Below are 72,089 nucleotides of genomic sequence, written 5' to 3'. Positions count from 1 at the left end.
ATCTCTGAACTGCGGCATACGTGTTTCACTTCCAAAATAGAGTACTGGGGTGCTCTTTTTTTGAGAGAGAGCTGAACCTTTCATTTTTTTAAACAAAATGCCAGCAAGGCATCTAATCCTGAATAACCAGAAAATTTCTGCCAAAAAAATGCTTTGGGGATGGATGGAAAGACAGTATACAATAAATCCATGCTTAGGCTACAGCAATGGGTGAGAAAGAAACTTGATGAATAGTGTTTAAAATACATTCTAAACTTCCTCAGCTTGTTTGTAACTCACTTAAGACCATCGGGAAGTTGTTATTTTATGTTATATGCACGTGTGAGAAACACCTCAACCTATAAATCATGTGGATGGGATATGGTTAAAACGTGGCAGAACTCCAATTGGCAAAACTAAGGTGTGCTATTTTTAATAGAGGAAGACACACATTATTGTCCTATAAATGCTAGCTGAAGGCAAATCTTAAGAAATATATGGTTTGGCTCTAATCCAGAGATAGTTAATCATGGCTGTGTTGAAATCAATTGGACTTAGGTTAATCAAAACTAATTTGTTCCACTGATTTCAAGAACAAGAGAACAGGGCATTTGCATTTGCAAAATATTAATTATGTGTAAAAACATGTGAAAGGGATCAGGGTCGCACCTCTATGACCCCAGCCTTACACCTCAACCTCTATAAGCTCCAGTAAGTTTACCTAGGAGTCTACATCCAGACAACATTTGTAAGTTGCTTGGGTTATTGTACTCTAAAGTAATGCTTGTTAAAATATATATTTTGAAGCTGGCTCCTTCCTAACGAGGAGTGGCAGTTTTTCCCCATTAACTTGGACGTTCTCTCGCACATCTGTCGATATCTCACAGAGGATTGAGACTTTTGTAAGATCCACATTTATTTAAGGCCCATTGTCTAATTAATTGGTTAAAGGGAAGGTTAATCAAGCACAAAAATCTTTCATCGGCGGACAGTTCTAATCTATATTGGAGAGCATCTAAGAGAACTATAAAAGTTTGGGAGGTTCTACTCTCCTTTTTTCCATTTTAGAAACCAACCTGTACTTGGGAGGCAAGCTGCACGTCCGCCAGCCATATGGTTGACGGGGCACAGCTGGCGGGCATGCAGGGAAAGGGGAGACCGCTGGCAAAGCCTCACAGCTCCCCCACTCGCTGGGGCGCCCCTGAGAGGCTAGCGCCCTGGCGCAACGCTCCAGTAAGCCCAATAGGAAAGACGGCTCTGGTCACATTGTTTCAGAGTGAAATCAAGAGGAATGAGGAAAGCGTATCTTCAAAGGCAGACCAGCAGTAACATGAAAACAGTGCAAGGAGGAACCCACTCTAGCTATGCCCTCGAGAGCAATAACAGCTCTGAGGACAAGTGAATCATTGCACCTGCAGCCTGGGACACAGAAGTGGTTCAAACTGATTTGGCCCACCCCATGGGCCTCTGGTTGAAAGGTTAAACATCAAGAAGTTAGCTAATAAAGATGACTGCAACTCCATATTTCTGTTTCATGTTTCTGCTATTTTAAATAACCTGAAGCCGCAAGCATTTTGCTGGTTGGTATTTTACACTTAAGAACTCCTTAGCAGTGCTTCCTCAGCTCCTCAGGTGCAGCTGCCAGCCACTGGCATGCGATTTTGCCGACCACAGAAGAGATCAAGCATATCAATTTGTTTCAAGGCGTTTAAAGAATTGGTGTGGCTGCTAAGAGACTGTGCTAGCAGAAAAGCCCGTAGTTCAAATTTTGTTTCTGCTGTAAACATACCTGTTGCCTGTGGCATTGTGTTGTTACTCAGCCCCTTTTCTGTAATATGGGAATAATTGCTAACACGTATTTCAGTACAAGTGAGGCACTGTGTGAGAGAGGGTGCTAGAACACGGGGTCGGATCCTGCAAAGCTGCTCCAAGGATCACTGAGATAATGCTGTATAAGGTGCCAAACAGTCTGCTGTGCTATATAGGTAATATTCTTCATCATCAGTATTATGATGATGATAGGTTACTACTTGTAAATAACTTAATGATCATCAAAAACTTTTGTTATTATTGTTATTATTGGAATTTGTATACTGCCTTATACCCGCAGGTCTCAGGGTGGTTCACAGGATAAAAACACAATTGTTGTTGTTTAGTCGTTTAGTCGTGTCTGACTCTTCGTGACCCCATGGACCAGAGCACGCCAGGCACGTCTGTCCTCCACTGCCTCCGGCAGTTTGGTCAAACTCATGCTGGTAGCTTCGAGAACACTATCCAACCATCTTGTCCTCTGTCATCCCCTTCTCCTTGTGCCCTCCATCTTTCCCAATATCAGGGTCTTTTCCGGGGAGTCTTCTCTTCTCATGAGGTGGCCAAAGTATTGGAGCCTCAGCTTCACGATCTGTCCTTCCAGTGAGCACTCAGGGCTGATTTCCTTAAGAATGGAGAGGTTTGATCTTCTTGCAGTCCATGGGACTCTCAAGAGTCTCCTCCAGCACCATAATTCAAAAGCATCAATTCTTTGGCGATCAGCCTTCTTTATGGTCGAGCTCTCACTTCCATACATCACTACTGGGAAAACCATAGCTTTTACTATACGGACCTTTGTTGGCAAAACACTATAAAAAATACAAAATACATAATAAAAACAAAACAACCCAATAACCCCACCCCAACACATTTTAAAAGGGAATTGGTCAGTCATCCAAAGGCCTGGTTAAAGAGGAATGTTTTTGCCTGCTGCCTAAAGGTGTATAATGTAGGCGCCAGACAAATCTTCACACAGAAAGCTTTTCCTACTGCACCACTTTTTAATGCTTAAGAGATCAGTGGAAGTCCCACACAAACTGTAATGGCAGAATGAAACCTTTTAGAGTGGTACCTCGGGTTACATACGCTTCAGGTTACAGATGCTTCAGGTTACAGACTCTGCTAACCCAGAAATATTACCTCGGGTTAAGAACTTTGCTTCAGGATGAGAACAGAAATCGTGCTCTGGCGGTGTAGAAGCAGCAGGAGGCCCCATTAGCTAAAGTGGTGCTTCAGGGTAAGAACAGTTTCAGGTTAAGAACGGACCTCCGGAACAAATTAAGTACGTAACCAGAGGTACCACTGTAGTTTGTCTTCACAACAACTCCATTAGAGGCCTACATTCAATTTTATTTTAATTTTTAAAACTCTTTTAAGGTGACTTTTTACCCTGCCTTTCTGCATGGGTGCAATTGCCTGGGGCAATTTGTCAAGCCCTGTCTATTTATTAAACAAGTGGCAAGATGGTGGGCAGGTGGCGACATTTTTAATTTTATTTTTTTGCACAATTCCAAAGCCAGCCTCGCCACCCACCCAGCACTTGCTCACATTTCTGCTGATTGTTTACTGAACACACATGGCATGATATTGGCCCCCAGGCAAGCCTTTATGATGCTCACCCTCTGTTGGGCTGAACTGGAGCCAGCCTGAATGCCACATGGACGTGCAGCCGAGCTCACGAAAAAGAAAGCACAGAAGAGGCAGGACCGTTTCTCTTGAAGTCTTTTGTTTCACGAGGGTGGCCACTTCTGCATCGCCAAAAAAGATGAAGGGCATCCATGAAAAAGAAGATGAAAGAGGACCAATTTGCATGTTATTTGAATATGTCAATTCGTACGTACAGATGCAAATATAGAAATAATTATTATAATCTAAATCAAAATGCAGAACATCTCTCTGGGAAGACTGTGATCGGGTGATTTGCGTGCCTCCTCAGTCTGCTGTCCACGTGCGAACTTCAAGGGCCCTGTTCTCCCTCCTTTAGAGTTTATTTTAATCTTTGAAATGCATGTAGACTGGACATCTCTTCAGTCAGAGAACTGCTCTCTGTAAAGCAGGACATATTGATGCCCTAGAGCTGGGCTGTGCACAGTTTGGATTGGCCTGTGTCAACCACAATGCCAAACCTTCTTTCCTTTGAACAGTTTTTAAATCCGTAAAGAATGAAATTGAGCACTGAGCAAACATTTGACCACATAAACATGCAAGGCACTCAAAGAACAAGCAAACAAACAAAGCAGACAGGAGCATAGCTGTCAACCGTCCCTTATTTGGCGGGAAACTCCCTTATCCCAGCATCCCTTCTTTTCAAATCTGTAAGTTGACAGCTATGGACAGAAGCATGACTGTGTGTGTATATATAGCCTTTCCATGTACAGTGGTACCTTGGTTTATGAACAGCTTTGTTTATGAACAACTTGGATTAAGAATGATGCAAACCCGGAAGTAGGTGTTTTGGTTTGTGAACTTTGCCTTGGAATAAGAACATGTTCCGCTTCCTGTTGAGTGTGTTCCATTTGTAAACTGAGTCCCCCGCTGCTATGGGAAAGCACACCTTGGTTTAAGAATGGACTTCCGGAATGGATTAAGTTCGTAAACCAAGGTACCACTGTATAGGATCAGAGGTGGTGGAAGAGGGACAGAACCCAGTACTCAGCTGGGAGGGGGAAATCTGCTTGTTCCTGTTCACAGCCTTCACAGTTATGTTTGTTTATTCACCCACTGATGCAGTTATGTAATTTTAGACTCTGGATTTAATAGTCTTACACTTCAAAGTGTTATCAGCCAACCTTGCTGCACTGGGCCCCCCCTCCTTCTCATTCTGCTAAGCAGAGTCCTGGAGTTCAGTTCTGAAGTGTGGCCCTGATATCACCACTGCCTGTGCCTATGGTTCTGCGTGAATCACCATACTTGACACATACCCTGATTAGAAGCAGAGTAGCACATATTCAGAAGGGACACAGGTGGCGCTGTGGGCTACAACCATAGAGCCTAGGACTTGCTGATCAGAAGGTCGGCGGTTCGAATCCCCGCAATGGGGTGAGCTCCCGTTGCTTGGTCCCTGCTCCTGCCAACCTAGCAGTTTGAAAGCACGTCAAAGTGCAAGTAGATGAAAAGGTACCGCTCTGGCGGGAACGTAAACGGCGTTTCCGTGTGCTGCTCTGGTTCGCCAGAAGTGGCTTAGTCATGCTGGCCACATGACCCGGAAGCTGTACGCCGGCTCCCTCGGCCAATAAAGCGAGATGAGCGCCGGTCACGACTGGACCTAATGGTCAGGGGTCCCTTTAACTTTACTAGCACATATCCATGCAGAGTTGCAATGGGCAAGCTCCTCTGAGGGGTACTTCTGCTGTGCCTCTGCACTGGGATTAACAGAATGCTTCAACACTAAACAAAGACTCATCCCATCACTGTAAACGCCGAGATGGTGAACATGGGGATGTGCTACCTACCTGGAAGTGAAAACAACTTTGAGACGGAGACATCTGCACACTAACAACAGTGATGGCTTCTCTAAAAATATCGGACGTAGACAATGATTCACTCCCCATAGGTTGAACAGCTGACAGATGGTAAAGGATGTCCATTTCACTACTGTTATTTGTGTTGGCAACCCAGTTTCGTTCTGAGCAGCTGAACTGCCAGGCAGCACCCTCTTATCAAGCCTCTCTCCTAGCCCATTTAAATAAAATTACCCCTCTTTACAGCCCAGAGATGCAATGGTGCAGCCAATTCTTTTAAGTAGCTTTGTGAGGGTCATTCTGGGGGAAAGCAAAGGTGGTGTGTGTGTGTGTGTGTGTGAGAGAGAGAGAGAGAGAGAGAGAGAGAGAGAGAGAGAGCCTGTTTAAAATAGTCATCCCCCAAAAGCCGGAAGCATTTCTTTGGGGAATGGGTACAGAGGCCCTGAAAACGTTGGATAAATTGTCTACTACCACCACAGGCAGAATTTTGCATGTGCAGAAATGGAAAGGAAAAGTTCCTACGAAAGAGGAGTGGGTTTTAAAATTATTGGACTATACAGTGGTACCTCGGGTTACGTACTTAATTCGTTCTGGAGGTCCGTTCTTAACCTGAAACTGTTCTTAACCTGAAGCACTACTTTAGCTAATGGGGCCTCCTGCTGCCGCCGCGCTGCCGGAGCACGATTTCTGTCCTCATCCTGAAGCAAAGTTCTTAACCCGAGGTACTATTTTTGGGTTAGCGGAGTCTGTAACCTGAAGCGTATGTACCACTGTACATGGAGATGGTGAAAATGATGGCAAAATAATAATAATATTTGTGGAAGAGTGGAGATCCTTTTTAGACAATCTGAGATAATAGTATAGACAAATGAAATCGCAGGCAGGACTGGAAATATAAGCAAAGGAATGAGAATGATAAAGGAATGTACTGTTACAGCAATAAGTATTACATTTAAGGCAGTGGATAAAGGGTTTGAACAGAAACATCATGGAGGTAAGGATGGTAAATCGAAATGCTAAGGGAATACTGTATTGAAACTGAATTGAATTTATTAAATTGTATGAAAATCAATAAAAAATGGGGGTGGGGTGGACAAAGGAGATGATGGGGATCAAACCTGGATCTTTCCACATGCAGAGCACAAGCTCTGCCACTGAACTGCAGAACAGGTCTGCAATAGCTGTGGCGCAGGTAGATCTGCAGCTGAGGGAGCCTTCCCCATCCCTACATATCTGTGCTGCAACTGCATAGCCAGAATGAAGCCCGACTGCTGCCTTGGTTTTGATTTCGACAACATGTCTGACTAGTTTCATCCAGTTTATCTTCCAGTTCGCCTGGAACGCAAGACAAATAATGTGATGACTGTAAACAAGGCTTCGAGAGATCACCAGCAATAAGCTCTGTAGAGAAGAAGAATGAGGACCACATGGATACTTTGCCCCAAATTGAGCAATCTGATCAGGACAAGTTGTTGCCATCTAAAACAGGGGGGGAATGGGAACGAAACCAAGAATCTCTTCATGGGATTTGATTTGTGAGGGGGAGCATCAGCTGGAAATATTTGCTGGGAGTCCGCTAAGAGCAGCTTAGTTTGGTTGCTTCCGAAGTTGAGGGAAGGGGGTACACAATTTTATCATCCCCTCTAGATAATAATGGTTTTATCCTTAAAACACACACAATCCCTTTTCTGATGCTTGTCACTGGATCCTTGTGTCCAGGCTTGTTTATTGGCTGATATTCAAAACAAAGCGATTTCCCCTAATACAATGCATTTTTGTACAGCATTTTCACCAACATATTTGTTCTTAATGCCCCCTTTGCCCTAGTAAATGCATTTTTGGTACACATCCCTTGGCTGGCGAACTGCGTTGCAAAATTTGGAGAAGTGCAAATTGTGAAGAGTGGCTGTATTTTGGTTTTTGTACTGTTTTGGAAATTGCCATTTAGGTAGGTTCGCTTTAAATGTGAACTGAATCAAGTTTCTCCTGGTCCATAGTTGTAGGTAGGTAGGTAGGTAAGGGACGCGGGTGGCGCTGTGGGTAAAAGCCTCAGTGCCTAGGGCTTGCCGATTGAAAGGTTGGCGGTTCGAATCCCTGCGACGGGGTGCGCTCCCATTGTTCGGTCCCAGTGCCTGCCAACCTAGCAGTTCAAAAGCACCTCCGGGTGCAAGTAGATAAATAGGGACTGCTTACTAGCGGGAAGGTAAACGGCATTTCCGTGTGCGGCTCTGGCTCGCCAGATGCAGCTTTGTCACGCTGGCCGCGTGACCCGGAAGTGTCTCCGGACAGCGCTGGCCCCCGGCCTCTAGAGTGAGATGGATGCACAACCCTAGAGTCTGTCAAGACTGGCCCGTACGGGCAGGGGTACCTTTACCTTTACCTTTAGGTAGGTAGGTAGGTAGGTAGTTGTAGGTAGGTTTATGTAGGTTCACTTTTAAATGTGAACTGAATCAAGTTTCTCCCGGTCCATAGTTGTAAGGAAGGAGGCAATGAGAGAAGATGCAGGTGGGGACCAGCTGAAGATAGACTGAGCTTGGTGGGGCAGTGCCCCACTTGTCCTGATGGATCCGCCGCCTCTAGGAGAGAGGGCACCTGCCTCTTTCTGCCTAGGTAAGCAGTGGGCCACTGTCCTCTTGCAGCGGAGCTTCAAAGTGGTCTTGAAGAGGCTGAGGGCTCTGCTAAACATCAAGGGAAGAGAAGAAGCTGCACTCTGTTGAATCACGTTTGGTCTGAGGGACAGAAGATGTCCCTGAGGAGGTCACTTTGGCCTGTGGTGAGACATTCTGCAGCAAGTGGCAACTGCTTTTGTCCAAAATACCTCTACAAAAGCTGAATTGCCGTCTAGAGCTGCTATCTATGAAAGAGGACGAGGAGATGGTGCAGGAGAAAGCAGTTGGGATTTTTCACAAAAAACACCAAACACGTATGAGTGCTTCAAAAAAAAAAGAAGATTCTGGTATGAGTATTCTGATTAATAATCTGGCGGCACTGAATGGAGCTGATTGGCAGCATATTCAGGACAGAGAAAAGAAAATACTTCAGATAACATGCAATTAATTATGAGATTCGCTGCCACAAGATGGTTATGGGTTTCGATGTCTTTAAAAAAGGGGATTAGGCAGGGAGAATCGTGATCTGCCAGCCACTATTATCCATGATCAATACATGTAATTAACAGCCAAGTTCAGAAGCAACGTCCTTCTGAAACCCAGAGAGACAGAAAAAATCACAGCAGGGCTGGCTCAAGACATTTTGCTGCCTGAGGCTACAGGCAAGATGTACAAAATTCCACGTACCAAAGCAAGTTATTTCAACATAGGCAATGGGGCGGCGCCCTCCACTACTCCTGAGGGCAGCAGTATGTTAGGGGATGCAGGGCAGGCGACGTATGACACACACAGCTCTGTCTACTCCCTGCCCCACACTAGATGCCACCTGAGGAGGTTGCCTCACGATGGGGATCCGGCACAACATATTTTAATATAATTGTCGATGGAATCAATCAATGGAATCATATCTTCCTCTTTTAGCTATTTCTTAGCTTCCGTCATCCCTGAGTCTTAACTAACAACATAGTTTTATTCAGTATTTAGTGAACTGAAGTTTCTTATATGAGAATGTGCTAGGGTGTTTTGTTCTTCTTTTTTCAGGGGCCCCTTGTCCCAAATTGTTGGCCACTTGGACAATATCAGGGAAATATACCGTATTTTTCGCTCTATAAGACGCACCAGACCACAAGACATACCTAGTTTTTGGAGGAGGAAAACAAGGAAAAAAATATTCTGAATCTCAGAAACCAGAACAGCAAGAGGGATCGCCGTGCAGTGAAAGCAGCGATCCCTCTTGCTGTTCTGGCTTCTGGGATAGCTACGCAGCCTGCATTCGCTCCATAAGACGCACACACATAGAATCATAGAATCATAGAGTTGGAAGAGACCACAAGGGCCATCGAGTCCAACCCCCTGCCAAGCAGGAAACACCATCAGAGCACTCCTGACAAATGGTTGTCAAGCCTCTGCTTAAAGACCTCCAAAGAAGGAGACTCCACCACACTCCTTGGCAGCAAATTCCACTGTCGAACAGCTCTTACTGTCAGGAAGTTCTTCCTAATGTTTAGGTGGAATCTTCTTTCTTGTAGTTTGGATCCATTGCTCCGTGTCCGCTTCTCTGGAGCAGCAGAAAACAACCTTTCTCCCTCCTCTATGTGACATCCTTTTATATATTTGAACATGGCTATCATATCACCCCTTAACCTCCTCTTCTCCAGGCTAAACATGCCCAGCTCCCTTAGCCGTTCCTCATAAGGCATCATTTCCAGGCCTTTGACCATTTTGGTTGCCCTCCTCTGGACACGTTCCAGTTTGTCAGTGTCCTTCTTGAACTGTGGTGCCCAGAACTGGACACAGTACTCCAGGTGAGGTCTGACCAGAGCAGAATACAGTGGCACTATTACTTCCCTTGATCTAGATGCTATACTCCTATTGATGAGGCCCAGAATTGCATTGGCTTTTTTAGCTGCCGCGTCACACTGTTGGCTCATGTCAAGTTTGTGGTCAACCAAGACTCCTAGATCCTTTTCACATGTACTGCTCTCAAGCCAGGTGTCCCCCATCTTGTATTTGTGCCTCTCATTTTTTTTGCCCAAGTGCAATACTTTACATTTCTCCCTGTTAAAATTCATCTTGTTTGTTTTGGCCCAGTTCTCTAATCTGTCAAGGTCGTTTTGAAGTGTGATCCTGTCCTCTGGGGTGTTAGCCACCCCTCCCAGTTTGGTGTCATCTGCAAATTTGATCAGGATGCCCTTGAGTCCATCATCCAAGTCGTTGATAAAGATGTTGAATAAGACCGGGCCCAAGACAGAACCCTGTGGCACCCCACTAGTCACTCTTCTCCAGGATGAAGAGGAACCATTGATGAGCACCCTTTGGGTTCGGTCAGTCAGCCAGTTACAAATCCACTGAGTGGTAGCATAGTCAAGACCACATTTTACCAGCTTCTTTACAAGAATATCATGGGGCACCTTGTCAAATGCCTTGCTGAAATCAAGGTAGACTACATCCACTGCGTTCCCTTCATCTACCAGGCTTGTAATTCTGTCAAAAAACGAGATCAGGTTAGTCTGACATGACTTATTTTTCAGAAATCCATGCTGACTATTGGTGATCACAGCATCCCTTTCTAGGTGCTCACAGACTGTTTGCTTAATGATCTGCTCCAGAATCTTCCCTGGTATTGATGTCAGACTGACTGGGCGGTAACATTTCCCCTTACTTTTTAGGAGGGAAAAGGTGAGTCTTATAGAGCAAAAATTACGGTACTTTCCTCCACTGCAAATGTAGTTCTGACTGGAATCAGACCCGTCCAATGCCAACTGCTGTCAATGGGAGGAAAGCTCTCACTGGTGCTTTACTCCCACAGAAAATAGGAGGCATGGAGTGATTCTTATTCAGAAGATGGTATGGACAAAGGACAAAGGACCCACTATGCTATGCCACAGTTCTTACCCTGCTCTCCCGCTGCTTATGCAGGTAAAAGGGGCTAAGAATAATAAAACTTTCTATCCTTACCTCTGTGTGTACAAGGAATCTTTCAGGAGAAAGAGGGAGATGGAGGCAGAAATTTGGTATATTTCTTCCTCATTTTTCTGTAAACACATAGCCCCACTGGGGTTATAAAACCAATAAATCATCAGGAAAAATGCTATAAAACTCCCTCTGAATTAATATTAAATGGAGAATTTTCAAGTAATGCCACATCATCCCAGTTTCAAATCCTTCCAAAACGGAAAGGCCCCTTATGTTATTAAATATAAGAACATAAGTGGGGGAACAGGATGACTGACAAAAAAGGACGGGAGGGGGCTTTCCACAGAGTGCCTTTCCGGGAGACTTTTGAGATGCTGGGAAGTAGTCGAGGGGATAAGAGGGAGCTTTGCAAACAGAGCACATCTTGCTCGACATTTTTTGTGTTAGAAAGTGTTTTTCTGGCAATCTGTTGGAGATTAGGCCCTATCCCTCACGCAAATTGCCTAGCTGAAGAACAGCACATAATAAATCCTGACTTTACTGCGTTCATTAGGACTTACTCCCTAAGAAGCATGCTTAGGAACGCAATCTTATGGTGGCAGTCCTAAACATGTCTACTCAGAGGTGTGTCCCAGTGAGCTCAATAGGACTTCCTTCCAAGTATGAATACAGATTGTAGCCTTACCGATTCCTCGTACTGATATAGTCGCACCTTGAAAGTAGAACGGAATCCGTTTCAGAAGTCCGTTCGACTTCCAAAACATTCGGAAACCAAAGCGTGGATTCTGATTAGCAGCAGGAAGCTCCTGCAGCCAATCAGAAGCCACGGAAGCCCTATCAGACGTTCAGGTTTCAAAAAACGTTTGCAAATGGAACACTCACTTCCGGGTTTGCGGCATTCGGGAGCCAAAACATCTGAATACCAAGGTATGACTGTACCCATTCCTTGGCTGAACCAATACAAGGAGACAACTTCCATTCTAGTCCAAGGCCACTTAGGCTGAGATTCATTACTCACTTACCTTGGAGTAAGCACCAGTGAACTCAGTGGGACTTGCTTCAGAGTAGACATGCCTAGAACTGGCCTGTTAAGGTACGATCACCTCTGCCTCGGACATTTCATGCCAGGAAAATGCTTGGGACTATAATGTTTTTCTTTTCCTCAAACGCTTAGGAACACGGATATTAAAATACGCACTGAGAGCCGGCAAATGGCCTGTGACACTAGAACAGCTTTGCAGCATCTCTAATTATTAATTTTCTTTCTGATTGAAATACACAAGCACAGTGACCACACTTCTTTCTGTCACTCAAGGGACAATATGTTGCTATTAGGGCCATTAATTATTGGCAGTTGTGTCAGGTTACATATAAGAAGATTGTCTGTGCTCTTCAAACTGTTCATTTCCAGTAAGGACACTTATGAATGAATGCTATATGAGATTAATGTCCATGGAACTGAAATGCAATAGGGTGGGGTTGTTTTTTTTAAGGGATATGGTATTAAGAGATGCCCATCTCAGTCTTTAAAGCTCCGTCACGCAGTCCCTTCCCAGTTCTGAAATGTAACTTGCTTTGGAGGAAGGGAGTGGAAATCCCAGCCATATCAGGGATGTGCGCATTCCATAAGTGTGGGGTCTAGAATTCTGCATTATGAGAATTTCAGGTTTTCATTTTTAAATCCAGTTTCTAGCCCTTGTGGTAACTTTGGTCAACTGTCCAGCTAAATCTTAGAAGTCAGGTGGGCAGCTTGTGCAGGGTTTATTAGGAAGGGGGCAGTTATTAAGTTGTGGGTGAACATATCAGACGACACAGCAATTCTTCAAACAGCTCTTGTTTATTCACAGGCCAGGACAGAACTGAACTGAAGGGTTCAGTCAGCCTGCTTATATAGAGCTCCAGTACAACGTAACTGTAACCATTTTCTGTAACTATCCAATCACTGAACGCCACTTTCGATCCCTTATTTGCATAACTATCTACAGTATCCCCCTGCTGGCCCAGGGTGAGAACTTCAGTACATAACAGCGGTGCTTTTGTGTCATTGCTTCGTTGTTCTTCTTCATTAATTGCAGAAACAGCAGAGATCGTGTCAATTTGTTTGCGTTGCAAAACTTGTAGAATTTCAGAGAAGAATTATTGTTGGTGGTAGTAGTAGTATTAGCAGTAGTACTTTGGTAAACTACAGACAGCTCTGAGGATAAACCCAAATGAAACCGATCAACAGAGTCTTGTTTCAAAACCTACATATCTAACGCAAGCAAATTGGAGCTGCAGGAGAGCAGCATGGGGGGAAACTACACTCATTAATCAAATGCATCTGATGAAATAGGTTGTTGCCTGTGGAAGCTCATAGTATGATAAATGCCTTAGAATTTAAAGGTGCCACAGACTCTATTGTCACTTTTGCTTTGGGAGGGGGCGGGATCTTAGGACAACATACTTATCTTACAAGCTCCTATCAGTTTCACGCCAGTTTAACTGCCATGGCTTCTCTGAAAGAATCCTAGCAGTTACAGTTTTCTCTTGCAATCCCTTTCCCAACAGTTCAGAAAATTGCCATCCCAGGGGTTCCCTGACGAGAGAAAACAGCTTTTAAATGAGTTGTAGTATAACTGCGCCATGACTTCCCTCCAACAAATGAACCGCATTGGCAAACATATTACAATTTAAACGGAGAATCTGAAAGGTCCGAAGGTGTGTGATGGAATGAGAGGTGAGATGAGTGTGCTCTTTCTGAAGAAGGCTCAGTGGTGAGAGAAGAGCCACTGATTTTGCATGTTGGGAGAATTTCTCAAAACGGGCGTGACTCATTGAAACAAGATGATGGTAGATGCGGTGGAGACCTAAAAAGAAGGCAGAAGGCCAAGAGCCATTACTTTGAAAGAGAAGTGTCTCTCTTCATTACAAAGTTGAAGGCTGCTGCTGGAAGGTGTTGTGAGAGAAGATTCAAGACTGCTGAGGAGATGACAGAAAGGTGGCAGGAGAAAAACAAGGGAACAGTGAGGAGAAAACTGAAACAGCTGCTGGAGCTGACTGTCCAACACAACATGACTCTTCTGAGGCCAATGCCTCAGGTCAGGAGTACAAACAGTGAGGTAGAACCATAGTTGTGTGGGAAAAGCATGCATGTACATGGCATGTGGTGGGAAGATCTCCACTGGTTTACTGGGCTGCGGGCTTGTATTTGTATCACTGCTGTCACCCGAAAATTCATGCTCACAGCTAGCCCCAGGAAGAACCCCCAACCCATAAGCCTGAGTTTTTGAGAGGCATTTTATTCTGTCCAAATCAGCTGGGTTTGACCTCAAGTACACATTCAGAAGCTAAACATATATTTTCACATGAAAATGTGCAACTTTTGAATTAATTCTCTTTTCCCCCATTTCTGCTCTTTCCTCATTTCTGATACCTTGAATTCCTCTTAGCAAAACGACAAAAACAACCGCACACACACACACAAACAGACACATTCTTTTTTACCACATCAAAATGGTGAGTCCGGATGAAAAATGGTTTCAGAATGCTGAGCAAGCCAGGAAATACTAAGTAATAGGAAATAAATTGCAGTCCTGAGACCACCAGTTGTTTTCCAGAGAATTCTTTGGCGTGGGGTAGAAGATGCCGGTGAAAAACTGAATTAAGTGCCTTAAGCTTAATTGATTCTTGAACAATGCTTCCACCTTGTGGCCGACTCTGAGAAGAGCTAAGATCATAAAAAGAGCCTTGCGGATCAGGCCAATGGGTTGTCTAGTTCAGCACGCTTTTCTCAAAGCGGCCAAGCAGAGGCTCATGGGAAGCTTGCAAGCAGGACCTAAGCTCAGCATCGTTCTCTCCATCTGTGATTCCCATCAATAGGCATTCAGAGGCACATACTACAAGCAGCGGAGATAGCATTATTATCTGACTAACCAAGGTTTTTTAAAAAGCAGAGACATCACCTTGTCATAAAAAGGTCCGTATAGTAAAAGCTATGGTTTTCCCAGTAGTGATATATGGAAGTGAGAGCTGGACCATGAAGAAGGCTGATCGCCGAAGAATTGATGCTTTTGAATTATGGTGCTGGAGGAGACTCTTGAGAGTCCCATGGACTGCAAGAAGATCAAACCTCTCCATTCTGAAGGAAATCAGTCCTGAGTGCTCACTGGAAGGACAGATCCTGAAGCTGAGGCTCCAATACTTTGGCCACCTCATGAGAAGAGAAGACTCCCTGGAAAAGACCCTGATGTTGGGAAAGATGGAGGGCACAAGGAGAAGGGGGCGACAGAGGACAAGATGGTTGGACAGCGTTCTCGAAGCTACCAGCATGAGTTTGACCAAACTGTGGGAGGCAGTGGAAGACAGACGTGCCTGGCGTGTTCTGGTCCATGGGGTCATGAAGAGTCGGACACAAGTAAATGACTAAACAACAACAACAACAACAACAACAAAGATATTTTTATTTTCTCTCCCAAACCAATTTGGTTCTGCTGAAGCCTGGATTTTGGGTTCTTACTCTTCTGCAGTTTTTAAAGTTTTTTGTTTGTTTGGGTGTGTGTGTGTAAAATTCTATTGCTTTTACAGTGAGGGGGGAAAGTATTTGATCCCCTGCTAAATTTGCCCATTTGCCCTCTGACGAAGAAATGACCAGTCCATAATTTTAATGGTAGGTTTATTGTAGCTGTGAGAGACAGAATAACAACAGGAAAAACCCCAGAAACCCAGAAGACAAAAGTCAGAGATGGATGTGCATTATAATGAGTGAAATAAGTATTTAATCCCCTCTCAACCAGCCAGATGTCAGGCTACCTGGTATCTTCACTGTATGTAATGAGCTGAGATTAGAAGCACCTGCTGTAAGGGAGAGGTTTTACCTGTAATCCCAGCTCCTTACAGTACCTGTACAAAAGACACCTGTCGACAGATCAAATACTTTCCCCCCTCACTGTAGCTCTTTTGCCATATCCCAAGGATTCCGACTCTCAGCGGATCCAAAGGACCTTAGATCCAGTGGATCCAAAGTATCTGGTATCCTGCAACTCCTCATTCTGAGGCTTTCCCTGTTCAGTGTCCGGTGGGAGAAATGTCCAGCATCTTACCTCCTACCTCAGTTCAGGGCTGCTGTCACACTGGACCAGCAGGTTTCCACCAGCAGAGATCAGCAAGAGAGAAATCTATACAATATCCCCAACTCCCCCCTCAGAAATAGGCACGAGGGTTTGGGATTGTACTCTGAAGCTGCAATCTTGGACACACTTTGTTGTTTTTGTTTAGTCGTTTAGTCATGTCCGACTCTTCGTGACACATGGACCAGAGCACACCAGGCACTCCTGTCTTCCACTGCCTCCTGCAGTTTGGTCAAAATCACTTAACTAGGAGTAAATCTCACTGAATTCAAATATAGGAGTTACTCCCGAGTAGACATGTATAGGATCACACAGTGATGCTGCCAGTTACCATTTGTTTTAGAAGAGACAAACTGAACTGAGACGTGCGTGGGAGAGGCCTGCTTGACAGGAAAGGCCCAAGAGTAAAAAACCCTCCTAGGTATCTTTAAATTATATATCATTTATTGAAATATAAAGATCTTAATTTACATGGTTTTTTTAAAAAGACAAAAATAAGAACAGGGGCACTCGTATTACATTTTGTACCTATGGTCACTCATTCCAACTGGTTCTTCTCAAACACTTCACAATACCACCTTTATGGAAACTCTTTCTCGCTTTTCTTTATCATTCTAAAATATAAATTTTGGACATTTAAAAGTGCAACAGTTAGCGTGCCTGTGGAGTATATCACAGTAAAAACAAAAAAACAAAAAATATAAACAAAGGCAGTGATACAGCTTGTCATAAATGTTTTGGCAGTACTCTCAAAGTTGATATAAAAATACATATATACATATTGATGTATAACATCACCTTATCTTATGTCCCTCATTATATCATAGGACTGTTTGTACATTTGCAGACCACATTGTAAGGAACAGGGCCATTCAAAATGAGAAAGTTGTGTTTCACAGGCAAGGTTCGATTGTCATGATACAAATACAGAACAGACAAAGGCTGGGTATTTCTTTTCTGAAAGCTTCTCAAAACTGAGCCACAGAGAAATAGTCACTAAGATCCAAAACAGGCTTCCTCAACCTCGGCCCTCCAGATGTTTTTGGCCTACAACTCCCATGATCCCTAGCTAGCAGGACCAGTGATCAGGGAAGATGGGAATTGTACTCTCAAAACATCTGGAGGGCCAAGGTTGAGGAAGCCTGTCCTAAAACAAATCATCAAGACAGTAACAAAATCCAGGGTTTTTCCCCAGGCTAATATTGAAAGACTAACATTGCAATCTTCTATAGGTCTACTCAGAAGTAAGTCCCATTGAATTCAATAGGGCTTACTCTTGGGTAAGTGAATACAAGATTGCAAGCCTTAGTCTAACAGGTACCTCCTGCATTAATGTGTTGCCTTTGTAAAGTTTTCTGATGTGCAGTCCATTGCAGTGTCAGGAACTTTTCATAGGATTATAAATCTAACAAAATATACCGCATATTTTGGTCCACAACTAGAACTTGGTCCCAATCCAGCTATAGTTACCTTGCCCAAAACATGTTGGGCATAACTAACATGAGAGAGTAGGTGGCAACAAATGTGCTCATCCACGTTGCAACGTAGACAGGAAATTAAAATGGAGCCCTATCTATGACATGCAGTATGGGCAGATGTGCATTGCAATGGGATCTGTGTTCACCTGAAGCAAGATATGGGATTAGCATGAATTTGTTTTGTGAGATACATAACAAAAAGTACAATAAGAAAAAGAAAAACCAAGGTACGAATTATTGTAGCTTATTCTTTAGTGGCCAGTGAAACAGGAAAGCCTGCGAAACATGAGAAGACCTGATCCATGTGCAGTAATGCAAAACACACACACATGCAAGTAAGGTGTCTGCAATTTCCATCCATTGCACCGGCACATTTGTAATAAATTGGATCTAGCAGAGAAGAATATCTCGAAGGCTTGGACTTACTCATTTGGCCCTAGTATTTGCACAGATTTATACTGGGCCCATTGCGTTTTGGCATTCAGAACCTCAAATAATGATTTACCACAGTTATCCCTATGTGCACAAGGAAGCACATTTAAGTCCCATTAATTTTAATGGGATATGGTCCCGCGCTTATTTTGGGAGATCAAACTGAGCTCTTTTTCACCCGTTCCACTGAAGCATCACTTGATGCTTCATGTTTAAGTTGTAGTTAGTTATTTAGCATCAAAAGAGATGGCTGTGTACTTCTGAGTCCGGTGCAAAGCATTGATTTACGCTGCATTTTTAATCCTGCCAGGTGCTCATCAACTGCTGTGGAGCTTAGTTCCAACACAGCACTGTCTCTAGCACACGTTGCCTTCATTTGTTTGTCCTTTAACTATCACATCAGTAAAGTATGGAGCCATAGCTGTAATGGTAGGTAAGCCTGTGAGTTTGGGACAGAGAAAGTTGTATTGCTCAAAATGGTTGCTCACCGCTGACCAATTGCTACCCTGTGCTGCTCTTAGTGATATCATAGGAAATCCAGCAAGCATCCACATTGGGCGACATTTGCACGAAGGAAATGACAGATCAATTAATGCTCTACCATCTGGTTTCAATACCAGGGACTCACCTATACAGCTGCAAATAAAATGTTTTAAGCGTGTTTTAAGTGTAATATACAATGTGACACTAGATGGGGATGGTGAGCCTTATGGAAAATTCAATGTATTTTTAAAAACGCTTTTTAAAAAGCATTTTCAGAACGTTTTTTATATTTGTGTAGATTCCACCCAGGTCTGAGTCTCGGTATGTTTTATTATAACTACACAGAATATGCCAGGAATATGTCAAGTTCCTTTTTCGCCACCAGTGAGCAACTGTTGCCTGCCACGTACATGTCTAGGATTAAGAAACAGGAATTTTCGAGCTAATGGCACAGCTCTTTTGCAAGTTTACCCTGTGACATTTCTCTTTAATGAAACTCAAGCTCTGGATTTATGAAAAACATGGAATTTCTTTTTTTGCACCGTACTTTCATGCTCCCTGTATATCATAGACTGATTCCAGTTCGTGATTTCCATAGACTGTGACAAAATCACAGCCTAGGGCTGCAACTCTATGCCCACTTAGCTGAGGCTCATCCAGGAATGCATTGTAAATCATCACAGAAACACTGTCAGACACATTATATTCAGATTAAGGAAGGACTGATCTCAAACTATTGTGTGAGAATGACTAAAAGAAGGATCAGCGACTGCTTGGGGCCGTTTTACACATTACAGAGACAGATGTGCCACTTGAATATACACACCACAGAGGTCACAGCCAATCCTATATTTTAAATGTATTTCCTTCAAAAATGGAACATTGTTTAGAAACAATTGCTTCACTCCCAATTCAGTGCCCATTGGTGTGGATGGAAAAAGACTCTTTACAGTCATACCTCGGGTTACAGTCGCTTCAGGTTGTGCGTTTTCAGGTTGCGCACCGCGCCGAACCCTGAAGTACCGGAACAGGTTACTTCCGGGTTCGGCGGTTGCGCATATGCAGAAGCACTAAATTGCGCTTCGCGCATGCACAGAAGCGCTAAATCGCAGCCCGCGCGTGCGCAGACGCAGTGCTGCGGGTTGCGAACGTGCCTCCCGCATGGATCACGTTCGCAACCTGAGCGTCCGCTGTCCTTGTTAACGTCCAATGTTATAGCTAAAAACTTGACAAGGGCAAAAGGATCCGGTTCCATTTCTGTTATACCAAAAGTAGAACTTTTTCTTTCTTTTTTTTTTTCCAAAGTAGCTACATACTTAATTGGAAATCTCAGGCTCGGGAAGAAGCGTTTTCAGAAAGAGCTTTTGGTGCATCCAATCCATTTGTCACATGCAAACCCCAAACAAACTTCCCGATGTGCTCTTTTTCTCAACGGCTCCAAGCAGCCTCTCTATTGATTGATTAGCCACACATATTTTGTGCAATAACTTGAGGAACCTGGTTGCAAACGAAGGTTTAAAAATAAACTTCAATTTCTGAAGAGTTCCACTGAATCAAAGGAGGATTCACCAGCACATAAATTCATTGCATTAGGATAGCTACTCTGCTAAGGGTGGATGCCATAGAATACATTAGCTTTCCCTACTTCCTAAACTAGTTTTAATTTACCAAAGCCATTAACTATCAAATAGAACAGTTGTTTCTTGTAAATGCATAAATGCTAAAATGCTTTAGTTCATTAGTTTTTTTCAGTACTGTGTTTTTAAGGAAGGGCAAGGAGTAGTTATAAACTATACTTAGTGATACTGAAAACAGCAGTAGGTAAACAATTATTCTTCTATGGTTATGAAGAGTCTCACTTGATTTACTAAGCTATTGTATAAGGTTAGAAATTACTGTAATTCCGTTTTATTTGTGTTAGCTGCAAAAAAGGTAAAAAGGTTTCCTAGTACCAATTAGTTTGAGTTTCAAAAGTGGTTTTCTTTCTTTCTTTTTTTGCATGTACTTCATCTCATGTGATAGTTCAACAGCAGCTTATGATGAGACTGAAGGAAGAAAATACAAAGAAGTCTTGAGTGGTCTTCTAAAAAAAAATGCCTATTCCACATATGCCACAAAACATCTTGGTAAGGTATTTACATAATTACATGGGTGATGTTTCACCATAGTGGAAATGTTATTCATCTGAGTTGTGAATGCCCTTGAAACACAAATTGGACTGTCCATGGCCTTTTCCTTTATCCACTCACCTATCAGAACAGCAGATGGTACTGAGATGCTATGGAAGTGCTTAAAAGCTGGTTTCTAAATGTCTTCTTCTTTCACAAATCCGGGTGAGATCTTTGCGCCCCTTGTGGGGACACTTGGGATTGCAAGTCTCGACCATCTATGTTAAAGTGGTTTTCCTTAGGGAGTCAAAAATCCATGAGTTATGTGTTGAGATTCTCTTTCTTTCTTTCTTTCTTTCTTTCTTTCTTTCTTTCTTTCTTTCTTTCTTTCTTTCTTGTCTCGCACCCCTCAAAAGATGTCCACTACTTCCTTCGGGAATTACAGGAAACTGTCCTCAACCAGTTCTGAGGAATCCATTCCAATGTCATCGATGATGTCAATATCCTCAATGGTCTCGTCCTCTCGCTTTACGAATGTGGAGCTGCTGGAACCAGTTTCGATGGCACTTTCTTCAGAAGTCTGGGAACTGTATAAGAAGACCACAGGGGAAAACATTTAGGAACTTAAAAACACACTGTGAAGAACACATTCTTCAATTGTCTTGGGGCAACAGAAGTCCTCCTTAGGAATTCATCAGAAGGCTCATGCCACATAATTTTGGAGTCCAAAAGAAAAGTTCCCCAAAGAGACTCACTCTTACATGAAATGCTTTAATGCTGCAGTTTTTCCAGCTCTCTACCTTTGGGGAAACTTCTCCACATCAGCTTGCTTGCTGAGGAATCCCTGTGCATTTGTCACCGAACCACTGCTCATTGCAGAGGATTCTGGGAGCATATCCCAGGTAGCACATTAAATTCATGCAGGTCAGCCTTGCTGAGCTTCACCATTACCATGTGTGGGACTAAAGGGAGTTCTAGCACAGGTCTACACCTGATGACAAATCTCAGGAAACAAGGGATGAATGGAGAACATAGCTCCCCATCACTAATCAAGGACAAATTACTTCACACGTTTTAAATCAACATTCTGGATACGCTGCCTCGAGTGGGTAACAGGGATATTTGAGGCGCTTCTTCTTTGCAATAGTGACCTGATCTACATTTCCCAGGCTAATGTCAATGTGGTTATCCTTCAGAGTTCACACTTCTCTGAATTTTGCAGAGTTCTTGGCTCAACCAAGGGTGCCAAAATGGTCAACAAAAATGTTGACATTTTATTATAAAATTAGTACATTTAGAAATGCATACTTTGAAGAAAAAATATATCTAGGCTTCAATCCAGACTCCTAGTCTGCTGTGATGGGTGTGTGTGTGTGGGATTATGTAGGTGGGATAGAGATCTTACCAGCCGAAACAGTTCCATTAGCAGAGTGGTGCCAGCAGGAAGCCTCTGGAACAGATCTCTCTGTTCCACTTGTGCCAAACTTGTGAGCAGGTGGAAACATAGTCAGAAGGATTCCCACCATTGATAGGATCAGAAGACCCAAATTGGGCACTCAGGGAGCAGAGAGGGACAGATCACAAGCCAGCCCCACTACAGTCACTGGCATTGCATAGCTCCCCTCCATCTTCTGCCCCAACTGACATTTGAGGTGACAAACGTGATGCTGACTACACTGCTCTATCATACTTTGTGGGAAACCGTTATTTAAATATGTACGTTGTTGTAGATATTCTTTTAAGTTGCAGATCAATGTGAAAACAGTGACAGACGAAATTAACAATGGGACAGAAATAGACTGATCCATCCAGCCCTAGTGGTTAATGATGTCGGGATTTAGGTCACAGTGAACTTTATTCAGGTGTACCTGTGCCTGTTCCTTTTGCTAAGTTCGTCTTCTGAAACAGGGTCAATATCCGGCAGGGGGATTATGTAGCCACTGTCGGCGCTGAGTCTTTGTTCATCAAATCCACTCTCCCTGTCCTTCAGTTTGTCTTCATTCTTGTAAGTGACTCCAATGTAGGTGTTGTCACAGTCCGCTCTCATGCGTGTGACTGCGGGATGGTCACTCTTCAAGAAGTCCAAGTGAATTCTCTCATAGCTCTGAAATATATATATATAACAAAATTGGTTGGAATTGTTTAAGGCTCTCCATCCACACTCCCTCAAAATAGGATCTTTATAAATCTTCTTTATAAAATCTAGTAAGATTTCATTTCAATAAAATTTTTGCACATGAGTAGTGTTTTGTGTCACATGGGCTCAGAAGCATCATTTAAGGCAGTGGGGTGGGACTTCTGACCTTCGTGAGCCTAATTAAAACCACTTGGCCTCTCCATTTGCCCTCTGGCATGGTTAGGCCCAAACCACACCCACCTGTCCTGACATCACATGACATCAGGCGCAGGACAGAGAAAGCTACAGGGCCAAACGGAAAAGAGAGGGAATAGGACTGACAATTTGTCACCCTCTTAGGCTACCTTCAAAATCTGCTGCTTGAGATAGGTCAAGCATCAAATAGGATCTTATGGTGGGGTTTTCTGTCTCCACATTTTCACCATTCTCTGCAGTGTCATCATGCAACAACATTTTATTTACCCCACTTAAGAGCCAAGAGTCAATGGCACAACCAAGCAATGTCTTCTTCTGAAATCCTAGAAGCAACCCAGTTTCCAAAAGGACAAACCTTCTTGTATTCTCCAGGCAACAGGTTCTCAACTATTTCGCTCAAGTGGTAAAAAGAAGGTCTTTTCTCGGGTTCACTGTTCCAGCATTTCACCATGATGTCATACCTGTGAACAGTATTGAGGCGGGAGGGAATAGCTTAAAGATTTGTGACGTTTAAGCAAATTGATGACAGTATAAAGACAGACATAATGCAGGGGAAGAGAGCCATAGAGGAAGCCTAGCTTTGCAGGGACCGTGACAAATGTGCAAACTGATGAACTGGAGATTGGCTCAGCCATCAGTCTTGCTCTGTTCCCCATGTTCGGGTGGATTGTCTATCCTTTTTAACTCTTAAAAGTGCCACATGACCAGCCATGCATTTATCTGTATATTTGTCACCTTGTTTTAAAAAGGAAACTTTTGAGTGATGTTGTGGCATGATATTGGTGTCCAATGCTGGAGATTCAGAAGAAGTTTTGTAGTGGGAAATAGACTTGCCTCATGTCCCATTGCCAAGGAATATCTGAGCTGGACCCCATGCCTTCAACATCTCTCTAGCCTGAGGAGGCTATGTTGCCATCTGTGAGCTCTGATTACTCCAGCCCAGAAGCCTTAGCAGAACCCATTGCCTCCCTGGTGTCACCAGAATCGACAGCTTCTGAAGCTGGCTAAGCCCTTCAAACCTACTGGAGCTAGTTACTCAAATATTTAAACCTCGGTCTGTATTTGCTTGCCATTGAAGCCATGTTTGAGCCTCCTCCTATGTCCCTGGTCTTCCCTCACCAGAAGAGTTTGGATATTGCTTCACCAGAACCAGATCTCTGGGACCCTCCAGATGTAGCCAGACACCGTCAGACCCAGCCAGTATGGCCAATGGTCAGGGCAGCCTCTGCAGAGCTACATGTTCCCCACTCCCGCCTTAATGGAACCTGATCTCTGTTTGACATTGCCTAAAATTTGTCCTGCTAGTTGTTGCCTTACCAGAACCTGAATTTGGATGTGCTTGAGTTTGCCTTGGTTCCCTTTTATAGAAGCCTAGCATCTGACTACCCTGCTCAGGCTAGATCCCCATCTGGATGAGACCCATCACCTGGGAGAGGAACGCATTGTAGGAGGAAAGTTAATCAGCATCATACACAGCCAGGTTCTGCTGCAAACTTGCAGGGCTGTGCCTGTCTGCTTCCCAAGTTAAACCTGGAGAGGTTTAGGTATGTTTGGGTTGAATGCTGTGAGGGCGCTTCTAGATCAGTCCAAGTGCTCTGTACATAATTTCCCTGAGGTGTTGAAGAAGAATGAGACGAAAAGAATACGTACACCTCACTGGTAGCATGGTCCGGTTTTGCCATTCGGTAGCCACTTTTAATTTTATTATAGAACATAGAATCAACCATCATGCCAGGATATGGAGTCCCACCTGAGAGTCAAGGGGAAATAGATGTCGTTATAATGTTTGTTGGAGTAAAATAAATTCTATGCATGGATTCGTTTTTCGAATGTTTAGGACCGTATAGAACCTTTCAAGATTTTCTGAGAACTGCATGTTCCTCAAACCTTCTAGAATATTCTCAGTCAAGCTTTCAGATGTACATAAGGGTGAGGCAGCCAGCCAGTCAGTTAGTGAGTGAGATGTAAGAATTAAGTACAGTAAGCCTGCAACCTACGTGGGGGTTACTTTCCAGGATCACCTTAAACAACAGGGATAAATCATGTTTGCAAACCATGCATCCAAGTTATAAAATGGGGCTACAAATGTAATTAAAAAAATACTGAACAAATGGGGGCACCAAACCTATTATTCTCCTGTGGTGAAATTTGGTTTAAGCCAAGACCTGCCCTTAAACATCTCTTAGAAGAAACATTGTTTAGTGGGGGGATTATATCATTTGTAGTTTGGATAAGAATCAGGATATGCAAGGTATCATCTAGTCAGGAGAACATGGTGTTCCTTTCTGCCTCATTAGGGATATGACCTTCTGCTTTTCTATATGTATCTTTGTAGTCAGTCTTCTCGTTGGATTTAAACATTTTGAAGGGGTTTGGCTAGCCTCTAGCCACATGCCTACACAGCACAATTGGCAGATCTCCAGTTAGTCATTGAAGTTCCATTCTTTTATGATCCAAAGTAATGAGGATGCCTACCAAGAGAAAATATTTCCCACAGCAGAATGCCATAAGACCAGACGTCACTTAATGTTGTATACAGGTTGTCGAAAATGCTTTCAGGTGCCATCCATTTCACTGGAAGGAAGGTCTGCAAGAATATAAAAAATCAATAAGAGTAGTTACTAAAACAATCATAAAAGGAGATGTTCACCAATAAATATATTTTAATTTGATTTTTAGCATATCTCAAAAGCTTGGGATGGGTGACAACATTAAAAAAATCCATGGAGATATTAAAATGCATCCTACATTGTCCCTGGCCACCCAAACACAACTGAGACTTTAAAATGGTTTACAGTACCATATATCAGTAGTGTTGTCTGAAGAGGTGATACAATTTCCCATATTTTGGTTTTATTCAAATAATTTCCAGTAATATTATTTAAAATAGTGTGATTATGAGCCTTGCGTGGCATTTTGTCATTATGGAGACCAGTGCCAATGCAACCTATTGACTTCCACTGAATGAGTCAAATGTTGTTGTTGACTCTGAGTAGAAACTAATCCAGGAATAACTGGTTTGATAATTTTTTTTTTTGCAAATACTGAAATATGCTCCAATTGTTTTGAGAAAACTTGTATGAGATGGGCAAGTAAGTGGGGGCGGGGAGAGATATATATCATCAATCTATATGCTTCTTATGCTATAGTAAATGTGAAGTCCTGTGCAAATCTTGCCCATTCTAATTGCAGCTCTGACAAGACACACCATACATTACTATAATTTGCCTGCAGAGAAGGAAGGGAATCCTGTGCAGCAAAATTCAACTGTTCTGTAATGTGTAAAGAGTGCTTTGATGCTGGTTGTGTTTGGCATGAATAGGTTGATTGGAGACACTGGATGGGTGTTTGTTATCTGAATGTCAGTTAATTTCATTTTACACACACACACACACAGACACACACACACACACACACACACACACACACACACACACACGATCCCAAAGCACTGCTTGCATTAGTTTATGGTTTCTAATGATGTAGTCTAAGGTAATAAATGTAAAGGTACATACACTGCCTTTAGATACATAGTTTGAATCATGCATGATGTCTCTAGCCAGACCAAAGTCACAGATCTTCACAATTTTTCCTTGAGCCAGAAGGACATTCCGTGCTGCCAAATCACGGTGAACACACTGTGGGATGCATAAATTACATGAGTAGAATGTAGGCATAGAATACGAACACGTAATATTTCATATTGGAAGGAACTTCAGAAAGGATGTGTGACAAAAAGAGATTAATTGGGATACCCTGGAATAGATTCATTCAGTATTGCAACCCTAAAACTCTAAACTCTAAAACTCTGTAGGTTGCTCTTTTATAAAACACATTTTAAAAGTTCCCCAAACAAAACAAACATCATTTAAAGCTATGCAATCCCTTCACAGTTTCCTTTTAGACACTCACATTTTTAGAAGCTAAGAATTCCATTCCCCGTGCAACTTGGTAAGTGAAGCTGAGCAGGTCCAACAAAGTGAGGCCTTCTGAATTGTCATCGGAGAGGAGGTTCTTCACATCTAGTTCTGAGTAGGGAAGATGAAAAGAAAAAACCATCTGAAACATGAAGGTGCATTGAAAGCATACATCGAACAGACAATCTGTTTCAGTCCATCATCTTTCCAGAACATATCTGTGCACAAGGAACTCACTTGAACTGAGGAAAAGTTTGTTTTTAAAACAAAAAAAAATTCCTTGCAGTAGCACCTTAAAGACCAACTAAGTTAGTTCTTGGTATGAGCTTTCGTGTGCATGCACACTTCTTCAGATACCACTACACAGAGCAAGGGCAGCCATTGTGGTGCCATCCAGATGTTGCTGAACTACAGTTTCCACCGGCCAGTGGTCAAGGATGATAGGATCTAAAGTCCAACAACATCTGGAGGGCATCATACTGACCACCCCTGACATCAGAGAATAAACAGATACTGTATTTTCTAGCACTGCTGCTGTATTCCTACACATAGCCAATGGCATTCTTCTCTGCTTTCCCTGGTACCAGCGCTTCCACATTTCCTTCCAAAGCATTTCTTCAAAACAAGCGGATCACTTGTACATTTGCATCAATCAGCGATAGACACTGCCGTAAAAAAAAATGGTACAAATACCAAATATAGCTGTCCTTTCTCCACTGATTATAGACTTTTTCCAAGAAATTGTAGGATTAAAAAAGTGCCACCTACATATTATACAGCTTGTTTTTGTACTTTATTCCAGTTGTGGTTTATACCCAAAGCAATGATTTAGAGATGGCATAGTCCTGTCAACTTTTTTTATATATACATCCATTTTTGTCTCTTCTAGCCCTGCAGAATTCTCAAGTTCCTTGGTTAACTATTTGATGGGGACCATTCAATGCTATCCAAGGACCAGTGATTCTATGGGCAGTTATCCTTATTTTTGTCCTGGAAAATGATGGCAGCAAACTGCCTAAAACCTAGCTATTCAATTACCCTGTTGGCTCATTGAAATACAAGACTTGACTAGCCTCTTAAGCCCGGGTCTGGAAAAGATTCAGGTTCTGAGACCGCAAGCCAGGGGTGACCCAACCTGTTTTGAATGCCGCAGATCAGATTTCTTAGTCAATGGGCAGTAAAAGGGATGAGTTAGCCATATGGGCCTTTCCCAACCCTCAATTTAATACTCTACAAATCATTTGGGAGTGTTCTATATGAGGGCAGTGAGGCTGCTGGAAATGAATCCCTAACAAATAGCCCAGCCAAATGGCTCAAAATTCTGCTGAATCCAGAAAGGTATCAAAGCTACTACAAGTGCCACGTATGACACTGGCTGTTTACTAGGTATAATAATAATAATTTGGTACCATTCCGCCAACCAACTTCCTTCACATATGCAAGAATGATCATTATGGTGCTGCGTGGTGGTGGCAAGGTGAAAGGAGCAGTCTACTTTCAGAGGATCTCTGAATTCCTGTAGCATTTTAATTTATGGATCTTCACCAATGTTTGTGCACACAGGTACAGCGAACCTGGGACGCGGGTGGCACTGTGGGTTAAACCACAGAGCCTAGGACTTGCCGATCAGAAGGTCGGCGGTTCGAATCCCTGCAACGGGGTGAGCTCCCATTGCTCGGTCCCTGATCCTGCCAACCTAGCAATTTAAAAGCATGTCAAAGTGCAAGTAGATAAATAGGTACCGCTCCGGCGGGAAGGTAAACGGCGTTTCCGTGTGCTGCTCTGGTTCGCCAGAAGCGGCTTAGTCATGCTGGCCACATGACCCAGAAGCTGTACGCCAGTTCCCTCAGCCAATAAAGCGAGATGAGTGCGGCAACCCCAGAGTCGGTCACGACTGGACCTAATGGTCAGGGGTCCCTTTACCTTTACCTTACAGCGATCCTACTGCCTCCCTCTACCTCTTAAGGAAGCAATAGCAACTTAACCAACTGGAGGTCGAGTAAGCCCTGCCACGCTGCCCTGTCATCCACTCCTGCAACTTAGATATAGGCCCATTCATTGATTCTGCTTGCAGAAACCCATAGTTCAAGTTTTCTTCTCCTTGTAAAACCTATCTTCTTTCAGGTTTTCAAGTATATTTGGCGGGGCGAGTTGCATTGCTGGGTGTGAGTCCCAAGGGGCCCACAACTAGGGCCAGGCGAATATATAGATTTTGATTTCTCGTTTTTCCAAATCCACATCAGTTTGTGATTCTTTTTTTCAAAGGGCCTCATGAAAATCCATCAACATTTTAGTGCAAATTTCTCCCAATATTCACATTTTTTAATGAAATCTTGCCCAACATACATATTTTTGCACAGCTATTCTCCCAAACATAATGCATTGTTTATGTTATTTTTAGTAATATATGCATTTATATGCACATTTTACCCCAGTACATGCATTGTTGTGCACATTACTTGGTGGGAGAATTGCATTTCAAAATTCAGTGTGAATTTGGAAGGTTGGCTGTGTTTGTTATTGTACTTATCCTAAACTTAACCTAATGCAGTGTTTATAAAAAATGATTTCCAAATATTGTTAAAATACAATAACAATCACAAAATACAAAAACAAGATGAGATGTGGAAACAGCAAGATAAGACTGGATAGAATTATGAACATTATTTGGACAGATTTGTGGATATTAACGCAGCAGCAAGATGATGATTGGAATCCCCCTTCGGAACTTGAAATATGGGTCCCCTCAACAAAAATTTAAAATTCGGCTTTGTAATTCGGAATTTATGTGATGTGATGTGATTTGATTTGATTTGATTGGTCGGTTAATAAAAATTATTTTTTTTTTAAAAAGATAAACGTGAGCTACAACTTTATGCAAGAGGAATCAATAAAATAGCAGTACTGGCTAAATGCAGTTGTCACAGAAACATTACAAGGGCATTCTACTTTGAGAGGATGTACTTATATTTATTTATTTCCTCCCCCTGCCCCTCTGTGCTGTCTTTCAGGCCAAAGCTTCCCCATGGGAGCTCACATACACAGTAAAAGCATAAAAACAGAAACACCTCATTACAATAGAACTAAATCAGCAGCCTAAAATATGGCATGGACTAGCTCCACACTCCCATAAAAAAAAAAATCAGTGAAGAGGGAAACAATGTAAAAACTAGCAGCAGGAAACCATTAAATAATCAAACTCAGCTCAGCATCTCACTTAAAAAGCAGATAAAAATAAGTGGTGTTTCACGTGGGAAGCCTTCCATGACTACTTGGGATTAAGGCAGAATATTAGGCTTATATTAGAAATGCACCTTAACTTACCCGACACATATTTTTTCTTATACGAAGCAGGCCTATCATACAATGACCTTTGGATGTCAGAATATTTCGATCTGTCTTTCCTTTCTAGCATTGGCACATACTGCATCGTCTCTGCTTGTTTCATATCCATATATTCACCATTGTTTTCAAAGGATAGGATTACATAGCTGGAATGAAAGCGCAACAGCAACACAGAGAAATAAGTTTATGGTGGGGCTTTGTGCCACATTCATCTCTACTCACAAAACAGAGTAGATATACAGTCATACCTTGGATCTCAAATGCCTTGGCTCCCGAACGATCGAAATCCGGAAGTGAGTGTTCCGGTTTTCGAACGTTCTTTTGGATGCCGAATGTCCGACGGGGCTTACGGGGCTTCCAATTGGCCGCAGGAGCTTCCTGCAGCCAATCAGAAGCCATGCTTTGGTTTTGGAAGTCGAATGGACTTCCGGAACAGATTCCGTTCAACTTCCAAGGTACGACTGTAGTTATAATATGATCCTTTCCCTCAAAATTAAGAATGACCTGAAATTTCTCAGAAAAGAAATTTCTATCAAATTACAAAAACTTTCCCAGTAGTATTCGACTAAGTTTTGATCAGAGTGGACCCACTGAAATTCATGAGTAAGTTAGGTCCCTTAATTTCAACAGTTCTGTTCTTAGTTGAATAGCACTCTTTGTTTTTTTGAGCTTCCCCTGAATTGTTGGAGAATTTCAGTCTTTCTTCTGGAGCATATTTGGTGGAAAAGGCAAATTTTGCCACCCATGAATTTAATACTATTGTCGGGAAATTGGTATTTACTCAGAGCAGACCTATTGAAATTAATTGACCTCATTTCGCCATATTAGTTAATTTCAATAGGTCTATTATGAGTAAAATTTAGTTAAATACTAAGTGGGTTCGATGTCTATACCTTCCAGTTCTCCTCAGCCCATTTCATCCTCCAACATGAACCCACAATAGTGTTTCATTCAACATTAAACAAACCAACATTTTCCAGGGGGAGGGAATTCTGTGAAAAACTGCTGGACAATTTCACTGCCCCCCCCCATTAATATTGGGCAAAATGCCCCCCCCCCAATTTCACATCAGATTCAACTTTCTTGCCATCACAAAAGGTACATGACCTACTGCGCCCCACTTCCCAATTCTATGCAACTTACCCAAAGAAAGAACCATTTCCAAACCTGAAAAATAAACCCTACCTCCTAGTACTTTCATCAGCTGAGTTCATCCCAAAGATGTCCAGGTCCTTCTTGGGCTTTTCAGGATGTCGATTCAGATAGTTGTCCCTATTTTTATGCAGGTAGTTCACCAAGTCTCCATAAAAGCAATATTCTGTTATGATATAAATTGGACCTGATGGAGGTGGGGAAAAAAGGGCAAAAAAATGAATCAAAACGCTTAGCCTCTTGCCAGGGTCATCTCCACAGGTTGGTGAGGTCAGGTCTAATATCAGCAAGAAGCTCACTCTCCCACTGTCTCAGAGATGGCCTGAGAGAATTCCTGGGATGCACGCCCCACCTTTTGAGATTAAAGCAGGCTTTTGAGGGTCCTTGCCTGAGGGCCCTCCAAATCCTGGAGCCAGGAAATGCATTTTAATTAATTGCCTGCTATGGTCTGAGCTTTCCTGCATTGACACCTTTAAAACCCTGTCCTGAAGGGTTGACAATCTGAATAAGGCCTTTGCAATTCGTGTCCCATCTGCTGTGAATTGTGACACGCCAGATGTACAAGAAACCTGCTGTTTTTAAGGTCCAGGTGGGCTTCCATCAAGGGCTAAACATTCTGTGTTTGGCTTGGTGGGTCACAGATTGTGTAGGCCTGATAACCTAGATGCTATGATGGCTACAGCAGGCAGATGTTTATACGATGTGGACAAATAAGTATAGATCAATTACGGTGGAATGACTCTCAGCAGCCATCTAGTCTAGTAGCTACCTTTTGACCTGGCAAATTATGGAGTCTGCCTCCCTGTCTGAATACTAGGTCAGTGAGATCAAGCAAACAGAACATCAAGGAGCCGCTCAGTTCCTTATTTCAACGGTGTGAGAAGACTCTTAACCAAACCTACCTGACTTCGTACAAGCTCCTAACAAGTTCACAATGTTCAAGTGGGGTCCAAGATGGGTCATTATCTTTAATTCAGACATAAGAGCCTGCTTTTCGCTGGATCTCGCAGTGGCTGTTGGAAAAAATGAATAGAGCAGCTAATTAGAATTTATATTGAACAGATAACATACAAAGGATAATAAAGTGATAAGATTATACATCACAGTAACATGCTGTTAATTATGGTCTTGTGATCGGGTTTTTGTGAGGAAAAAGTATTGTCAGGGGTAAAAGATGCTGGGAAATAAAATAATTATACATAGACAGTAGAACCTACGGATCTTGTACTCAGTTCAATGAGACTTACTCTCAGGTAAATGAGTATAGCATTGCAGCCTAAAATGATTGCTTTCTCAACTAGAAGGCATGTATTGTATAACAAACAAACAATGGTGCACTTGTATGACGATGATTCATTTTTAATTCATCAAACTGGGTCAATTTCTGAATCAGCTTATGTTAACATGAGCCTAATTTCAAGATAAACCAATTTGAACTTGCTTGGGTTCAGTCTGGTTTGGTTTAATTGGCACCATTTTATGCCAGCTTCACATTTTTTTAGTTACAGATTGTTCTCTGTTCTGCTACTACCCGTGTCAAACATTGCAACCTCAGGGTTTCATTAAAATGTTATGGGGTTGGGAGGAACAGCACAGAAACTCAAAATCACGCTGAACGCTCATTTTATTTTTTTCGTTTCTATCAAAGCTCTCGCCTTTTCCTTAGCCAGAGTACACAGCAGCAGCCCACAACAAACCCTTCCATTTGCTATTTACTATTAACTTAAAGAAATGTCAACTAAGTAAAAGTCTTAAGAAAGTGAGAAGAGCCCTGTTGGATCAAACTAAAGGCCTATCTAGACCATGATCCTGTTTCTCACAGTACTGTAGCTACAGGGGGAGGGTCCCCCCCCGGGTGAAGCCTCCAGAGGGACATCATTGAGGTTCCCATCCTGTGTGTGTGTGTGTGTGTGTGTGTGTGTGTGTGTGTGTACACAAAAGTGTGTGAGGGTGATGCCAAACTGGGTCTTTGACCAAGGTGAAATAAAGCCTAGTTTCGCCCCTGGCCAACCACATGCCTTAGGGAAACCTCTGCACTCTCCTGCCCTTGAGCTCTAGAATCTGATATCTGGAGACTTACTGCTGGGATCTTCAAGGCGGCATATAGCCACCATGAGTAGTAGCTTGTGTTCTGGTCCTATAAAGGCATACCTTTGAAGTAGACCCATTGGCTTTATCCCTGGCAACTTATAGCATTAAGGTCTCTGACGATCACAGCTTCTGATGATTCTAAGCATTGTGGACAAGTTCCGAAGGAGCTGCGCATGTGTGTATAAGTAAGTCATGCATGAAGACAGAAGTGTGCTTTGTAGTCTTAACTGAGTTTGCCTCCCACAGTGAAGGGAAGCTTCTGATCGCTTGTTACGGGAGTTTCAAGACAGCGAAACCCACTCCAGTAGCATGCATGACTTTCTTACAAATGCCTCAGGGGATGCTTTGAATTCCACCCATTCACTTTGGGGTTAGTTCTGTTGAAATCAATTGAATCTACTTCCATTCCAAGCAAATGTGCTCAGAAGTGAAGCATTGCTTTGAAACAATGAGTAACATTATCATGCTAAGTATTGCAGAATATGTCAAGGGCAAGGGAACCAGTGGTCCTTCAGATTCTGCTGCACATCCCATAGTTCCTGATGGGAGTTGGAATCCAACAACAGATGGAGGGCAACTGGTTCTTTGGTCATGGAATGTTTAATCAGCCCAAGGCCTGGTTACTGAATAATGTTATCACCTGGTGCCAAAAGATATGTAATGAAGGCACCAGGTGAGCTTCCCTAAGGAGAGCATTTAGCAACTGGGAAGCCACTGCAGAAAAGGCCTGTTCTCATGTCCTCCAGACATCTCATGGAGGGGACCACTCAAAGAAGGGTCTCATATGATGCTTTCAGGCTGACCAAAACAGTTTCTGTGCCAGAACCGGGCCTAAACCATGTTTACACAACATTTGATTGTAGTAAAACGTCCAAGTCATTTACAAGAAATATTAAAATTATCAATAAAGCAGTTTAAAAAACCATTACAAGTGTTTAAAATATTAAAGCACATCAACATGAACATTTTTGGGTAGGCTTCCCTAAACAAAATGTTTTAAGCAGGTGCCAAAAAGTGTACAATGAAATGTCATTAGGAAGGGAGCACCAAAGTGCCACCACACTAAAATATCAATTTCTCACAGCTACGGAATGCGGTACATTTCACAGTGCCATCTCCACAGATTGAAGCAGCGGAATGGGCACAGTGGCAATAAAGACATAAAAGCAGACACAACTTGATGGAATCAAAAGCATCCAGAAGGAAAACTGTCATGGTAAATATCATGCCCGTTAATTTTGCTTTTAAGTTCTAATTCAGCCATTCTCACGATTTGAGATGAGCCAGAGAGATGGATGGAGTACTTACAACCTGAAAAAACACTTACGCTTCAACATTTTCACAGCCACCTTCATCACAGGCTGTGACCGGCTTAATCCATAAGCAGTTCCTTCAACTACTTTCCCAAAAGCTCCAGAGCCAAGGATTCGTCCTGTAAACAACGGAGTGTTGCTAATTACTGAGAGGCAACCTATCATATCTTACTTCACAGCTTCTAGCATTCTTGAGATCCTGCTGATGGCATGCATTTGAGAGTGGAAGGCATGTGTTCCTTTGTCCGTCTGATTTCTAAAAACCCATTAACACATGATGAGCCAGTTCCTCCAACTGAATGAATGGGAGATACCTACTCACATGAGAAATCTGAGCATGTATCAGAGCTCTGACACCCATTTCTTAGACTGAACCCATTTCTTCTACAGCCTTACAACATCATGATTCCAAGACAACTCCATTGACATTAAGAGCATTGTTCTAGAGTAAATCATTTGTAAGCAAACAGCTTTGGTCAGTCAAATGCAGTTTGGTTTATCTCATCCCAGCAATATTGCATTAAATGCTTTGCTTAAACTGGGCTACATTTGAGTCTTCAGAGCAGTGGTTTTCAAAATATGCCCCAAGAAATGAAGCAGATCAAGGATCCCTCAATGAGGAGATTAGACTAACAGTCTATAACAAAGACATGGTAGCACCCTGAACAGCTACAACATCCAGAGTTAGCTGACAATTCAGTCTAGCTGAAAACATAGAAGTTTAAACTGATTGTGTAAGACTTTGTATTTGCAAGAAAGATCTGCCCTAGCAGGGTCCTCAATGCCACCACTTTCATTTAAAAGGGCAAGTTTCTGCACCTCATGGTTACAGAGAAACCTCTGAAAATAGGTGGGCAGCTTTTTCAGACTGACAGATTGGGGCTCTCTCACTTAGCAAAAGTTGTGGTCCTTCTCAATTATTATACCACCTGCAACCCATTTCCCCTTCTGGCTTTCTGGTGTTCCATGAAAACTTTAATCAGTCTCAACACTAGTCCCACACTTGTACGGCCAAATGAGATTATGGGAATTATTAAATGTCCAGTGTGCATGTATACTCAAGGCTCTTCAAACCTGTGTCACAATTCAGGGATTTTAGTGCAACTGTTAGAACCTGTGTGAAAATTCAGAGATGATTCGGAGAGAAGCTTGACCTAATATTTTCCCCATTAAAGTGCAAGCATGGTCAGGTCCATTTCTGAAAATCCCACAAGGAAGTTCTTGCAGTTCAACAAAACTTTGATCTGGCTTCTTGTGATATAGCCAGGATGAAGAAAGCTTCCTATGACATGTCAAACCCACGCCAACATGTTGAGCTTCCACCAAACCCCCAAAGGCCTTTTGTGACTTGAGGTCTGTGGACCACATGGCAGGATGCAGCTTCTCATAAACATTTGCTGGCGTGGCTCGCTCTAGTCATCATCCAGTGCCCACTCTACTCCGTGTCATGGCTGTATATATATTCAACATGAGAAACACTTCCTGCTCTGCCCACACCTCTGCTCCGTATGTGTAGGGTAGGTGGGAAAACTTCCTGGACGTCAGGGATTTATTAGTAGGCCTCCTATTTGCACTCGCGCGCATTCATTTGGATAAAAGACTTGTTTACCAGGTGTTTACAACATGAATGTCAGGAATCAGATGATTCCATCCACAGCTTGTCTCTGCAGGCCACAGTTTATCTTTTTGAAGGGAAAGCCCTCTGCACATGATGACAGGCACTGTTTTGCATGTCCCATGGCTGAACTCCTAGCACTGAAAGCCAGTTCCAGGGCTGGCCTCTGGTGACGCTTGGCTAGGATTAAACCAACCTCCTTCATATGCAAAAGCTCATAATTAAACTTGAGCGTTCCTCCACCCTCAATAGTTTGGGAATGACCCAAGACCAAGATTCAGCTCAGAAAGGATTTAGTGGAACATCAGGAGCAAGAATGACAAACAGGGTGCTTGGCCTGGTATATCTACCTTAAGCCGGTCCAGGCAAAGCACACACACCATCTGTGATAGATCGCCTTAATGCTGCAATTAGCGAATCACAACACTGGCCCTATCTCAGTAGGGGTTGGCTGCCTGCCAGCTACTAACAATGTCATTGATGGGTTTTAGAACCCTCTCTGTCTTTTGTTATGCAGATGAAGCTCCTAAGCTCCAGGAGACCTGAATGCCTAGGCCTGCATTGCATGCATACAGCCTGGCTTTGGCCCACAATGCCTGCATATATAACACATTGTAAGCAAATTGGAGGTTGAAACAAAGCTAAAGGGTTGAAACAAATCAATTGGTTGTGGCTTTTCAGTAAATGACCATGTCATACTGTCCAACTTTTGAGGATCCGAAACCGGGACCCATGTCTTCGGGGACGCACTTCTGGACAAGTTGCATGGCCTGTACCACACTCTAGTCTCCCCCCCCCCCCCCCGCACTTTTTGGGAACTAGGCATGGCCCAACAGCATGCAAGACTGCAGCATCCAAAATGTCCACTGCAGTGTGGACTGCTCCTGTTCAGGGTTCTAGCCAGCTGTGCCATTATGCAGAATAGGCCATTCCGTTCTCGCTTCAGCTGTCAGCAGTATTCTGTGGCCACTGAACATCCTTAGTTTTGCACCGGGCCATTTTTTTTGGTTCCCCCACAAATCTGGGTTTTTTCTTCCCACACTTCTGCAAAACCTGGGGCTCTCCCAAGCCTGCTGATAGCTCCCTCTTGCACATGGATGACACCATTTTGGCTACATTAAGGATTTGGATGCAGAGAAGGAGCTTGCTATTAGCCGCACAGTCAAAGCATTTCCTTTCTCAATGGTTATGCAACATTGCTAGCAATGATACTAACATTCTACATGAAATGAATGCTATCTCTTTAGCAGCAAGAGGGCCTTACCTAGTACTAATCCATCTCGTGGAAATTCCCATCTTGAGTCATATGGCAGCTGCATAGGGTCCACATAAATGTATTCATGTCCATCCGGGCTGATGGACTCGATGACTCTCCATCTTATTTCATATCTTGGTTTCTGCAGCACACAAGGAATGGAAGGCAGCATGTTAGACTCATCCCTACTCAACACGTGAATGGAGACAGTTTTAAAGAAGTGTGTTTCTACATTACCTGCTTCCATATGATTACCAGGACAATCAGCGAAATTATTACAATTACGAGCAACACTAGGACTGCAGCAGCCACCGTCAATTCTGATCGTAAAGCTGTAGGAGAAAGGAAATGTGTAGTTGAGGTTTTTTTCTCTCCCCAGCAGGAGCTCACGTTCAAAAGCGGCCATGGTGGCCATGCTCCCAGGCCAGCCTGGGACTGTACAGTAAATTGTGCTTCTTCCTCATTCGAGTTGTGTAGTATCCAAGTCTGGCCTAGTTATTTTGGCATAACAGGCAGAAAATCCCATAGAATTAAGCACGAGCAGTGAAGTGCAACCCTACGCATGCTTACTCAAAAGTAAGTCCAGCTGTGTTCAATGGGATTTCCTTATACACAGTTATCTCAAAGTAAATCCCTTTCAACTCAATGGACTTCTGATAAATCAGTTTTGTGCATGCCTTAAGTCTTTCCCACTGAAATCAAAGGAAATGAAAACTCCTTAACTCTAGCTGCATTATGCCCTCCTTTTGATTTGTATGCATCCATCTTTTAATTACCAGTTGCTGTTTCCTGTCTTCCTTGAGATTAAAGATCCATATGATACCACTATTTCCTCTGTAAATTCCTCTCACACACCCTTTCTTTGTGGGTTCAGCTATAGTTAAGTTGGAGGGGGGCATAAGTGTGACGGAGAAGAGAAGGCACCATATTTCACACAACTCTCCATCAACTCCTGTTTTCAATATTCTAAGAATTATTTAAGCAAATACAGGTTCGTCCCACTCAGGATATTAATATACATACCATTATACTTATATATATATTGAATAGGCATGTTCTTTAAATGGGTAGGACTTCTTCCTTTTCAATATATTGTCATATGACTATTTTAGTTCTTTGTTCATTGCTGCTTTTACCTGATTTTAATGCCCTTTTATTTTATTTTTACCGTGCCAGTCACTTGGAGGCCCTTGAGCACAAAAATGCAAATAACTAAGGGGAATTATTTGGAGTGGCTTCTGTGATCTCGGGTATGGCAGAATGGAAAATATTTCTAAACAGCTTCACACCAGACAAACAATATTGCATATCTTGCCCAAGCCATCAGAATATAGATTGGAGGCACCAGGATGGTAAATGCAAAAGATGCAGTAAATCATGCAAGACTGTGGTTTTCAATATTATCTGGTTGTTAAAACAGTGGTGCAGCTAAGTAATTTTACACTCTGGACTTAATCGTCCTATCATGTGGTCTTTTAGATGGCAATTTGTATCCATTCACTCACTTTAAAATGTGTGAAGCCTGCCTCACTGCATTTGAGGAGCTTCCTTCTCATTGCAGAGTGAAGCCCTGGACTTCTGAGCTAAAGTGCTGCCCTGAGGGCACCGCCGTGTTAAAAGGTCTGAGATCACATCCACACAGCATAAATTGTTTCATGACTCCTTGGGTCCCTTTTAAGGAGATGGGGCCAATAGCAGCTGTGCCAACCATATACCATGTTTACTCACTGGGAGCCACAAGCTTCAGTTCCCGTGCCACAGTGCCGAGGTCATTCCTCGCCATACAGCGAACAGCCAGTGTTTCTTCCACCTTCTGAAAGGTCACTCGGCTTTCTACCATGTTTTTCTGATCAAGGTGAGTCTCTATGATGATATCAGAGATATTGTTCGTCAGGAAGGTCCATGAGGTGTCATTACTGCACCTGAAGAGAAGTATAGATATAAATGAGGATTGCCAAACACTTCCCTTTTATTGAGAATTGCTCAATGAGCAAACAACTTTGTATACATAAATCAGTGGGTAGCCAGTATGTTGTTTTGGACTCAATCTCACATCAGCCCTAGCCAGCATGACCAATTATCAGGGATGTGGTGAAATGAAGTCCAAAACATTGGCAACCCCTTGTATAAAGACACATTGCCTTAGAAATGTCAACTGGACACAACCAACCAAGCTTCCGACCCCCTAACCTCTTGCAATCTCTCTCTCTCTCTCTCTCTACACACACAAAAACACACTCACACACACACACACAACATACCCATGTGATGCCAACACAAACTCCTACGCTAACATTTTGAAACAGAATGGAAGAACAACACCCCGTCTCTCTCCCTCTCTCTCCTCTTTTCCTTCCACTGCAAGATGTCTATGACAAAAGTGTCTCTCACTACGTGTAAATGAACTGTGAAAAACACTCTATGAATTAAAAGCGGAGGTGACAGATGTACTTTCCCCCATTTATTTGTCTGTTTTGTAGCACAAGTAAATCTTTTTTCAAAAAGAAAATACTGTCCTTGAAGAATTCGCAAGCTTTACATGCTGATTACAGGTACCACCTTGGAAACTTCACTGGGCAATTCCAGGCTGTTGCTATGTTCAGATAGACTTCAATCATAAACCATCAAATTCAGTTGGATGGAAGGTCTTACACAATGAACCCACTTCCCATGACCCCAACATGCAAAAATGCACTGGAAGATGAACTATGCAACATCATTTAAACTCCCCACAAACGCATGAGAATGAATGCTCATTAAACAAACAGCATGCTCCTGGCAAACAAATGAGGATGAAGGCTCAATAAAAGGTTGTGCCCAGTGATGATAACCAGTGACTACAAAGCAGCTTAGAAAATATTGACTACATACAACTGATATGACCAGATTATTAGGAATCTTTACACCTGGGTGCTAGTTATAAATCATACTGTAGTAGAAGCTGGCAGCTTCCCTCCCAAAGGAAACAGCAGCTGGGGGTAATTTTGCTGGGACCCCTCCCTGCCCATATGTTGAGATCCAGTCATCGTTGGGTAGTCACATGATTGTTGTGGTTTCTCTCCCAAATAATAATAAAAAGACACATTGAAGTCATTTAACATCACACCTACCCACTGAGAAGACTATGTTACAACAGCAATATACAGTAACTTGCAGCGGTTTATTATTACCTGAAATAATATCCCCTCCATCTCCAAAAACGCAAGTCTCTATGTATTATAAAGAATTTATAAGCTTATTGATCTATAATCATGTGATCCATTTATAATTACACTGATGATATTCTAAGACGGTCAGAATCAACTTTCCTTACTTTTTAATGTCCTTGCAAACCAGCCATTCCACATCAGGGAGTGGTGTCCCTTCTGCCAAGCATGTCACTGTTTGCCCTGCAGAGTCATGATGACTATCCACCAGATCTCGAATTAAAGCTGGAACTGAAAAGGGATAATTTGGGAAGAGCATGTCAGATCCTTACAGCGCTGAAGAAATTCTGTTTATTGAAAAGAAGCAGCAGAAGCCTAGTTTTGAACTCCCATCTGCCTGGCAAACTCAGTCATTCCTTGGGGAAATCTAGATTCAGACTTTCTGGAGTTCTTTGCTTGTTTTCACTAACACATGATCCTCTCCTGTATCTAGATTACCTGTACTTACTTACTGGAAGCAAGCACCATCCAACTCCGTGGGACTTACTTTTTACTAAACATAGGTAAGATTAGGCTGTTAGCTGCAATCCTAAGAACACTTTCCTTGGAGTAAGTTCCACTGAATTCAGTATGACTTATTTCTGAGTAAAGATGGGTAGTATTGGATCGTTCTACTGCAAAACCTTGCACACTTTCTTGAGGAAAGTCCCAATTAACTCAAGTGAATAAACATGCATAGGATCAGACGGAAGGTTAGTCTTCAGTGGGAATTGCTAGTTCACTGGCTTTAATTGGGACTCATATCCTGTAAGGCCATTGCAGGGTCCTGGCTTCCAGAGAAGAACATATGGCAGTACTTTTGGGACGTGGAATAAAGGAATCCAGGCACAACAAGGCAGCTACACAGCAAGCTGGGGGTGCACGGTCAAGAGAAGAATGAACTCTTCATTTGCTCATTTCAGAACTCCTCTTTGAGTTAGGCTGTCAATGGGCTGAAGCATTTTTAGATTATTTCCAAAATAATTTTTCATTCTGTTACAGCAACATATCACAACCCAAACAGCCTTTAAAAGCCCAACAGTAGCATGCCCTTAGTTCATCATCCCACAGACCAAAATGGCCTGCACTTAGGAAGTTGACTCTCACCGATTAATCAATTGAAGCTTGAGTTAGTTGATTGATTGACTAATTTAAGCTCTGCTTTGACTGTTACTTGGATCATTCATCTTTTGCCAACCACGTGTTTTGTATACAATGTGGATATGCTGCTTTATATGTATCGATGCATGCAAATTTAGAAATAATTAACTAAAACAGAAATACAGTGTGTCTTCACCATAGTGAGGAAGACAGTGACCAAGGAACTGGTGTGCCTGCTCAATCGACTGTCCACATTCTACTGACAGGCAACACCAAGGTCCCTACTCTTCCTTTTTATGGTTCTTGGAAGCCCTTCCAATAGAGGACTGTCCTCTGCAAAGTAGGAGACATGGCCTTCCTATGAGTTGGGTCAGATTGATTATCCATCTAGCTCAGTATTGTCCACTCTGACTTTTAGTGGCTCTCCAGGGTTCCAGGCATTGGTCTTAGATGTCACCTGCTACCTGATCCTTTTATATGTTGGTGTCAGGGATTCTCCTTGAGACCTTTTGCAAGCAAAGCATGTTCTCTAACACAGAGCTACTGTCCCAGCTATGAGAGAATGCTTTAAAGGCAGATGACATGACAGCCATTCTGCTGCTGCAGCTAAGCAGGTCTGGATAAGGGGCTGCTTGGGAATCATATGTAAACAGCTCTGGAGAAAAGTTACACACAAGTACGGTGCATTAATTAGGATAAGTGATTGATAGATGGGGGTGGGTGGAGTAGACATCTGTATGAACTCTTTCCAAAACTCTTCTTTCAAAACATCTCTGAGCAATGGTCGCCATGATAAGTTCTGCACTAAATGCACATTTTGTGCTGCGATTCCTCATCCCTTTTATGTACCCCTTCCTCTCTCCAAATCAAATCCATGTGGAAGGGACCATTTCTGACTCTCAGCCAGGCACAGCAGATGTTTAAGTTTGTCGGCATCTGGGGCTGAACTAATCTCCAAAGTATCTTCCATGGACAGCGGCAAGCAAGCGAGTTTGTTCCTAGATAATTTGCCTTATTATTGACTCCTATTTTCAGAAGTATTATTCGTACCATATGCTGTTTCTTGCAAATGCTGGATACACTCATGGCAAGAGAACTTTCCTTCTAGGAGCAAGAACTCAATGTACAAATAGTATGGCCGGGGTCACATGGAAGAAGTAACCTGGTTCTAGTCATCTAGGCTGAAGTCTTGCACATTTAGGCTTGGTCTACACCAGGGCTTAGGAAACTGTGACTCGCCAGTTGCTACAGCACCCACCACCCCTGACCATTGACCATAGTAGATAGCCACATGTGACCTACACAAACAGCAAATGAGGTGGCCAAACTGTTCTTGGGCTGCATCAATTCAGATAGATGGGTGGGAATCACATGACTGAATCCCACACCCCAGGGGGAATAACTGCAGTTTTGCCCTTCCCGCATCATGCTTGATTTCTGTGTGCGGTGATTATTTTCCAGATGTGTGTGTATCTCAACTTACACTACCACCTGCAGTCTGAATGGTTCAAGCTAGAAACAATCTTATCCTCTCATCTGTTTTTGTCTGTGTACACCAGGCCTTAGGCTACCTAAATCTCCCTGAAAGTCAATGTGGTTAAACAACTGGGAGAGCACAGTTCAAATTCCTCCTCATCTGCAGTGCACACATGTTCCTCCTGCCATGAGGAACATCATGAGGAAGATTAGGCTGAGAAATGACTAGCCCACAGTTACCCAGCAAGCTTCACAGCTGATTCCCCTCACCCCCATTTCCAAGTTTAGTTTTTCTAGCTTTCTAAACTTTCTACTAAACCCACAGTAGTTCATATTTGTTTGTTGGCCTATGGATCAGTCTCTGTAGTGTCACTTCCACATCTACCTAACTCCTCTAGCTTTATACTGATCTTACCCATTTTACAGGTTTACCTTGTATGAGTAGGGAGAAAATATATCTTTGAGTTTCATCCTCATTCTGTGCTACAAAAGTATAATATCCACTGTCTTCTTCCTTGGCACGGATTAATTTTAATAAACTCTGGTACCTATTGAAAGAGAACATTGTGATCATTTCCCACAAGAGGAACAGTAAAAAAAATAAGCAAAACAAACTGATAGCTTTGTTGGAAATCACTCTCTCTGTGTGTAAAAGACAGGCTCAGTATATGGTAAGGACAAATGGATCAGACTAAATTTGGCCTGTGTTAATTTCACACATTATCAATGCAAGGATAGTTCTGTCCCCTTTTTGCTTGCCTGAGAAGATGTGTGTGTGTGTGTCATAGCTGTCAACGTTTCCCTTTTCTTGCGAGGAATCCTATTCGGAATAAGGGAATTTTCTTTTTAGAAAGGGAAACGTTGACAGCTATGGTGTGTGTGTGTGTGTGTGTGTGTGTCTGTGTGTCTGTGTCTGTGTCTGTAATACTCTGAAGCAACAAATAAACAAAACCAAAACCAAAACATTTACATTTATGAGGTGACCTGATTAGTGAAGTGAAGGCCTTGCGAGGGGTATAGTAAAATTTAACAGAAATTTCCATTTTCTTCTGTGGGCTTTTTGGAGGGAGGACTGAAAAAATGTATGAAATAGTATCTCTTTCAGAATGAGATAAATGCTTTAAACCAATGTTTAATGTAAGGCAATCTACTGTGTTAAAGAATATACTTTACTTCAGTAAAACTTAAGTAGATAAAGCGAATGTACTGCGGGAGTGGGGGAAATGTATGTTACACTTTACATGGTAATCTTCAAATTTCTCTGAATCACACCCTATTTCTCTAACAGCCTGGTTCTATGCATGGAATTGTAGCCTTATTTTATTATACCTACCTGAGAGTAAGCCCAGTGCACTTAGTGGGTTGTATCCAACAGAGTTGCAAAAGCTGACAGTAAGGATTCTGACAATCGAATAGGGAGGTAAGCAATTTCCCCCTCCCCATGCAGTCCCTTGGAGGGGTGGGAGAGTCTCCAGAGCAGATATAAGTATACACTCACCCATACTGTCAGCTGAGTGACACTGTTGGACGCAACCCAAGGAGACTTGGCTTTTGAGTAGACAAGGACACAACAAACTGTAAGCAGGCAACCCTAGGAGTAAACCCTATTGAAGTCACCTGAAGATATGTCTGAGTAAACATGCATAGAATCATCCTGCATTTCTTATAATAAATCAGAAGGAGAAGCAAGTAATAATTCTTAAAACCTGTATGAAGCCAAATAAAGGTTTGAAAAATGCACAAAGATAGGAATAGTAGAGGAATTGGAGAACCAAGAATCTGCCAAGTGGAATTTTCATAGAGATACAGAACAGGCTGCAGATTCTCTAGAGGAGAGATCAATCTGTTTCCAAGGAGATACTCTGGTTTGCAAATGGAGAACTGGACAACTAAAACCTACAAATTCCTTGGCAAGCATTTTCTTTACCTCGTCTCCTGGATCTGCTTGGACTTAGTGACAATCTCCGTGAGATTTTCCATCAGAGTCACATTGTCCTTCAGCCAAAACATTTTTGGCTCTGGGTATGCATGCACATCAACTACAAATTTTTTAACTTCATGAAGATTGACAGCTTCCATGGGGTTAAAATGGGGTTCCAGATGAATGAACCCTTTATCTGTAGGAGGACAAAGGTTTCCATGAGTATCTCTCAATGATAGTCGGCATGCTCAATTGAGAACAACAAAGGAAACTAGAAACAGGCTGTACCATGAACTGTGATCATGACTCTTTTCGTTTTCTTAAAATCTTTGGTCACATGAAGAGCAGCACATTCATAATCTCCACTGTCCTTCACTGAAGCATCTGGAATGGTCAGGTTGTAAACCAGCTTCTGGGTTGGAATTTTGATGTCATCAAGTGAAATTGTACCTTTGTTCTTCTGCATAGATAAAGGATCAGAAAACTTAGTCAAACAACATGGCCACAGAAAACAATTTGGCACCCTTAAGATCCATTATCAGTTTCCAAGTTTCACAAAGACCCTCAGAAAAAGCCCTATAGTAGATCCCATCTTCATCTCAAGGTCAAATGGACAAAGACTTTTTTACTAGTAGACAGGGCACTTTTGGTGGTGGCTCCATATCTGTATCACAGGAGGCATACACACCTCTTCTTTGCAGATTGGGAATAATCATGCACACAGTACCTTGCTTGCCTGTGAAATTCATCATCTAGCCAAGGATATACTAATGACAGCTTATATGCACACATGGGCCCTAGCTGGAGCACAGTGGTTGTGTGAATATTCAATCAAGTGACCCTGAGCATAACCTATTGAGAATGCTGAAGACTGCAGTCATACATGCTGTCTCTAACAGCCAAAGGAATTCAATTACAAATTATTTTTTATACCGTGAATTTTAAAAAATTGGGCCCAAACCTAGAATTAGTACATTTGAAAATCAACATGTCCACAGTGCTGAATGCTAATGAGGTTGAAAAGGAAGTCAGCAAACTGGGATCATGGTAATTTATTTCCATTCAAGTGGCAATGCTACTGATTTTTGTTCCGATTACTTATTCAGGTTTTCAGAAAGCAAAATTAATTCATAATACCTCCCCCACCACAAAAAACCCATCCCAAACACCTCAGTTTCTGTGATTTAGGCAATTGTCAAAAAAAAGGATTCTTTGATCTAATAGATCAAACCACAGCACAGCCTTCCTCAAAGGTGGTGAAAAAATTGAAAGCAGTGGGAATAGCTAGAGCTCTTGATGAATATTGAAACTAACAAAATGGGGGCCTACACAAAAATAAAGACTTTTTCTGAGAATAAAATTGATGTTAAGTAGAAGCACACTGCCCAACTTTTTATTTTCTGAAATCGCGAGAGTGCCAGACCGAAAAAGGGACAACCGGGAATCAAAACAGATGCCAGGATTGGCTTCTGTGATCCGTGATGTCCAGGTTAAAACAGGCCAGTTGGTGGGTTTGATAGATGCCAAGAATGAGATCAAAACATTCTTAAAAAACCCGAAATCCTATTTATGGTATTGCTCATTTATCTACTTAATCACATGGCACATTATGGACATGGAGAAAAGTAAAATCTTAGCAGCAGAATCAGAATGAATGGGACTAGTAATACACTGTCATAAATCTATGCATGGGATCTATTCTCAGTTCACTTTGGCCCAATATGACAGTTTATGAGATTTATTCTTCTCTTGTCTTTCTGCTGAGGTAGCTGTGATAAACACTAAGTTGGATCCACTTGCTTCCCATCAAAATCAATGGGACTTCAGGTAGTCATGACTAACTGTTCACATCAATATCAATGGGACCTTATTGTGACTACCGTCATCAGGCTCCAGCCCATTGTGATTAATTATCCACTCTTCCACTCTTCCTTTTTATCTCTGCAATAACTTTCTGAAGCAGGATTAGTCCCAATCCAGCACTTTAAGATCCTCCACTGCACTAGCTCCCAGTTAACTCTGGTGTGCTGTGCTTCAGAGAAGAATCAGCCCATATGATTATGGCTTGAAGTCATTTGTAGAGAGTCATATTCTCACATCTATAGAAGTGTAACATGTGGGCAGCTCCAGAAACACTCCATTTTTTGTTCTATTATGTTTTCCAGGTTTGAGGGGAGTGTTATTACTTTATAACCACTGTCCCACTTCCTGTCAACCTCATATGTTACTCATCTCCTCTTAACATCTTGTAAAGTTCTGCACGTTTACTAACAATAAAGTCTTGGTTCATGATACCCAGCTAACGCAACAAGAAAATGCTCTCTCATCTGTCTTTATTCTATTTGTTATTTTTATTTTTTACCAAAAAAATCCCCCTACAACCCCACCCACAGTCTTCTTCGGTCACTTATGCAACAACAAGCATTTGGGGAGGGGGGAAGAGATATTTACCACTTTCCCTGGATAATTCCACTGTAGGTTCACGACTTCGTTATCCAAGACCACACACGTTACAACAATGGTTTCTCCTGTCTTATACACGGTCTTGGGGGATTCAATCTCAACATGAAGATATGATGTAGCTGGAAGAGGAAAAAGAGAATTTGCACATTTAAGAAATGCTTTGCAACAATTGACATGACTCTTGTCAGGTTTCCATAATGTAAGGCAGTGGCTTTCAACCAGTGTGCCGTGGCACCCTGGGGTGCCTTGAATGATAGTCAGGGGTGCTGTGGGCAACACTGCCCTCTGTCCCTTTTTTCTTCCCTTCCTCCTGTGATACCTTCTCACATCTCAGCCTTCCAAAGACTTGTGTGGCTGCTTGCTGCAGCAGCCCTGGCTACAAGCTCCCCAGGTGAATGGTGCCTCTGAGGTTGGCCAGGGGGTTCTGGTTGCCAGGAACTGAGGTGACCTCAGAGTAAACAGGCAAGTGGGTGAGGGAGCCCAGCCAGCCAGCCAGCCAGCCAGTGCACCAGCCTTTGCTGTTGGGAGTGGACAGAAAACCAGGAGGCTGAGCATGCAGGCAGGCGTTGTGCTAGCCTTTCTTGTGCTTGCTGTGTGCAATGCCTGCCTGGGAGCTGAGTGCCCAGCACTGAAGGAGAGCCTTTCCACCATGCAGGCCCAGCAGCGCCCACTGCTATCACTGCTGCCTCCCGAGGTGAGGTAATTTGCCGGCCTCACATTCACCTTTGGCCAGTCTCCGTCGGACCGCTAAGTCTGGCGGCATCATCTTTCCAGGCCCCCTAGGGGGTAGCATGAGGAGACACCTCTCTTGGGGCAGGGGGTGGGGAGCAGCTCAGAGACCAGGGGCTGTGGTGGGGTCCAGTCAATTCATATGGGGAGAGGCGGTCCTTGAGGTATTGTGGTCCTGAGCTGTTTAAGGCTTTATAGGTCAAAAACTGCACTTTGCATTGGGCCCAGAAACTAATTGGAAGCTGATGCACTCCAGTAGGATTGGCCTTGTGTGCCCAAACCGTCTTGTCCCAGTGAGCAACCTGGCCACTGAATTCTGCAAAAGCTGAAGTTTCTGAACTATCTTTTGTGGGAATGTTCAGGGAGGAGGATATATTGTTTCTTAATATCCTTCCTAACTAGCGTTAGCAGGTTCTATAACTTGGCAGAGTTTTACATTCCCCTTTTAAACGCACAGCAGATAGCTGGCTGCAGGCTTGTGTAAGCCTCTTACTACCATACAATTCAGTACTTAATTGTATGTTCCTGGTAAGTTCCCTTTTGTAAAAAAAAGAAACACATGACAATCTTATTTAAAGTCAATAAAAGTTGTTTACTCACATCAGTTCACAGTTGGATCCCTGAAGACAGACTTAGTTACAAATAGATACATGTGGATCTACCCCATATGGGACTTGGTCCCAATACCCCATTTCTAGCTAAGAAGCTGGTCCAACGAAGGAGGAAGTGAAAAAGAGAGAGTGTGGCAGCATGCCTTGTCCTTTTGTTACCTGGACAGGTAACGTCACACCCACCTCTAGTCACATGCAAAGGAAGGATGTTCCAGCCAAAAGGAAACAGGAAGTTTTTGACTGGCTGGACCAAACATTCCCCTGCATGTCTTCTCTAGGAAAACAAGGAATGTTGTGTTTGACTGCTCTCAGTGGATTACATCCCACACCTTTAGAGGCAGCCCCACATATAATGCATTGCAGCGATCTATGGAAAGAATAAATGAGTTTTTCACTCATGCTTCAAGGGCATGAGTGAAAAACTCATTTGTCCCTTACATAGAGAAAAGGTGAAAAGAAATACCTTTGTAAATATAGATGACAAATTGACTTGACAGGAACTCCACTCCCTTAACGGTAGTCTTGCACAGATAGGAGCCTGCGGAGAAGTTTCCGATGAAGCCCTGCCTGTTGTCATAAAAGGCATACACGATTTTCTTTTCGCTGGTCATCAAAGTTACTTGGGCGTTGGGGTCACTTGTCCGGCAAGGGATGGTGGAGGACTCTTCTTCTTCGGTGATGACGATGAACTCATCTTCTGGGAATGTCGGAACAAAGGGAACAGCTGGATCTGTGAAGAGGGAGATATGTTGAACCATCAACCAGGCTTGAGGAGTAAGTGACTTTAATATCTGGTGACTCAATCCTGTATCCTGTGTGAGTGAAGCTCAGCAGCTCCCACAGATCTCCATTAAAACCCTCCCTTACACTGGCAAGCTGCTGACACAGGGACATAGGAAGCTAGAACCATAGAATTCTAGAGCTGGAAGAGACCACAAGGGTTAGTTAATCCAACCAGCTACAATGCAGGAATCTTTTGCCCAACATGGGGCTTGAACCCGCAACCCTGAGATTAAGAGTCTTCTGCTCTGCTGGAATCAGGCCATCTACCTCCATACTGTCTACACAGGCTGGTAGTGGCTCTCCAGGATTTCAGAGAGGCAGCCCTCCCTTCTATATGCAAAGGAGATGTTGTGCTACTGAGCTATGGTCATTCAGTCGTCCTCAGAATGTGGTTGAAACGGCACGCATAACATGGAGAAGTGTCGCTTTAAAATTCCAGTGATAGCTCCTATAAATATGCCAGCTTAAACAACAACACCAGCAACAATCTTAGGTGGTCTTGTAAATCGTCATTGTCGTGTTCACGCAAACTGATGCAGTCTCAAAGATGCACATCACCAATGGCTGAGCGGGAATGGGACCTCTGCTACCATGCAGAACAGTTGTTAAGAGGGCAAAAGCATTCACGTTATAACATGGCAGTGCAACCCTTCCTTCAGGTCGGGAAAGGGTGTATTTAGTTGCTAAACATGTCCAAATTCAGTAGCAGCCAAAGTTTTCCGTTCCAGATTGTAAAGTGTGTGTGTGTGTGTGTGTGTGTGTGTGTGTGTGCTGCAATTCCAGAGAAACACCACCAATGTGGTAGAGGTTACTGAATTTAGATTCCAAAGAATCACAGCTTTATTTCTTTTCTTTTCCACAAGCAGGTTTCTAGCCCTTTTGATTGCTAATGTGCAAAGTTTCCTTCCTTCCTTCCTTCCTTCCTTCCTTCCTTCCTTCCTTCCTTCCTTCCTTCCTTCCTTCCTCTCTCTTATACTGTCTTTCTTTCTTTCTTTCTTTCTTTCTTTCTTTCTTTCTTTCTTTCTTTCTTGTGTTTATTTTGCAAAACATTTTCCTATTTGAATAATACAGTTTCTGTCAGTCACCGACCGAGGCAAGCAACTGTAAGGAAGGAACTTGAAGCCATTAGGAACTGTTTTTCTAGATCAGATCAAAGTCTTTCTGGTGCAGCAGCCTGTTTTCCATAACAGCCAGCCAATTGCTTTTAATAGGTTTCTTTTTATTTTTGAGGCATGGTTGAAAGTAGTTGGAAAATACTTCAAAAGCCAGAGAATTGCTGAATAAGATCTGCAGTGGCCAGAGGGTGGAGCTGTAGTGCCCTGTATTAAGGCTGAGCAAAATAGTGGTCACAAGGAACTCAAACCATGAGTCATGAAGCTGGCTTGTTAAAGAGTTTGTTTCAAAGCTAGTTCCCTAGTCCATATGTAACACTAAGCCAAATTTCTTTGGAAATGAAGGTAATCTTAGATGGAGAGGGGAGTGTGAGAGTCTGAGGCTTTGCTCAGGCACATTGAGGCTTGTCCTCATAATGGTAGTCTTCTCCAAACTGGTGCTTTCCAGATGTTTTGGACCACAACTTCCTTCAGCCTCAGCTGCCATTGCCATTGTTCAGGGTGAGGATTTAAATTCCAATCCCAACCTTTCTCCCAAAGGAGTTGAAGGTAGCTAACAACATTTTTTTAAAAAACAAAAACCAGTCACATTACAACCAGAATCAAGGCACTGGATGATGGGAAATGTAGTCTGAAATGTCTGGAGTCCAAAACGAAAGCTGCACCAACCATTGTTTAGTGTGATGTGCAAACTTGGCCTTTTATAGTGTCACTCTTGGGGACTTTGGGGGAAAGAAAATGGTAGGAGCAAGGAGGAACTCTGGGTGGCAGTGATGAGTTTCACCTCCAAATTTTCCCTTCTCTCAAATTGGAAAGAGGGGGTTCGGCTGCCCTATCTCACACACACACACCCGAAGCCCTGAAATATAAGCTGAAAGTTCCCCTCAGAAGAACTTTCAGCTCAACACCTCTCTGGATAGCTGCATACTATTCTCAGAAATAACACATGGTAAAAAAATTCAGAATGAAGAATGCAATGTATGAGAAATTAAGCAAATCAGAATCCAGTTTTTTCTTGCAACAGAAATGGGGGTGACAGAACTGGCCCTTAGTGCAGAGTATGTATAGCCCGGTTTATAGGCCATTAACTTTTAAACCACCCTTTGAAAGAAAGAAACCACATCTCCCAGTGTTTCACATTTTACCACAATATGGTATTATGCTTAGAAATCCAGGTCTTATTGAAATCTATCTTGTAAAAATAAAGAAAATGGTACTACAAGCCTGGGATGTCTTATATCAAGTTTTTTGGGGGGCAGGCAGTTGACTATATAGAAAATCCAAACCCAGCCGACAAAGGAATTTGTAATGTGCGCTGTGAGACCTTCTAGTAATCATTCAAACCTAGCAGCACATAAACTTGCATTCCACAAAAGCAATGCATTTGCTTTCTCCCCACAAATGGGATTCTCACAGCTCCCCCCCCCCCCCGTTGCCTTGGGATTGATCCAGTGCACAGATTTTAAATGCTTTCTGCTTCTAATAAAGAAAATGGGTTCCACCTGTGCTTTCAAAATTCTTATGGGGGGGGGAATATATGGGTTCCTTAGAAAATATACTGTTTGTGATGGAAAGAGACATTTTAATTTGAATAATAGAGAAAGAAGAAGTTTAAGATCTGCAACACTGGCAGCTCGTTTTTTAGTCTATGGGGAAAATCTCAGTCAAGCAGGAATCGCTTCCCATTAAACAATGACAAAACTGCAGCATATATTTGCTGGTTGATTTGGTAAAGGCAAGAAGGCTGCCCTAAACTCGACAGGATGAAGCCCTGGGTATCTCTGTCTGTCAGGCCAATCAATCGTGATTCATTCATTGGAAGACAAACTTTGGAATGCAATGCATATGCTTTGTGGTTCTCAAACTACTACTAAGTCCCTTGTTTATATAGATCATTGGGGTGTGCCTTAGCTTCAGAAAGTAATGTGAGACTAATTGCCCCACATTACTTTTCAATGCAAAAACTTAAATGTGAGAAACTAACAAGAGTACCCTTTAAAAAAAAAAGTTTCACATGCTAGTTTTACCTAGAAGGCATTGCATTGCATTGAAAATGAAAATATTCCTGAACTGGTACAAGGAACAAGAGGCGGGAGAAAACTGTGGAACCGAGAAGACATGCCAACTCTCCAATCTGAAGCTTAGAAACATTAGTTCCGTATCTTACAAGAAGTCTCCAATGATCAAACAGAACCCCCTTTCCAAACTGTCCTCTGTCTGATGGCTTGGGGGACAGAATACCCACAACTGTCATGATATTTGCATGGGGGGGAAACAAGAGGAAAGCAGTTGGATCTCTCTATTGCCTACAAAATAGGATCCCCTTTGGCCAATCTGTACCAAATCCAGCAGGTATGATGCTGTAGGCAGAGGCATAGCAGAATGCCTGTGAATGTTCTGCCATTTGGATCAAATACACCAATGTCATAGGTAGCAGAACAGAGGATGCATCTTGGTTGAAATCAATGTAAAAAGGAAGGTGAAATTAAAACTGAGAATAACCAACATGCAATGAGATGAGTGTAAATGAAATGAAAGTGAAACTAAACCATGGCATTCAGAAAGTGAAACTAAATTAAACATTTCCAAGCGCATACCCCAAATAGTTTTGAAAAGATTCAAGATGCATTCTCTGATTCTAAAGCTATCTAAGGGAATGTTTTTTGCACTGTGGTCCAGAAAATCCTGGGGTTCCTAGGAAGCTTTGTCAAAGGCTCCTCAATGGATGAGAATGTTAGTAGTACTCTAATATCATCAAGCTTTCTTGAAAGATCATTTGTCCATTATTCACCTTCACATGTCATGCACAGCCATAGAGGACTGTTGGGTACAAATAAAGCCCAGGAAATTCTGGGAACTGCAAACTGAGCATTGTTCGGTTCCTTTTGCAGTACACACAGGAATTTGCATGCAGGAATGACCAGCAGAAAAGTTTATATGGAAAGGGTTCCCTGATGTTAGAACAGTGTGAAGTTACTTTCCATTGGAACAAGTCAAGTTTGGACTAATTCCACAAAATTCATCTCCATTTGGTTAGTGTGGTATGCTCTTTGATTGTGACCTGTGGCCAGGTCAGGCTTGAAAATCTAAACAGAAGAAAGGCTCTGAACTGGATTTATATGCAGCTTCTAAAATGGTGTGTTTTGATCAATAGAAATGACCAGCATCGTAACGTTCAGTTGCTCCACAACCTTCTCTGTCAAAGAGGTTTCACTATCATGGAGGCTTTATCAGAGATACAGTGAAAGGAATCAACTCACCTGGCACAAAGACATAGATGTCCTTCCCTTCCACCTCACCATCTTCATCTTGAGAATGATTGTAGTAGCAAGTGTACAATCCAGTGTGAGAAGCAGAAGCATTTGCCACATCAAGCACGGTCACAAACAGGCCGCTGTTGTTCTCCTCGCTTTTGAGGTCTATGGTATGGTTGCCATCGGTTATTGGATGTTGCCAGCTGACTTCACTGTCTCCAGAACATTTCAGGGTGAAGGGGGAATTCAGCTGCACAACCATTTCATCGTTGTTTGGCAGAATAGTCGGAAGCAAAGACTGGCAAGAGGCTAGCCATGGCCCTGTGAAAATAAAAGTATAATATTTTCACATTGGAATGATCATCTCCTCATTTCTGAACAATGGCCATTTCTATTGGGGGGACCATAGTTCTGCAGGACATGGAGCACTCACTTTAGTACAGCAGGCTACATCTTTAGTTCAGAATACCAGAACACCAGAGATGGGGAACCCAGCTGGGGGCCAGGAAGAGACCGTATTTCAAGCACAATTGATTCATTTTAAGGTGATTGTTTCTGTACCATCCTTTTTTATGAAGCCACACACATATCCAGTGAAGTCATCACATTCATGCAAGGACTTCTGCTTGTGCAGCAGAACTTCCCCTTCCTCTCCTCTCCCTGATCACTCTGCTCCAGAGGATTGGAGGAACCCCCAGAACAGATTTGTGGGTGCACTGAGGAAGAGGAGGAGGAGGAGGAGGAGAAGAAGGAGAAGGAGAAGGAGAAGGAGAAGGAGAAGGAGAAGAAGAAGAAGAAGAAGAAGAAGAAGAAGAAGAAGAAGAAGAAGAAGAAGAAGAAGATCCATTGCACAAATCAGGCAATTTTGTTGGTCACCTGTATAGACCAAACTCATGCTATTAGCCTCTCCTTTCTCCAAGCTTTCTGATGATACCTCTCCAGTCCAGACCAGAAAAAAATATGAGATTCCAAGTAGTTCAGCTGTTGTGTCTTTGGGTCTAGGCTTAGATCATTTTGATTTAACTATCAGCTCTCTGCTGAAGAATACTGAGCTTGACAAACAATTTCAACTGTGGTTACCTGTCAAAAAGCAGCCCACAATCAGGATTGTTCTTCGGGAAGGACCCATGACGATCATCAACTGAAACAAGAACAGGAAACAAAGGCAAGGCATGATTAGTTAGCAAGGGTATAGGAAATGACAACGCTACATCTGCAATGCGCATTAGCACCTTGGAAATGTGGAATGATGGCATTAATCATTCTGTACTGTCAAAAATGACAAATGGTCCTAGAAGCACCAATTTTGGTCGGCTACATTCAAATCCATGTTAAATTCACCAGGGGTACCATTTGGCAGATTAGCACATACATTTCTGTTTATTGCGAACTGAAAAAAGATACCCACAACAAATGCACACGGCAAAATCCCTTTCATATTTTCTCAGAAGTTCTGCAGACATCGTGGGACTTGCCAATGTGCATGAGGCTGCAGTCTTAAATCTTGGATGTATTTAAGAGCACACTTTCGAACCTTGCTGCAAATTTTGCCCCCCTATCTCTTTCTCCAACTACTGAAACCAGACACGATATCTTCAAAAATATGCCAAGTGGATCTTGCAAATTTTCGGTCTCTTACATTCAATGTTTGAAGCAAGATCTTGAGGATAGAGTAGTAAATGCTACATGCAATTCTCAAAAGCATCAGTATTGGGAGGAAGAGAGCAGGAATGGAAAGCCTGATCTTGATTAGCCTATTCCAAAGACAGCATCCATTTAGTTATGCTCTTCTCCAAATTCCTTTGGCTCATTGAAAACATTATCCTCAAGCTGCAGGAATTTCTTATGAAAACAGCCCCAGAGAAACACAGGCTCCGCTTTGACCCATCTCTGTTCAGTGCTGAATACACAGATTTCAAAGATCTTCACCATCCACAACAAGCAAGGCTGCAATCCTCTGCACACATATCTGGGGAGTTAGTAAAAGGAACATACTCCAAAGGTAAATATCCAGAAGATCAGGATACACATTACTCCACTGAGAGTGAGGGGGAAAATGGTTATCATAGTTTGCTGGGCTTTTAGTATGTCAGGATTTCCATTTTATATAAATATATGACATGTATTTTTCTTGTAAAATAAATATCCTTGATCATTTAAAACCTGGATTCTAAGTGTATGACAAAACTCTCTTGCTATACACGAAAAGGGATATAAGACTGGGTCCATGTTCATATTGTATTTTGTTTCTTGAAGAGCAAGGCGGGCAATACATTATTACTATCACTGCATTCTCTTTTTAAGTTTGGCAGAGCGAATGGCTGTAAATCAATGGCTAATCTCTCAAGCACAACAACTAACAAGCTTTTTCTCTATGTGCCATGTGTAATTTACAGTCTTGGGTAATCAAGCTGCCCACCTGCTCCTATCTAAAAGGCAAACACCGAACTCTCTTTTCAAGTGAAATTGCCTTTGAACCCAATGGACGTCTTGGAACTGACTCTGGGATTAGGTGGGTCTGGCTGACGGTGTGATTTGGTGAAGGCTCTACAAAGAAAACATGGGTGAGGTCATTAGGAACATTCAGCAGGACTATTAAGGGGCTGTCTGGTTTATCAAGCTGGTCTCAATCTATGCTAAGTTGCATAACAAAATACATGTCAGTGTGCAATTGTCTGTGGCTGAAACAAACTTGATCAGAAACATTTTTGCATTTTATGAGGAAATTATAATTTCTTGTAGTTTTGCATTCAGGAGGTCCCATGTTCAGTCCCTGGGATCTCTGGCTAAAAGGGTCAGGCAGCAGGTGGCATCAAAGACCTCTGCCCAAGACCTTGGAGAGTTACTGCAAATCAGAGTAGTCAATAATGGACTAGGTAGACAAATTGTCTGAGCTGGTATATCTGTTCCCCCAAACAGTCCTCTGCAAATGATATCCAAATACATTTCATTTTAGTATATTTACCGACAGTGTTGAGTAGATGATATGAAATGGCATGTCATGTTTGACAGTTGACAGCATGGGAGATTTCACATTTGACACCAGCCATAATCAGCGTAACTGAGAAATGTTCCCAAGTCTAAAAATATGTGCATTGCAAATGCTGAGGTTCTTTTAAAAAGCGTGCACACACACACACACACACACACACACACACACACACACACCTTTGTATTTAGAGTGTTCAAAACACTTCACATCATCCCATTTTTATTTTTGTCAGAATTTCAGCGGGAATAAGGGGGTTAAACCTTCCCCCCCCCCCCCCATGCACTGCTACAAATTGCACACAGGGCTGGCTATTACATGTTTTTTGTTTTAAACTGAGGTAGTTTTTAACAAATGCACAGGTATAAATGCTGTCATGGTTGCAGTGGCAGTGTCTGTGGTACATGGGTAGGCAAACTAAGGCCCGGGGGCCGGATCCGGCCCAATCGCCTTCTCAATCCAGCCTGCAGACAGTCTGGGAATCAGTGTGTTTTTACATGAGTGGAATGTGTCCTTTTATTTAAAATGCGTCTCTGGGTTATTTGTGGGGCATAGGAATTCATTCATTAATTTTTTCCAAAATATAGTCTGGCCCTCCACAAGGTCTGAGAGACAGTGGACTGGCCCCCTGCTGAAAATGTTTGCTGACCCCTGCTGTAGTGTGTTGGAAGTGGTGTTGCTTTTGGACCAGGCCCTAAGATACAGTTTCTTCCCTTCTCTCTCTCTCTCTCTCTCTCTCTCTCTCTCTCTCTCTCATTTATTTAATCATTTTTTCAATGCAAACAACAACCGCAAAAGACACATACAACAAAAACCATAATAACTCTCTTTTTAAAAAAGCATTCTGTAGCACACTGGTTATTCTGCACCAGCGTTGATCTAAACTTGCAAACACAGTCCTCATGAAACCCACACAGCTATTCTGAATAGCAGTTTAAGGGTGGGGTTAAACAGCAATTTCACACACACACACACACACACACACCCCATGTGGCAAAACACTCCACTGCACATGGTCCTGAGTGTACAAAAGTAGCTTTTTGGATCCTGGCCACAGTCTATGATGCACTGTGCTAGATCAACTCACATAACAGATGATCCTGAAACAATATAGCAGTAAGACCTCAACAGGCCAAGAAATATTGTCTTATAAATGACAACTCACTACCTCTTTCCTTACGCAACATGCACAGTTCAATACAAGTGACAGCGCATGCCGCTTTCATACCAGATGTTATCTTGTGTCTTCCCTTTGCCCAGCTGAAGAAGCGGGTTCTATCAACAGCAAATTTACAGCATGACCCTAAGCATGTTTACTCAAAAGACTTAATAAAGATATTTAGGATTCTGCCGTTTATAGCATCCACCTCTTCTACTGGACAAAGGTACGATACAAGCATAAAGGTAAAGGTAAAGGTACCCATGTCCGTACGGGCCAGTCTTGACAGACTCTAGGGTTGTGTGCCCATCTCACTCAAGAGGCCGGGGGCCAGCGCTGTCCGGAGACACTTCTGGGTCACGTGGCCAGCGTGACATCACTGCTCTGGCGAGCCAGAGCCGCACACGGAAACGCCGTTTACCTTCCCGCTAGTAAGCGGTCCCTATTTATCTACTTGCACCCGGGAGTGCTTTCGAACTGCTAGGTTGGCAGGCGCTGGGACTGAACAACAGGAGTGCACCCCGCCGCGGGGATTCGAACCGCCGACCTTTCGATCGGCAAGCCCTAGGTGCTGAGGCTTTTACCCACAGCGCCACAAGCATAGGTGCTCCCAAAACACCATCCATAGGACTGCCAGTCGCATTCTTATCCATCCCTACTAAACTATTATTTGTCGCCATCTGTAGAATAAGGGAATTAGCTTTAAGCAGCTTCAACCAAAACTCCTTTTGCATATATGATAGAAAATGAATAGCTTTCAGCCATACTGCACACCTCATCCCATCTGATCTCGGAAGCTAAGCAGGGTCAGGCCTGGTTAGCACTGGGATGTGAGACCACCTGAGAATACTGGGTACCATCGGCTTAGAGCCTGGGTAGCTCAGCTGGTTAGAGCATGGTGCTGGTAACACCAAGGTTGCAGGCTTGATCCCCACATGGGACAGGTGCATATTCCTGCATTGCAGAGGGTTGGACTAGATGATACTCAAGAACCCTTCTATGAATAAGGTACTTCTTTGGGGCAGAACCAGAGCTCCATGGTACAGCATTGGCCTTGCATGCTTAATCCCTGACATTTCCAGATAGGGGCAGGGAAAGCTCCTGTCTGAAACCTTGGAGAACCTCTGTCAGTCAGAGTTGACAATATTGTGCTAGATGGGCCAGTTGTCTGGCTCTGTATAAGGTAGCCCCCTATGTTCCTAAGTACAGTGGTACCTCTGGTTAAGAACTTAATTCGTTCCGGAGGTCTGTTCTAACCTGAAATTGTTCTTAACCTGAAGCACCACTTTAGCTAATGGGGCCTCCTGCTGCTGCCGCACTGCCGGAGCACGATTTCTGTTCTCATCCTGAAGCACAGTTCTTAACCTGAGGTAATATTTCTGGGTTAGCGGAGTCTGTAACCTGAAGCGTCTGTAACCTGAAGTGTCTGTAACCCGAGGTACCACTGTATTGTAAACTAATTCAGTATTGAGACAAGAGCATCAGTTCCCCTCATCCATTGCACATTTTGTACGCACCCTCCAGTCAAAGAGTGCCAGAAGCAGAGTCTGTAACCTGAAGTGTATGTAACCCGAGGTACCACTGTACAGACTTTATTTGTGACATGCATTGGGAATGCAACAGCATCTCAGGGAGGAGCGTTAAACCAATACCAAGGAAAAACCAAAGGAGTGATTTACTGACCACTGAAATCTCGATCTGGCTGCCCTTCTGTAAGTAGAGGGATGAACATCCCCCCACCAGGACTGACAGATGACCAGAACATGCACAACAACTCCAGAAATTCAGCAGATGGCATTCCTGCAGAAACAAGTCATCTGCCTTGGTTTTTCAATTAGCAATAATGGCCATGTGTTTATGTGAAGTGCCTCCCTCTGATAAGAGGCTCTTGGACATCAAAGTCGTCTTCCCTTCCAGCCTTCTTCTCCCCTCCTCTTTTTTTTTAAATCACAGTTCTAGCTTGTATTTTTCCTAGATAAAGAATCCACAGCACATACATCTTCTTTTTTAAAAAAAATAATCCCATAATCTTCTCTGATTAGCTAACCTCTCGTGCTTCAAGCTGCCTCTGCTGTCTATTCTTGCAACCAACTCCCATCTATTTACAGAGAAAGAAAATGCCCTGAGTTCAGTGAAAAATACTCCAAATCAGTGTGCTTAGAAACATTGTATGATAAAATGTTCATGTTTAAAATAAATCACATCAGGATTCAGGGCTTATCCACACTTTTGCCCTGTTCTTTACTGACATAGTTTCACATTTAAAGCTCTGTGTCCGATAAGTTTTGCTTTGTTTTTGACCTGGAGGTTTCTCAGTGTAAATGCACTCTCTAGCACTCAACTGGAGCAAATTCTGGGTTTCCCCAGGTTGTTGTTTGCTCCGATTCAGCTTGAGGCAGGGTAGAGAGCTGCTCCACAAGTTCCTGATTTTGGTGATCATCAAATTGGAAAATACAGGGGGGGGGCAGAGAGAGAAAAGATGTTGGCATGTTGGTTTGTAGAGAAAATGGAAATTTGAGCTACTCCCTTCTTTGTTAGAAAAGTTAAGACCAAAAACACTAGTAAATTTAAAGGGACCCCTGACCATTAGGTCCAGTCGTGGCCGACTCTGGGGTTGCGGCGCTCATCTCGCTTTATTGGCCGAGGGAGCCAGCATACAGCTTCCGGGTCATGTGGCCAGCATGACTAAGCCGCTTCTGGCGAACCAGAGCAGCGCACAGAAACGCCGTTTACCTTCCCACCAGAGCGGTACCTATTTATCTACTTGCACTTTTGACGTGCTTTCAAACTGCTAGGTTGGCAGGAGCAGGGACCGAGCAACGGGAGCTCACCCCTTTGTGGGGATTCGAACTGCCAACCTTCCGATCAGCAAGTCATAGGCTCTGTGGTTTAACCCACAGCGCCACCCGTGTCCCTCCAAAACACTAGTAAGTGGGCATTAAAATAAACAACACCAAGCCATCCATTCTGCAGTTCCTCAGAAGGGAAGCAAACTAACAGCTCAATTGTATTAATGTTTATTAAAAAATACAAAATACAAGTAAACTGTTTGTGTCGTGGTATTTCCCAGCGAAAATGTGCATAAAATTGCTGCCTACCGCTGCAAAAGTTTACGCAAATGTGCTTGGGAGGAAGCCACATTGAGCAGAATGGGGCTTACCTGTAAGTAACCATGCATAGGAGTGGGCTGCACAAGTTCTTAGGTGTTTGCTTCTAAAGTACAGTCTTTCACTGCATTGCCATAAAATAGCCAGTTCACAAAATTCTGTCCACCGCTCTCAAGCAATGGCATGTTAAAGTGTGAATGATGGATAAACAGAAGTCAGGGGACCAGCTTAGCTTTACAAGAGCGAATGGAACACCCATCTTTCCTCCTCCCCCTGCTATGACGCTCCTGTGGTATAAATTGGCTGCATTGCTCCAACAGGCCAGTTGGCGGCACTGTTGATTCACGCTGATACAGCAACGTTCTATTACTTTTGACTGATGCAAACTTTAGCCTCAGAGGCGACAGATCAATTTTGGAGTGAATCCAGATTACCTAAATAACATCTGCTGGAAAACCTTGATTTTAAAATGGGGAAAAAATATGTATTTCTGCTCAGCTTTTGCTAAATGCCATGACCCCATAGTCCTAGAAACTGCCCAACCATTATTAGAACCAGGTAAGGAACCAGTTACATAATCGCAAGGTTGTCCAACATTTGCAAGGATTGAAAACCTCCTTGTGGGTCATCAGATGCTAATCAGCCTATAGTCTCCCCAAAGAGATGTTGCACTTTTCCAAGAAAGCATCGAGGAAGCCCAATAAAAAGAAACGCATTCTGAAGAAAGCTTTATATTTTGCAAGCTTCATTGAAACATGTTCATGGGGCCACCTGCAACTTTTCACGGCTGCTGGCTTTTTTCCTAGCAGAGTTCTACCGAAAGCAGAAATTCCCAGTGCAAGGAATAGCAGGGGATTCTGCAGCTTTCAGTGACTCCAGGGGAGAGAGGAGCAGGCAATAAAAAAGTTGGCTTCCTAGATCCGTTTTAAAGATGATGAATTCACAGGCGTAAAACCTGAATGAGTTACAGGATCAAATTCTCTGTCCAAGGGCTGTATCCAAGATTGCTTTCCAAAAAATGTCGATTCCTCCTTGGTTTGATGGATATCACGTCCCCCTTTTGGCCCATTACCCGCTGCAAGTATTTCATTTCCTGGACTGCTTCCCAGCCAAGGAAATGCTGAAAGAGCAGAGGAGAAGAAAGAAGAGAAGGGTCTTTTCCTAATGCCTCCCTAGTTTGCTGCTCCCATGGAAGGAACACCACCTTGCTGCAACCTTGCATCAAATACATTGAGTGATGCACATGTGACCCGGGGCCATTTATGTTACAGGTTTACTAATGAGTGCTAGCCTCCCATTTGTGGTAAAGTATGCTTGGCGTAGGGTGGCACTGTGGGTTAAACCACTGAACCTAGGGCTTGCTGATCAGAAGGTCAACGGTTCGAATCCCCGCGATGGGGTGAGCTCCCTTTGCTCGGTCCCTGCTCCTGCCAACCTAGCAGTTCGAAAGCACCTAGTACAAGTAGATAAATAGGTACCACTCCAGCGGGAAGGTAAATGGCATTTCCGTGCGCTGCTCTGGTTTGCCAGAAGTGGCTTAGTCATGCTGGCTACATGAACTGGAAGCTGTACTCCAGATCCCTCGGCCAGTAAAGAAAGATAAGCACCGCAACCCCACAGTTGTCCGCGACTGGACCTAATAATCAGGGGTCTCTTTACCTATGCTTGGCCTAGTTTGAAAATACCAGTGAGCTTCGTATTGGCCCAAATTGAAACTTAATGTGGTGGAGGGTTCCGCCACCTTTTAAAAAAATCTCTAACTAAACATGTATGCATTTGGAGTCCTGTATTGCTGTTATCATTGTAACACAGAAAAGCAGCAAACTATTGATTGAGCCAGAATATGGGGAGCCTGCTGGATCAGCACCCCAAAAGGGTTGGCATTCTGGAGCGACAAGCTACCATGTAATCTACTCGCTCTAAGTGTGGTCTCCTATTTGTGGATAAGCGTCACTGGCTGGAGTGAAATATCAACCTGTGTAGTGAGAAGTCTTGTTCACCTGCTAAAGGGAAGGGTTTTAAATTTCAGATAACCTGTGACAGAAAGATGCTGTCTGCTGTGCCTAATCTGTGGTGGGTCATTGGCACATGCAAATTGCTATGTGAAGCCATGGGCATGGCCATGATTTATTTTAGGGGGACAGGCTTTATGCTGGGGTGAGGCAGAACCGAGTTATCTTCAATGCAATTGCTCAGTTAGTTATTTTTATTTATTTGCTTGATGGGGGGGCAGCTATGCCCGTGCTTGAGCAGCAGTCCATGAGTGATGAATATGCATGTGTGAGCTGCTCCTTTGTTTCCCTACCAATGTAAAAATACTACTACCATGTACGTTTCTGAGCACAATTCAAAGTGTTGGTACTGACCTTTAAAGCCCTAAATGGCCTTGGCCCAGTATTCCTGAAGGAGCATCTCCACCCCCATCGTTCAGCCCAGACACTGAGGTCCAGCTCTGAGGGCCTTCTGGCGGTTCCCTCACTGCTAGAAGCAAAGTTACAGGGAACCAGGCAGAGGGCCTTCTCGGTAGTGGCACCCGCCCTGTGGAACACCCTCCCATCAGATGTCAAGGAGATAAGTAATGATACAACTTTTAGAAGACATCTGAAGGCAGCCCTGTATAGGGAAGTTTTCAACACCACGCTCTAACCAACTGAGCTATTCACTTGGAGTCTCAATGCCTTTAAAAATCATTATTTCTAGACACCAGCTTAATATTCACCATGCCTTACTGATCTCAGAGGTAGTAGCAGTAACATGATGCCTTTATTAGGGTCAAGGGAAAGTCACAAGGTCAAGCCATGAGGTCTGTACTCAAGGAGCCACAACAGATCTAGCAGGAGAAGTGGGACTTCAACATTACTTCTCAATGGAGTGGTTTTTATTATCTATAAATGAAGTTCTGTTCAGAATGCTTGAAAAGTGAACTCCAGGCTATCGAAACTGGGTTCAAACTTCTCCTGCATTATCTTCAGTCCACTTGCATGCATGTGTCAGTCACTCATGGTGGAATTGTATTTTTTAAGTGGCAAAATATTGATTTCCGTCAGATTCTGCAAACTGAAAATCACAGGGTTCAGAGTCTGATGATAAATTCACACAACCACCTCTTAAAAGGTTTTCCTCATTCAGGCTAGTTCGTTCACAGAATGTCAGGCAGGTTGTCACAGCAATTGTTTTGACTAGCTAAATTCACACGAGTTGACTTCGGAATCTGGCCACACAACCTGGAAAATATCCCCACCCCAAAAAAAAGTTTAACCAGAAAGATTTGGGATGTTCCCCTGGAAATGACTTGGAGCAGGCACAGGCAGGATGATTAGAACATGCAGAACAATTCAAAAACATCTGCTTATACTCAACATGGAAGAAATGGTCGTGAGAATATGTTTATGATTCACTTAGACTCTCTTGCCCCCAACCATTCTGTCCAGCTCATTGGAGAACCACATTTGAGATCTTTCAGAACTTCTTCTACAGTCTGACCCACCAAGTCTTTAGAATGGTCCACTCACAAAACCAGAATCACATATCCACACACTATCAAAATTGACTTGCAGATATCAACTCTGTTGGAGAAGACACTGATGCTGGGAAAGATGGAGGGCACAAGGAGAAGGGGGCGACAGAGGACGAGATGGTTGGATAGTGTTTTCGAGGTTACCAGCACGAGTTTGACCAAACTGCTGGAGGCAGTGGAAGACAGGAGTGCCTGGCGTGCTCTGGTCCATGGAGTCACAAAGAGTCGGACACGACTAAACGACTAAACAACAACAACAACAACAATCAACTCCGTTGAAAAAATACATCATAGGAATTCACCACTGCGCTAGAAACCGCTTGAAGTAGGATTTATTGCTCTTGTTGTTCTCCCTTTATGCAAAAATAACAGTGCCCACATTGACTTCTCTAGGGTCAAAATTTGTTTCAACCAGAGTAAGTGGAATCTATAAGATGTAGTAAATCGGATTTATTTTTAGGGGCAGAAGATGTCTGGGTTGAGACGCCACATTCCCTGCTCTGAAAACCTGGGACTGTTTGTGGACCTGTGACCACTCCAATGTTGAAAGAAATCTACTCTGCACATGTTCAGAGGTATTCTTTGTCCACTTTGTGGTTTTTAAAGGTTGTTTTTTTTTGTACTTCTACAAACAATTCAAGCTCCCCCGAGCACACAAACAACTCCCACTTGCTTTTCAGAGACTCCATTTCAACTTCATTTCAGGGACAATGAGTTCAAAATTAGAGAGAGGGATAACAAATTATAATAATGTACAGTATAAATGTTGAATTAGAGCACTGGAAGAGCCATCTGTTCCAAACTCCTGGCTATAAGATCAAGTTTCTCTGAAACCAAGAGCAGCAACGAACGCAGGACCCTCCAAATTTAAATCCTGTTCAACTATTTGGTGAATGAATGGATCTTAAGGCTTCGCTCATTGTAGGGTACTATTTGCAGTGTGGCCAGAAAAAGCCCGGTAGTTAGAATAGCAGCAGCTGAGGGTCCCCACATATCTTGTAAGCAAGAGGGCTTTCCATTCAGTCCGTCATGCGTCCCCGCAGGAAGTTCCCTAATGGGAGGAAGGGAGAGCGCTCAAAAGCAGATTCACTACTAGCGATGAATGGGGTCTCCATCCCCCTCACTCTCTGGCATAAGGCGCTCGCAATTCGCCAAAACAATCGCTAGGGGGCAGCAGAGCACCGCCAACCTCAACGCCTAACTGCTGCCGTTGTGAGTTGTTGCAAAACGGCGCAGAGGACCAATCTGACCTCGCGGCTATAATTTACTGCTGCCTCTTCCCTTGGGAAATCAGAAGATCTGGCACGGTCCAAGCCGACCCACCCCGCCACATCACACAGTCAACACAGCAGCATTCAAGAAATCTGAGCGATTGCTCCACTACTTCTCTCTCTCTCTCCACACACACAAACACACACACACGTGTCCAGCGTTTTTAGTGCCTGGTCTTAAATTCTAAACTTTCTTCTTCTCTCTTTCATATCCCCCGCCTCCCCCCATCCCCAACCCCTGGTGTGGTACTGATCATGGACTTGGCTATTTATCGGTAATTAATGAGTTCACCACCCCGTGCTCTTCTTGGCAGATCACGGAATTATAGAATTGTAACGGTGGAAGGGAGCCCGGGTCATCTAGTCCAACCCCTTGCAGGGCACGTCGCGTGTCAAGATCAGGGGTACGTGACTCCTCGCTAGTTGTCTTCCCTCCCACCCTTGCTCAACTTTATCGCGAGAAGTCTTGGCGGGGGGCGCGGGGGGGGGGTCGGCCTGAGGACTCGACGGTTTTAGAGGAGGGAGGGAGAATGTGATTCTGTAGCCGAGCAGCAAACCACATGCATGACTTCTCGCCAGCCCCAGTCAGCGATTTGGAGACCGCTGTTTTCCATCCGTATAGGAATCACCAAGGCCTTGCCTGGGAAAGCAAAACAAATTGAAGTTTGCAAGCTGGAGTCTTCCTAGATTCCTCCGCCCCGCCCTCTCTCCCTTCTTCTCCTGAGGGGTCCCACGTATTTTAAAAGTCACCCCCCCCCCCTTCCTAAAGCCAGCACATAACAGATACCTCTTTCCTTTCCCCGTGTTTTTAAAAGTGGCAATATTGAGACATAGATTCGAGAGCCATTGTGGCCTTCTGGGCAAGAGGGAAGGAAACTCAGGCGCGGGTTCGAATCCCGAATATCGGGCAGCGCGCAAGAACTTCGCTTTGCTACCAGGCGCGCTTTTCACGTGTTAGCAATAAGATTTCTAGGGCAAAACGTAACTTATGAAGCGACATTCTAACCACCTCAATGCACCTCAAAAAATCCTGCTCCCTCATCTCCTTGTTATGCACTCTGACCCGCGTTTCAGTGTCTTAGCATGAGGCCTAGATTTTGAGATGATGGCTGAATAACAACATCTGGAAGCTGGCCTGCGTCCGCTTACAGAAGACAGACCTGCATGTGTGAATGAGACATTACAGACCATAAAGACATGCCGCTTCAAAAGCCATGCTTTGCAGTTCCGGTCTGTTCACACGTTCAACTGCGAGTCACCAACGCGTGTGATCAGATGATGACCATGCACGTGTGAATGGGCCCTCGGACCTCACCCTTATTCGATAGACCCATGGAGCAAAGGAAAAAAGTCAGGCATCAGCCAGCCTGACTCGACTTAAGGGATCCTTTCCAGAATAAGCGGCGCGAGCTAGCTTCCAATCCAAAACAACTGCGCATTGTAAAGAGACGCCTCGACATTATCTCATTGTTTAGCTTGGAGACCGCTTACGTCCACACGCTTTTCACAGCCTGCCCGTTTAATGCCCGCCAGGACTTGGTGGGTCTCTGTCCACACACCTTGTTAAGCCGGAGTCGCTGGCCTCGAAAGTCCATTGAAGGAAGGCGCCTTAGAAGAAAGCAGCGCTGCGGCTTAACTGGCTCGAGGATCCGTTTCCTCGCAGAGACCAGTACTTCACACGGGGGCTCTCGTTTAAAAAAGAAGAGTGAATGAGGAAAGAGAGCAGAGAGAGAAAAGCTTAGACTAAGAGAAGATCTTCCTTACGCTTTTACTCCTTCCCTGCGAGAAAACAATAGGATTGTCTGGACCAAATTCAAGAAACAAAAATTTGGGAGGGGGGGGAGCGAAAGGGGAGCCTATTATTCTGTGCCCGCCTCCCGTGAGTTCTTGGCCGAGAGGGGTTATGGTCTTCTGGGAGGATTTGCTATCAGATCACCTAGTGAAAAGGATCCCTCCAGGTTTCGGGGAGATCCGGGTCGTAGTGACTGTCGAAGATGAAAGGGACTTCCGGCTCCTGCTCCGGATTCTTTGTGTGAAGTAGATTCCAGGGTGTTTCAGCCGAGCGGTGTTTCAGAGTTGATTTATGTGGGTATTGCGATGGCACCCTTTCAGTAGAGGAAAATTAGTTAATCCTTGTGACGCAGCCCTTTAGGATCGGAAGGCAAGAATAGACCCGCGTCTGCCAAAAGTCCCCTCGGTCAAAGCATCAGGAAGCAAAATAATAATAATAATCAGTATAAAAGCCCCTCGAATCAACGGTGGTCTATGGAAGCGATTCCAGTTAGACGGGGCTGTGATGGGGGAAATAGGGGGAGCTGGCAGAAGGGCGCGCGGGTGCTGAGCTTTGGTTGCCTTTTCCGGGAAACTCCAGATTTCACAAATGGTGTCTCACCTCGGAACAAAGTGCCGCGGAAAAGGTGATGCAAGTGGAACTCCAGGTCCAAGAAACGAGGCAAAAAGAGAGCGTCGGGGTCGTCCGCTTCGATAACAAAATCAAGGTGCTCCAAGTCGCTTCACCTTTTGGGGGGAGGGTGAAATGTCCATAGAAATGGAGAAGACAAATGGAGACAAATGGAGAAGACAAATTCTTAGGCTCCAAAGAGAGATACATCCCAGTTCTGTGGCCCTTTCGGAGCCAAAGCGGTCTGAAGCGGAGTTGCAAAGGACTTCAGGGACTTTTTTTCCTCTCAAAGCAAGCAAGGAAGAAAAAAACCTCTCCGCAGGAGTGTGTTTGTGGAGGCTAATCCAGAATAAACTCCCGCTTTGGGGGTTGTGCGCTCCCCCTTCCCCACCTCCGCCCGGTCCCAGATCCGTTTCTGTCCTCTCCAGCGGGTTGTCCCGGCCGGCCGTGTTCTTTGGATCGCCCACGAGCTGCTGGATGGACGATCCCGGTCCAAAGAAAACGTTGAGCAAGCGAGCGAGGAGAGAGCCATTTCCTGGTGCGCCCGCCCTAGAACTTTTTTTCCAAGGCGACTCGGCTCGCCTTGCAGCGTTGGCAGCGCCAGACAAACAGCCCCGTCGGGTTTTCCATAAGCAGCGTCTGCAATCCCCGAACCAAAAGTTCCCTCTTCCTCGCCTGGTTCTCGGGTCCAGCTTGCGCGCAAGGCTAGGATGGGTCGAAGTAAATGCGCGTCTTTAGGGACGCGATGGGGAGGGCAGGGAGGGGGTGTAGCGGCAGCCAGTCACCCCAAAGGGCGAAGGTATCTGCTTTGGAAAGGATATTCTGGCCACGTTTAGAGTGCCACTGGGCGCTATTCGAATAAAGAGGGCAGATAAACAGGGACGGGGGGGAATCTCCCTCTGTGTCTGGTAGACTGGGATCACCAGATTCGGACTGACTTCGGTTTAGAGGGGAAAGGAAAGGGCAATGAACGAAGAGTTCTAGTAGTTATTGGAAAGAAAGGAGAGAGGGAGAGAGAATGAGAGAGACCTGGATTTTAGGACTGCCGCGATTTCTTGCCTCTTACCTTCCGCAACAGGCTCTAAGCTGTCCCCCGACCTCCCTGCATCTGCTGAGCCCAGGCAGGACGGAGAAGCCAAGGCTGCATGGCTAGCTCCCCAGTCCTCTTCCTGCTCCGTGATTCATCTGCAGATTATCCCCGCTGTTTAAACGCGCATACACTCAAAAGGGGCTTCACTCCAGTTTGGGGCAGGCGCGCGCGCGCACACACACACACACACACTCGCGCCCCTCTTTCCCCTCCCCTCCAGGAGCCCCCCTTCTGCTGCTGCCCCCCTTCCCCAGTCCCTCCTCCCAGCCCAGCTGCAGGAATGCGGCGCGGTGGCCCCTGCGCGCTCCGCCGAATCTGGTTGTCATTAACGCTGCCAAGAAGCAGGCAGAGCTTTTTTTCCTTTCCGCCAGCGCCGCAGCCTCCCTTCAGACCCGAGTTCACAGCTCCCTGGAGAGCAACACCCGATCGCGGAGATCCCTTGGCGACTGGCTGGGGACACTTGCCTTACGGGCAGGAATCCGAATTGGAGCTTGACTCCGAATTGAGGTGTTTCTCTGTCCACTCCTGTATCTTCCCCCAACATCCCATCCAGCTCATCCCCAGACCCGATCCTCGGAGAATCCCCACCTCTCCATCTTCCCCTCTGCTCCAGAGCGCTGCCTCTTTCTCGCTCCGCGCCAGGAAGAAAGAGAGCGTCTCACCTTGGCAGGAGGCGAAAGCTCCGTTTCCACCACCGCCCCCCTCTCTTTGCGACAAGCTGCCATCAAATCCAAAAACTTTCCTGCAGCTCCCCGTTGTTTCAGGAGAAGGCTGTTCTCTTGGGATTCAGATCCCTACTTGATCGACGGGGAGGGGGCTCGGTTACTTTACTTCTGCGCACATAGAATCGCGTGGCAAAGTCTCCCTCCCACCGCGCGCCTGTGTCCCCAAAGGCGCTTTCTTATCCCACCCGGACACACCGAGCTCTCGGTTTGCTAGAATCCGACCTCGAAAACGTCCCGAAGGAAAAAAAGAGAAAGAGAGAGAGAGAGAAGGAAGAAATCCCTTCCCTTACCTTCTTGTGTTAATAATCCATAAAAAATAGTACGAGGAGAACGAAAACTTTGTTTTTGTTTTTGCCCCCAAGTAAGGTCCCAGTCTCCCTGCTGCTATTTCCCTTTCTCTGATGGCCTCAGAAACAGAGTCCTGTAATTGATTCAATGCTAGAGACCATCCTGCCCAAACTAATCATTTGCTTCAAGTAAATAGCTGTCAGGAAATGAAGCCCCCCCCCCGCGCTTCTTCATAATAAGAGCCTCCCTGGTTTGTTGGGCGCCTGATCTCCTCTGCCCGCCTCTTACGCTGGCGGGGGGCGGGAAGGGGGGGTCAGCCCTGGCTTTCGGGCTTCATTTGGGACGGGGGCGGAGAATTGCGTGCGTGCCTCTCTCTCTCTCTCTCTCTCTCTCTCTGTGTGTGTGTGTGTGTATTGGCGATGGAGAGAGCTTGACCATATGGTGGAGGCTGGGGGTGGGAGGGGGACATTTGCACGACGGGGGGGGTGTGACTTTATTTCCCCTTCTTCCCAAATGGTCCCAATTTCATGAACGAACAGAAGTTTCCCCTCTTCACACAGTCCCAGGGACGGTGGGTCGGTCAGCTGCCTAGACTTGGGTTCACGCTCGCCATGTAAGTTGATGGAGGCGCAATTGTGGTCGTCCTGACTTGCTAGTTTATTTATGATACTGTCGTTTCACGGACTGGCCCCAGCCCTGCAGCCAGTCTGTGTGGAGGGAAAGCTGAGATGGGTTGTTGCGGACTGATCAGAACGCGGCTCCGGGAGCGCTGGAGAAGCCCATGTTGCTACGGAGTATTTGTGAATGAAACGGAAAAAAAGAGAATGGGAGGTTTGGAGAGGAAGGGGGGAGGGAATATGCCCATCCATCCCTTTTCCACAATGGCAGCATTCTACTGCTTCGTGATTATTATTATTTTGCTGAGCGTACAGTCACAAGAACCATGTAAAGGTCTTCTTCTTCCCAAGGTAGATAACCAGGGAGTTAAGTTTCTATCCGGCGTGAAACTGCAGGAGGGCTACAATGATCTGTGAATAGCTCAGTTGGTAGAGCTATGAGGCTCTTAAGTTAAGGGTCGTCGGTTCGAGCCTCACCTGGGCAAAAGGTATCCAGGAGGTTGGGCTATAGATGACCCTCCAATTCTGTGATTTTACAACGATCCGAAGCGCATCAAGTGTCACTCGAAAGACTGTTTTGAACTGGAGTGCCAGAATAGCCCAGTCAGATTGGTGACTGGATAAGGAAGAGATGCTGTGAGCTTACTTAGGCGTGTTGGGTGTGTGTGTGTGTGTGTGAGAGAGAGAGAGAGAGAGAGAGAGAGAGAGAAATGTTGGTGGGACCAGGAGATCTGGGCCCTATCATCGTGGGAGTTAGAACAGGCTGCTATATTTATTTTCCGTCTCGCTCGTAGGAAATGAAGCATCAGGACGCGCCGCTTCTTGCAACTTCGGAGCTGTTCCGCTTTGGTGGCCAAGGGGGCAGTGCTGCTCCAGGAAAGAGCGCGGGG

The 72,089-nt window shown here is 43.8% G+C and overlaps 1 protein-coding gene across 6 annotated transcripts; it reads right to left on the bottom strand.

Moving 5' to 3' along the window:
* Window positions 1–16,305: 16,305 nt before the first annotated feature.
* Window positions 16,306–70,775, bottom strand: PDGFRA (platelet derived growth factor receptor alpha). 6 transcript variants are annotated; one of them, XM_028744377.2, is made up of 23 exons: window positions 70,585–70,775; window positions 55,116–55,176; window positions 54,042–54,356; window positions 49,350–49,616; window positions 47,535–47,665; window positions 45,372–45,543; window positions 45,090–45,279; window positions 43,595–43,710; window positions 40,714–40,837; window positions 39,129–39,322; window positions 37,638–37,732; window positions 37,410–37,542; window positions 34,545–34,649; window positions 32,029–32,139; window positions 31,160–31,313; window positions 29,954–30,120; window positions 26,625–26,740; window positions 26,228–26,350; window positions 25,188–25,299; window positions 24,363–24,462; window positions 23,068–23,173; window positions 22,249–22,484; window positions 16,306–20,967 (listed from the first exon to the last, which is right to left on the bottom strand). In XM_028744377.2, exons 2-23 carry the CDS (start codon window positions 55,171–55,173, stop codon window positions 20,820–20,822), a joined length of 3,273 nt encoding a protein of 1,090 aa, XP_028600210.2. In that variant the 5' UTR covers window positions 55,174–55,176; window positions 70,585–70,775; the 3' UTR covers window positions 16,306–20,819. The 6 variants fall into 6 exon arrangements, with proteins under 6 accessions (XP_028600210.2, XP_028600205.2, XP_028600212.2 ...); XM_028744372.2 differs by lacking the exon at window positions 70,585–70,775 and adding an exon at window positions 70,232–70,372; XM_028744379.2 differs by lacking the exon at window positions 70,585–70,775 and adding an exon at window positions 70,158–70,180.
* Between the last annotated feature and the right edge of the window lie 1,314 nt (window positions 70,776–72,089).

This window comes from Podarcis muralis, chromosome 9 (assembly GCF_964188315.1).
Source record: "Podarcis muralis chromosome 9, rPodMur119.hap1.1, whole genome shotgun sequence".
In the NCBI taxonomy this organism is placed as follows: Eukaryota; Metazoa; Chordata; class Lepidosauria; order Squamata; family Lacertidae; genus Podarcis; species Podarcis muralis.
This window is presented reverse-complemented; position numbering and strand designations above follow the sequence as displayed.

Coding starts and splice junctions, on each gene's coding strand:
- PDGFRA (XM_028744372.2), bottom strand. CDS start 70,294: ATGGCAGCTTGTCGCAAAGAGAGGGGGGCGGTGGTGGAAACGGAGCTT. Junction 45,280..45,371: donor AGTCATGATCACAGTTCATG/GTACAGCCTGTT, acceptor GTCCTCCTACAG/ATAAAGGGTTCATTCATCTG. Junction 32,140..34,544: donor GGCTGTGAAAATGTTGAAGC/GTAAGTGTTTTT, acceptor TTTTTCCAACAG/CCACTGCGAGATCCAGCGAA.